Source organism: Onychostoma macrolepis, chromosome 07 (assembly GCF_012432095.1).
Source record: "Onychostoma macrolepis isolate SWU-2019 chromosome 07, ASM1243209v1, whole genome shotgun sequence".
NCBI lineage: Eukaryota > Metazoa > Chordata > Actinopteri > Cypriniformes > Cyprinidae > Onychostoma > Onychostoma macrolepis.
In genome coordinates this window covers 25,219,242-25,287,667 of record NC_081161.1, presented here as the reverse complement: position 1 = coordinate 25,287,667, position 68,426 = coordinate 25,219,242, and the positions used below count along the sequence as shown (strand labels likewise).

Here is a 68,426-nt window from a genome sequence, read left to right as displayed (position 1 = left end):
ATCAAACCTTCGATAAAGGTGAAGTGTGTATATATTTGGCACAATTTTTGACACCGAACAGATTGTCAAAAATTATGACTATTCAAACAGGTTTCCCAAGAAGATTTTTCAAACGCTCCCCCTGTCTGCCAATAGTTGAGTGAAAATACAGCGGGTAAAATAAATATTGAACATGTCACCATTTATCTCAGTAAATATATGGTTACACTTTATTTTGATAGTCCACTTTAGACATTCTACTAACTATAAGTAACTTTGTAACTACATATCAACTACATGTTAACTAATTCTCATTAATTTGCAACTACATGTCTACTAACTCTCAGACTAGGGGTAGTCGTGGCCGGTTCGGCCGGTTGCCGGTTCGATTCTCGTGCCAGCAGGAATTGAAGGTAGGGATTGTGAATGAACAGCACTCTCTCCTCCTTCGATACCATGACTAAGGTGCCCTTGAGCAAGGCACCGAACCCCTAATTGCTCCCCGGAAGCTGGAGCAATAGCTGCCCACTGCTCCGGGTGTGTGTTCACTGTGTGTGTGTGCATTTGTTCACTACTCACTGCTGTGTGTGTGCACTTGGATGGGTTAAATGCAGAGCACCAATTTCGAGTATGGGTCACCATACTTGAGTACAATGCGTCACTAACTTAACTTAGTAGACTGTTAGGGTAGGTTTAGGGTTAGTAGAATAAGTTGACATATACTTGCAAAGTTTCTCATAGTCAGTATGTTGTATGTTGTGGACCCATCAAAATAAAGTGTTAGAAGATATTAAGCAGACAGTCTACTAATACTCTAATGACTACTAGTTGACATGTAGTTGCAAAGTTACTTACTGTTAGTAGAATAACTAAAGTGGACTATCGAAATAAGTGTTACCAAATATATTTCTAAGGGAGCTGTTGACATGCAATTTTCACCAGATGTCGGTAACAACCCAAGTAATTCATACATACAAATAAAACAAAACAAATAAGTTCAGAAATTAAGTTATGTGTAATAAAATGGAATGGCACAGGGAAAAAGTGTTGAACTACTGAAATTTATGTAATACTTTGTACAAAAGCCTTTGTTGGTAGTGACAGCTTCAAGACGCCTCCTGTATGGAGAAACTAGTCGCATGCATTGCTCAGGTGTGATTTTGGCCCATTCTTCCACAGAGTCTTCAAATTTTGAAGGTTCTGTGGGCCTCTTCTATGAACTCTGATCTTTAGTTCTTATTTTTTATTGGATTCAAGTCAGGTGATTAGCATGGGTCATTCAAGCAGCTTTATTTTCTTTCTCTGAAACCAATCCAGAGTTCCCTTGCTTGTGTTTGGGATCATTGTCTTGCTGAAATGTCCACCCTTGTTTCATCTTCATCATCCTGGTACTGTAGGTGTTGGACTGAACCAGCTAATATTAATTTCCACTGACAAGGGGCAGGATTGCTTTCTAATTACTGATAGATTTCAGCTGGTGTCTTGGCTTTCCATGCCTTTTTGCACCTCCCTTTCTTCATGTATTCAATACATTTTTCCTGTGTCATTCCAGTTTATTACACATAACTTAATCTCTGAACTCATTTGTTTTGTTTTGTTTTATTTGTATGTATGGATTACTTGAGTTGTTACCAACATCTGGTGAAAATTTCATGTCAACAGCACCTTTAGATATACAGTATATTTACTGAGAACAATATTTGGGTAACCTTTATATATTTTAGACCTTTAGATATTTTTGATGAAATCCGAGAGCTTTTTTACCCTGCATAGACAGCAGCGCAGCTACCATGTTCAAGGCCCAAAAAGGTCAAATAAGATCATCATTAAAATAGTACACTTAACATCAGTGGACCATAATTTCAACACGCATTCACAAGAGTACCACGATGCATGCTTGTGCATTCCTCTGCTTGTAAACAAGGTGCAGCTCATCTGAGTTCTATGTCTGAACACCGGCTCATGCATCAGCAACACCACACACATGTGCTGTGGTACTGTCTTGAACACGTGTTGAAGACTGACATGGAAGAGAAGAATTGTTGAATAAAGTCATTATTTGTGTTTTCTTTGCACACAAAAAGAGCTCTTGTAGCTTTATAAAATTACGGTTGAACCACTGAAATCACATGGACTATTTTAACAATGTCATTACTACCATGTTGCATTGCTTTCTATGCAGGGTCAGAAAGCTCTTGGATTTAATCAAAAATATCTTAATTTGTGTTTCAAAGATGAACGAAGGTCTTACGGGTTTGAAACCACATAAGGGTGAGTAATTAATGACAGAATTTTCATTTTTGGGTGAACTATCCCTTTTAGGGAGTAAAACCTTTGCTCATGATAGTTAAAAAGTGACATAATCTATTCAAAACTTTAGTCAAACACAGAGGGATTTCACCATTGTCACTGTATTTAACCATATACTTAACCCAAAGGGTCATTTTACTCTCTGATCCCGTGATGTCATTTTAGTGGTTTCCCTAGAATTGGAATTCGAGCTGGTTTGTATGACACTTTTGAGATCGTAATAGTATATTTAACAGTATTGTATACAGCGAACATTACAGCGTGACTGAAAAGCTGCTGATCGGAGAGGCGTGTGTGGGGAGGTGGATAGGGGGTTGGAATTTGCAGACCATGTGGAGACACAAGGGCAGCAAATAAAGTGAAACCTCATGGTTGCTTTGCTTTATGGTGTTTTTCCAGCATGTCACCTTCCACATACTGTTTATGGTGTGTGTGTGTGTGTGTGTGTGTGTGTGTGTGTGTGTGTGTGTGTTTATTGCACAGGGGGAGGACGGAAGCTTCACATGACCATAAAAACCATACGGACAGGAGAGCTGACCAGGTGTGAGGGTTACCACGACAACTACAAAGAGAGAGAGAGAGCTCTCCAGTGTTTACAGGCTGTTTGACGTCAGAGAGATTCTTAATCTGTGGAAATAAGGAGGATGCAGTTTAGCTCAAAATATCACAGCTTCACCTGCATCACATGCACGCTTTAGAGGACTAGAGTGTGATAGGATATTGGTCATCGATCACACACTATGGGACTCTTTCACTGATATTTCTGTGTGAATCATTTATATAAAGTCAATTTCTCCTGAAGATGAATGAAAAACGTGTAAAACAGTATCGATGTGTGTTCGATATCAGTCAGGATATTAGTCGCTCATGGACCAAGATTCTGGCTGATCATCAGGGTCAGTAACATTAAATTGCCCCTATTATGCCATTTTTAAGGTTGCTAATATTGTCTTATGAGTCTCCTAAAACAGGTTTGCATGCATGCAAGGTCAAAAAACACTTTAGTTTTCTCAAAAAATAGATTTAATTTTACCTAATTTCTAAATAATTCGTAAACGACTCGTGCGATCGAAGCAGTTAGAAGAATCAGTCTCTCTAAACCCCTCCTTTCTGTGAGCCCTCACTGCTGTGATTGGTCAGATGGAGCAGTCCTTTGTGATTGGTCTATAGCGTACAGCGCGAATGACAGCCCATGGGCGGACATTATGCAAGTGTGTTACTTCGTGACGTACAGCCGTAACAGAATAAAGGTGCGTTCACGCCATATCGTAATAACCGTAATTACCAGATACCAACTTGTAAAAAGCGTTCACGTCCTCGCAGAACTCGTAATTACAACTTGTGAACTGGGAGCTTTCTGAAAGCTAAGGCTTGTACCACGTGACCGCTACACCTAACGAGGAACCAGAGAAAAATGCCGGCGTTCAAACAAAGCTATATTACTGCTCTAAAAAAAGAGGAAAATAGATGCATGTATATAGATACTATAATGTACTATAAAAAACATACCGTGTTCGTACTGTTATTTTGTTGTTGTTCTCAACATTCTTTCGCGGGCTCATTTTGTTGACTGTCGCTATAGCAACAGATAATCCCCAGTTGGAGGACTTGAACAGCCCCGAGTTGAACGTCACGTGTTGTCATCTCGGAATTACGGTAATTACGACATGGCGTGAACGCAGCATAAGATTCGAATTCCTGACGACTTGTTCAGGTGATTGAGAGCCGACTCTTTTTTTTTTGATAGACAATAACTTTAGGCTATTTATCGTGCACTGTCGGCTTCACAACTTTGCAGATAGTTTACATACAGGTATGACACACTGCATGAAAGGTAATAGCCTATTCGAAAACGCATAATAGGGGCACTTTAATGTATGTCTCATCACGTCATTTGATGACTCTTTAGTGTTTGCTTTCTAAATTAAATGACCTTTTAAAAGATTAATTAATTACCTGACTCTGTCACACATCCTGATTTCTAAAGTATAAATACAGTGAGGAAAATAAGTATTTGAACACCCTGCTATTTTGCAAGTTCTCCCACTTAGAAATCATGGAGGGGTCTGAAATTGTCATCGTAGGTGCATGTCCACTGTGAGAGACATAATCTAAAAAAAATCCAGAAATCACAATGTATGATTTTTAACTATTTATTTGTATGATACAGCTGCAAATAAGTATTTGAACACCTGTCTATCAGCTAGAATTCTGACCCTCAAAGACCTGTTAGTCTGCCTTTAAAATGTCCACCTCCACTCCATTTATTATCCTAAATTAGATGGACCTGTTTGAGGTCGTTAGCTGCATAAAGACACCTGTCCACCCCATACAATCAGTAAGAATCCAACTACTAACATGGCCAAGACCAAAGAGCTGTCCAAAGACACTAGAGACAAAATTGTACACCTCCACAAGGCTGGAAAGGGCTACGGGAAATTGCCAAGCAGCTTGGTGAAAAAGGTCCACTGTTGGAGCAATCATTAGAAAATGGAAGAAGCTAAACATGACTGTCAATCTCCCTCGGACTGGGGCTCCATGCAAGATCTCACCTCGTGGGGTCTCAATGATCCTAAGAAAGGTGAGAAATCAGCCCAGAACTACACGGGAGGAGCTGGTCAATGACCTGAAAAGAGCTGGGACCACCGTTTCCAAGGTTACTGTTGGTAATACACTAAGGCGTCATGGTTTGAAATCATGCATGGCACGGAAGGTTCCCCTGCTTAAACCAGCACATGTCCAGGCCCGACTTAAGTTTGCCAATGACCATTTGGATGATCCAGAGGAGTCATGGGAGAAAGTCATGTGGTCAGATGAGACCAAAATAGAACTTTTGGTCATAATTCCACTAAACGTGTTTGGAGGAAGAAGAATGATGAGTACCATCCCAAGAACACCATCCCTACTGTGAAGCATGGGGTGGTAGCATCATCTTTGGGGTGTTTTTCTGCACATGGGACAGGGCGACTGCACTGTATTAAGGAGAGGATGACCGGGGCCATGTATTGCGAGATTTTGGGGAACAACCTCCTTCCCTCAGTTAGAGCATTGAAGATGGGTCGAGGCTGGGTCTTCCAACATGACAATGACCCGAAGCACACAGCCAGGATAACCAAGGAGTGGCTCTGTAAGAAGCATATCAAGGTTCTGGCGTGGCCTAGCCAGTCTCAGACCTAAACCCAATAGAGAATCTTTGGAGGAGCTCAAACTCCGTGTTTCTCAGCGACAGGCCAGAAACCTGACTGATCTAGAGAAGATCTGTGTGGAGGAGTGGGCCAAAATCCCTCCTGCAGTGTGTGCAAACCTGGTGAAAAACTACAGGAAACGTTTGACCTCTGTAATTGCAAACAAAGGCTACTGTACCAAATATTAACATTGATTTTCTCAGGTGTTCAAATACTTATTTGCAGCTGTATCATACAAATAAATAGTTAAAAATCATACATTGTGATTTCTGGATTTTTTATTTTAGATTATGTCTCTCACAGTGGACATGCACCTACGATGACAATTTCAGACCCCTCCATGATTTCTAAGTGGGAGAACTTGCAAAATAGCAGGGTGTTCAAATACTTATTTTCCTCACTGTATATGTGTTTTGATAATACAACCCATAATATAATGGTTAAGCCCTTGGACTGCAATGAAAATGACAGGTACTATCCGGGAAACCTGTAAACTAGAGACTTGCCGAGAGAACCCTATCACCATCATATCCTTGAGCTAACATCAACTTGGTCCATAAACATCAACCATAACAGCCTTGAGTGATTCATAATGGGTATAGATATTTTCTCTTTCACTGGACTGAAAAACAACTGGACTCTGCTTGGAGTTACATAACACAAAATCATTTTGTAATCATATGTAATGTGTAGAAGGTAGGATGTGAATTGAAAAATGACACCTTTCACTGCAAATAGAAATTCCATTATTGAAGAGCAGGTTTCTGTAAAACTAGGGCACCTTGAATGAAAGAGAAAGACAGAGAAAAAGCAGGAAAGAGAGCTGTAACAGCACCTGAGGTAAAGTTACTGGTGAGAAAACTTTGCCAATGAGGAAAGAATTTCTAAGTATTAGGTTGCATCCTTAAACTCTTGTGTGAACCCCACACACTTGATCTGAAATGATTTTTCATCACTTGAACTGACTCTTAGCACTCCACAGACAAGAGCAAATAATCTAAAAGAGGAGAGCGAGGAGCCAAATTAGTGAAACGATTCATTGGAATCAATCTGCGTAATCAGACACTGAATCATCTTCCACTCATGTGTGTGTCTTATCCCCCTACACTCTTAAAAATAAAGGTGCTTCACGATGCCATATAAGAACCTTTAATATCTGAAGAACCTTTCTGTTTCACAAAAGGTTCTTTGTGGCGAAAGAAGGTTCTTCAGATTATAAAAAGGTAAGAAAGAGATGGTTCTTTAAAGACCTTTGACTGAATGGTTGTTTGTGGAACCAAAAATGGTTCTTCTATATGGCATCGCTTGAAGAACCTTTTGAAGCACCTTTATTTTAAGAGTGTATAGTGAAATGATTTACTGCAATTAAATATAACTGGAAAGTTATCCAATCAGACAGATTATTTGTCATTCAAAATGATGAAAAATAGGTTGTGTGAAGAATGCACTCTTTAAAGGTTAAATCGATGCCCGGTCCACTGCCTTTTAAAGGTTCAAATTTCATAAACAACCCCTCTGTGCTTTATAATCCAGAAGATATCACTAACAGAAGATATCACACTCTCTATGTGGGGTCTTACAGCACTCCTCCAAAACATCATTATCACATATTTATATTTATCTGTTCTCATACGATTTGGTTTTGATGTCTGCACCTAAATGTCACCTTTGCTTATGTAAGACATAAAGATGAGACCATAGGCCAGTTCACATTTGAGACTGTTATTGCCACTGTATCTTTAAAGCAGAGTAAAGAATTTAACAAATACATCAAGACCTATATGACCTTATCTAATGTGTTTACATGTTTCCTCTTGCATTGCAAATTCAAGTTCACATTTTTGCCCTTTGTAATCAACTTGGAGTGTGTTTGAGATCCATTTTAATCTCCTCCGTTAAAGCATCTTGCATGAATTCAACATGAGTATCTGTTTCATCAGGAAGGATTTCTAGGTATTTTGTGGTCATGAAAACATTGTTCTATTACTTTTAAAAGTGGAATTCAGGTTTGCGTAATAGGCAGCCAAGGCTGTTACTGTAATGGATTCAGTCTTTCATGTGCGTCAATGGATGAAGCGCTCAGAAATCAATGCGCTGTCGCTTTAAATGAAGTGAAAGGTGGGTGTTACCATTGGCAGCAAAGAGCGAGAGTAGGGCGGAGACAACATTAAATATGTATCAGTCTAGTTACCCCTTAGAGACTCAACGCAGATGAATGAGACAGATTTGGAAGAAACACGCACGGCCACTTCGCTTTAATCACGTCCAATTTATCCGACACTTCCAGAGAAGTGTAAATGGGCAGGCTATAGACGCTCAGTGGATGAAGGCGACTTGACAGTGCAGACGAGCGCACGTCGCTTAAGCCACACATATTACTGGTTGCGATTTTTGAATTGGATTTCAAGAGTTTTGCAACCTATCTCACCTTTGAGATATTGTTATTGTTTTCCAAGCCTTTTTTAAAAAAAAAATCACAGCCGATATGGACACCATATTGGACAACTTCGCTTCGGACAAACTTTTTCCTAATTCCAACCTGTTGGACCTAGAGGATCTGAATGAGAGCGATTTCTTATCCAATGTGGTATGTCAAACCTCCGCATCTTCCATCATTATGAACAGTGGCAGATAGGGAAAATGTGCAGAATCTGTCTTAAGTTGCGATTGTCTTAAGAATTTTGTAATACTTTTTCCTGTGCCCATATTATGACATTATAATATTCTCTTATAAAGTTAGAAATATTTATGATCGTTTTGTTATTATGACTAGATAGGATAAACATATGCTTATGCTTTTATTACATATGCTTATGTGTGTGTGTGTGTGTGTGTATGTATATATATATATAAATGTATTATAAATATATGTAGCCTATATGCATGTATGTAGGCTATGTATAGCCTATGTATGTAGCCTATATATGAAGGTGTTGGTTCAGTTTATTTGTGTGTTTATTTGTCACACATGTCTGGGATGTTGTGCTGCAAATTAAACATAAACAAGGGCAGGAGTTCTCAAACTGTGAAGTTTGCCCAGCTGCACACAGATAGGGGCACTTTCCAACTTGAACCGACGTTTGGGGAACGGGGGGAGGTCTTCGTTAATGATATTTAACCAAACCACGCCCATACAACAATTCCAAACCACGCCCACGGATCGCTTCATCCTGTTTCTCGTGTCCGGCCACAGCCGGCGTAGCAAGATGCTCAAGTTATTGTACTTCGTGGTATATTTGCTTTCTGTTTGGAGGCCAGAAACACAACTTACGAGTTTGCCTGGCACAGAAAGTAAGAAAACTAATTTAGTGGGGAACCCATTCCGTATAGGCTACTGTCACGTTGTGTTTGTTGTTTATTCTGAAAGTATCTGAATGATCAAATCATGCCAACGAAAAACAAAAACACTACCTCATCTTAGGTGATATTGGCAGTTAATGTTACTGTGGGACAAAAGGTGTATATGAGATTAATTGGGGCTAACAAATTGCACAACAAAAATGTGACATGCAAAAAAAAAAAAAAAAAAGAAAAAAAAGTTCCCTATCATGTTGTTCCAAACCAAAATGTAATTTTTCCATGGAATTCCATGGTGAATTGCTTTGAGAATATCTTAATAGATTGAAAAGTAAATGACTAGCCTACTGGAGCGGTTGAGCTCTAAAATCAAAATGTATGGGAAAAAAGTATAGGGTACTATTATTAAAAGTGGTCTCAAAAGCGAATTCAGACTTCATTCAGTCCATGGAAAAGAGCGACCAGTGCATTATTCCTAAAGTGTTCCACGGAAGAAAGTAAGTCATACAGGTTTGGAGCAATGTGAGTGGGTAAATGAAGACTTTATTTTCATTTTTGCATAACATATTCCTTTAATTAGGTCAGTAGGAAAGTAATGTTTTGTTGTTAATGCATTTCACTTGAAGCTAGCAGTGTTCCATGTGTATATGATCCATTAGGAGCCCAGGACACTTCTGCAGTTTCCACAGTGATTCAGACACTCCTGTGGCTAATGCTTCTACTGACACACATTCATGATTAAGTTCTTTTACGCAGAGAGACAGAAAGAGACGGAAAGAGTCATCACAAATGTCACTATTATGAGGCTCAGATGAGATGGAACAGTTTTGACCTTTATTTTAACAGAGAAGCAGCAGCGTCATTTTAGGATCTTGTGTGGATGGACAGACAGGAGACATATTCTGTAGCCTCTTATGAGCTAAGCCTAAATGCCATTTTCTACAATATAAAGTGGTTGATAGACTATAAATAATCAACTTTATAACTGTATATATATATATATATATATCCAACATGATCTCACAGAATTCCGTGTAATGTTCACGGACTTAATTAACCTCCGAATCTGTGGTGGCATCACGGAATCACCGAAAATTCCGTGATGGGCTCACAGAAGTGATACCAATGTAAGTCAGTGACCGGCATCAGCCGTGCTCCACGCACGGAAACCCTTAGCATCAATATGCCGACGCGATACTGGGAAATTTATCGTCATCATTATTGTTCAGAACCAGGTAGGTTTAGGGTAGGGGTGGGGTCAGGTACTCCAGTGAAAGTATAACTGCATCGGAGTCACTCTTTTTACGTGGTCCGATGCAGCGCTGGTGTTGAACCAGTGAATCCGTGCATGGACCACGGCTGATGCCTTCTGTGAACCCAGCACGGAATTTTCGGCGATTCGGTGATGCCTCCACAGATTCAGGGTTAATTAAGTCCGTGAACATTACACAGAATTCTGTGAGATCAGGTTGATCTATCATATCTCATTAATGAAGATGCAGTAGTGAGATAGATAAACAAAAGAAGATAAATATAGATAAAACTGTAGCAGTGTCCTGCGGTTTGACATGCATTCATCTAAAACTATTTTTAAGGGAAAATTCACCCCAAAAATTCTCTCATAATTTACTCTCCCTCACGTCATTCCAAACCTGTATGGCTGACATTCTTGTGCGGAACACAAAAGAGGACAAAATGGACCATTTTTTTTTTAGGTGAAATGCCCCTTTAAATGATATTTCCACGTTCTTATTTGATTATATATTTATGATTATATATGCATTTTGTGTTCTCATATTAATTAAGAGTAAAAATACATTTGTCACACCGCAGGACCTTTTAAAATTAACTTGTTAATTAAAGTTGGTGAAAAACTTTCAGGAAACGGTGGCCAGTTACAGGATCCAAAATATACACCTTTCCTTATACATATATGTAAATTGAATTTACAATCTTGATGCTGAAATAAAAAAAAAGCTAATAGAAATGATAATAGATATTAACTCAACTAGATGTGTATCTCTAATGAAATCCTTTCTTTTCTTATAAGGATTAGAGTGTTAGGGTTTCTTATGAAGATTTTACTTTAGTGCTTCTCTGTCTTTTTTTTTTTTTTTGCTGGTCTGTTGGTTGCTGAGGGTATTTAACGGGTAGTATTCAATCCAGATGTCCCTCATTGAGTAACAGCTGTGCTCCAGTTTGCTCTGTAAGGACCTGACTAAGGGGAGAGTGATGATAGAGAAAAGAGAGAGAGGCTTGTGAGTGAAGGAGGCTCATTCACGGCTCCTGATAGCGCTGTCTGTGTATGTGTGCATGAGCGTATGTATGCCACTGTGCTCCTGTGTGGGTGTGTGAATGGACGTCTGTAAAAGACCTCTCCAGACCCTCCATGGTCCCCCACTCTACCCCTTGGCATATGTGTGTGTGTGTTTGTATGTGTGTGAGAGAGACACTGGCCCTTGAAGGCTCAGTGAATGACTGCCTTGTGCCCTCAGAGAGGAAGCTGCTCCTGGGTTACACACACAGGTTTCTGACCTCCTGTGTGTTTTGTTCATTCATTCTGCCATTATATTTATAAATGCTAGCAGGTCAATCCAGCACTGTTGCATTGAGATATATTTATAACCTGGAATTCCTCCACAGTGTGAATTTGCATTTGTGTGTGGGGGGCCATATCCTCATAAGGATAGTAACACCTGAAATCATGTACAAAAGGAAAACAGACTGCATTGACAGTTTACCCCAAAATTTAAATTTGTCATTACTTACCTAGCTTTAATAGGATCTGAAGACAACTGAGTATCATAAAAGTGGTTCATATAGGCTTATACTTATTTAAGTCATTATTCATTGTTCCCTCCAGTGATGATTCATTCAGACCACTTATGTGAACTTGATCAACCAATTAACTGAAAAGGTCTGACTCAAAAGAATTTTCAAAGTTTTCAGTGACTTAAAGGTTTATTGTCTCACACAAAGTTATTGTATGACTTTTGAAGATGTGTCATATAGTTTGCTATGGGGCCACATTTAAGCTACTTTTGTTGTGCTTTTGCATCCATTTTGACACTTGGAAGCTTAATTTTCCTTTTGTGTTCCATGAAATAAAGGAAATCATATGAGTTTAGAATGACACAAAGATTAGAGGAGTAAATTATGACAGAATTTCAATTTTTGTGCAAACTGTTCCTCAACTATGCATGCTAAATAATGCTTTAATGAAAATGTAAAAAACCAAATAGATTTGTGGGGCCTTTAGGAATAGTGGAGAGAAAATTTAATCTCAGAATAAGAACTATAGAAGGCAATGGAAAGTCCCTACAGTGATAGAAGAACGTATGTGTGTGTGCACGTCTGGCTGTTTAAATCACGGCTTTAGCGTAATTGCATGGCTTGCGTTAAAGGGTGGAAATCAGTGTGTCTCACTCTACTGTGTGTTAAAGCTAAGATCACAGAGAGGATCTGTGAACCACAACAGCGCAGAAAAACCTCAAGCTTATTTAAATTACTTTATATTATATATCTGCTGTATTTCTTTGGTGCATCCTTTATACAAAGGGAGCTGTTGTTGTGATTCTGTCTCTTTCTTTGGATTTATATCGTTGTTATTATACTGCTGTTTTTTGCCCAATTTCGTAAACTGAGAATGGCTTTGGTGACAGAGAGAATGATTCACTGTGTTAATCTCATAAACAGGATACTGTAATCTGTCTCTTTCGCTCTAAAATAGAGAAGACATTTATTAATATGGAAATAGGATTCTAACAAAAAACGATTAACGTGCATCTGCTGATTATATGAATGGCATTTGATCTCAGCTCACATCAAGCAATATCTGTGATAAGCTACAGAAATACGAAATCAATTAAATTCCTCTCTTTCATTTATGCATCATACCAACATTCTGACTGTTCGTGTTGCTTAATAACTGACGCAGAGGACGTCATACAATATTGTCAGTGAATGTACTCTTAAAAATAAAGGTGCTTCCAAAGGTTCTTCACAGCGATGCCATAGAAGAACCATTTTTTGGTTCCACCAAGAACCATCTCTTTCTTACCTTTTTATAATCTGAAGAACCTTCTTTCGCCACAAACAACCATTTGTAAAACAGAAAGGTTCTTCAGATGTTAAAGGTTCTTTATGGGAACCATTTAGACAAAAAAGGTTCTTCTATGGCATCGTGAAGCACTTTTATTTTTAACAGTGTATGCGAAGAATTCAGAGACAGAAATTTGTAAAATACAAAGTCATTTACCAGTCTGACATCTTTTACCTGTTCAGTCACTTCCCACACGTGAGGAAGAAAGAGAAACCTGAATAGCAAGGGTGGTCTGATGCTTCCCTCCATCTTCAGATGATGAGTCAGATTCAAGACCATTCTTTAGAACCACATAGCGTGTCTGAACACTAGAAGAAGACTGGAGATGATATCTACAGGTTTGGCAGGTCCCACCCGTCCTAAAAGTCGTTTCTGCTTTGCTGGTACATCTAGAACACTCTGAGCCTTAAGGGTTAAGCGGCATAGACACCATATGTAATATCTGAAGCAAAACAAGATGCATTTCATGTGTATCCTAGAAGGCAGGGAGTTCTAGCTGACAGCCATGTTCTTTTTATTGTGACTGAAATAATAAATTATGGTCTTTGATTAGTAGAGACTTCTACCAAGAGTCTGGGGTGAATGTTGAGGGTTTGGAGTAGGGGGAGGTGAGGAGCATCTGGAGGGGAGGAGTGGAGGAAAGGCAGCACATTCCTCCAGAATTTTCTCTCAGATGTAGTGGATGCTTCTGATGGAAGCTGTCCACATAAAAAGAGAAATAGAGAAAAAGAAAGAGAAGGAAAGTAAGAAGAGAGGTTGCATAATCTTCAGAATGACTGGGCCAACGATAAAGATAGTAGTGATACAGTTCTAACTGTTACTCTCATCTTAACTCTCAACATCTGTGAGCTACAATTAAGATGACTGTAAAGAATGAAGAAATTATGACACTCTCTGGGTGTGATACAGAAATAGAAGTTTAACTCTATGATCATGGAGTTTGATTCATCATAGCAGCCACATGATTTAACCCATTCTGCCGCCAAAATAAAGGTTAAAGCTTTTAATCAGCCAGTTTCTCCCAGTCTGTGTGAATCTAGGCGACTAATCCATCACCTGATCTAAATTCAACCACTCTGTAATTTTCACATATGCTTAGTTTTCACACACATTCTTGTGAATGTATGACAATCATTCCAATGCGTTACGTAATTTTGTCATGTATTGCTCAGTAAAGGTTAAGTATGGCTGCTGTTGTCATACCTTTGGCTTGGGTTTTAAATCTGCTCACATGATGGACATAAATAGAGAGAATAGAGAGTTTATTGAGGTGTGTTCTTACGTGAGCACACATTCACTTACGCACAAAATAACTAAATCAGCAGTTAGTGTGTAGAGACTTGAGGGTGTGTTAGTTTTGGTCCTGTCGAACCAGATCCTTTCATTTTTTTCAAATTGCTAGATGCTTTGAATAGTTTTGAAGCATTTGTAAAATACATTATAGACAAGCAATTGTTCACCGATAATAGTGGGCGCTGATTCTTTTCACCCTGGGGCCTACCCTGTTATTGCGAAAGACATCAAAATATATTTCATGTATTTGTTTTATTTAAATATAAACAAATAAAACAAGCCCTAATTAGATTCTCAGTCTCCACTGATTATTATTTGATCTCTTGTGCAAGTATTAATTATGCAGTATCAAGTATTCTTCTAAGCTAACAAGTTTCTCATAAATATTTCATTGTAACTCATAGAATAAAATGTATTAAGTAAAATGAAATACAATATGTAATGGGGGTTCCAGCTCTGTCCTTGCATTCAATAAGGGGTCCTTGGCCTAAAAAGGACTGAAAATCCACAATTTAGACATGTTTTAGTGCTTAGTAATATAAGTCAGTTGTCATTTACCTTGACATTATGAACTGGTTTGAAGTGCTAAAATACCGCAGATTATTTTTTCTGCATTCCTCTCCTCAGCCGCTGTTTTAGCAGGAGTTCCCTGACATGCCAGAACTCCTCCTGCTCTCCAGGCACTCTCTTTATCTTTCACTCGCTCTGTCTTTCTCCCGAGGGGCTGCAGTGAACAGAACTGTGGATGTTGTAGAGATGTCAGCCAACTGCTCTGTTCAGTGACTCCCTGACCCCCTAGATTTAACCCCAAAAGAGAGTCCTATCTCAGTTGAATTATAAAGACAAACTGCAAACTGACGTCATGATGGAAGGAACATTGCTATATATCCAGTTAAGTGTGTCTGTGTCTTTCCCTTCATTGAGAAAATGACCAGCAGTGGTAGGAAGAAAGTCAGGTTAATGTCTGATTTATATCTGGTGCACTCATCTAGCTTTGGTCAAATCCTGTCAGAGTGTTATTTGCGACTCAGATGTTGGTCTGAATTACTGCCAACTTCTTGATCAAACAAGAAAGTCTGAGCTGGAACACATTACGTTACAAAGGTGCAGAGCCTTTGGGGTAAGACGGGCAAGAGTTTCCAGAACTTTTTAAACTGTGTCTGCACTTTTGGGTTGTGTTTTGACTCCGAACCTTTGCGCTAGAGCATGTATAACTTATTCTTCACATGTGGAAGACATATTCTTAGCCTCATTCTAAAGCAGTGAGCCCTGCAGAGACATATGTGTACCCACTCTTAGCTCTGTCTCACCCCTCAGGCTCTGAATAAACATGTCAGGTGGGTGTCAGTGTTTGCAGGAACTTGTCGTCAGCTTACCTCGAGGTCCCCAACTCAGCTTTCCAGCATTGTTTTCCCAGACTCCCTCTCAACTGAGGATCAAAGACCCAGCTGATTGTTAATTACATAATGACTTTTAATTCCAGGGAATAGTTTTGAATATGCAGTATAACAGAGATGCTAATGAGAGTTAATGTATTTTATTATTACTGCAATGGATAATATATTTAATTCCCATCAAAACTATAATGAAGCATGTTTGTTCCTCAGAGTAAAAAATAAAATGTAATTGTGATTTTATTTTTCCTAATTGCAGCTTTGTCAAAACTGCAGCTTCATTTCTCATAATTGCAACTTTATATTTCACAATTGTGACTTTCTCATAATTGTGACATATTTCTTGTCTCACAGTGTGACTTTCACATTATTTTGACTTTATATTTCACAATGTGATTGTCTCACATATTTTACTATTTCTTGTAGAATGTATATCTCATCATTGTGACTATAATTCACAGTATGACTTACAGATTAGATTTTCGTATAGTAATGACTTCTAACAATTATGACTATTTCTAATTCCGATTTTATTTCACAATCTGAACCTTTCATTTCTCGTAACTGCCACTTTGTATCTCACAGTTGCAGTTATATTTTTCCTCATAATTGCAACTTTATTTAGTTAACACAGTTGTGACTTGGTTCTCTTTATTGTGACTGTCTCACAAATATGACTATTTCTTGTAGTTGTGACATTTCACACTTTTGAATATTTGTCTTTTATTGTAATTTAATATTTCACAATGTGACTGTCTCACAAATTTTGCTTTATTTTTAATCATTGCTTCATATCTGCAATTTTACTTATCCTACTTGTAAATTTATATCTCACAACTGCAAATTTATTTCTCATAATTGCATCTTTATATTTCACAATGTGACCGTCTCACTAATTTTACTTTACATGCCGCAGTTGTGACTTATATACTCTCAATAGTCATTTTAATAAAATATTAAAAGAGAACATGAAAAAAATCAAAGCCTCATCTTTTCCTCGCTGTGGTCAGACAGGAACAGACTAGACTAACACAGCTATTTGGTCTGTATACAGGATATTCTTCTGCCCAGGGCTGTGTTGCCACAGGCTCTTTTGAGAGAGCCAATTTAGCCTGGCAAAATTACAGAGTACAGGGAGTCCTCTGAAGGGGGGATGGGGAACACATCTGGAGACCCCTCCCCTCCCGAAATGCAACAGTAGCAGAAAATAGAGGGTGGTTATGGGGATTCCTCGCTCCTTAGGATATCCCTCCAGTTCAGTTGTGTCCTCGGTTCCTTTGCCCTCTTCCTCTAAAAGTCTTTCAGTTTCTTTTTCGCTCTGTCACCAAAATCTACTTCAGATTTGTCTATATTTCTCCCATACTCAACCTCTCTACCACCCACTGTTTCACCTCCAGAAGAGCTCGTCTGGTTTGTGGCCCTCAGTGGCTCCCGTCTGGAGGTGGGGCTGAAGCCCAACTGCCTTCTGTGGTCATGGTTCTCTTGCTCTGTGGCTGACAGAAAACGTAAGAAAAATCTGGAACTGGAATTAAGAAACCAGAGGAAAGCGAGAGGGGGAAGGGACCTAAGAGTTGTATTTGGAAAGTTAGAATGGGAGGAAGAAGAAATGACAAAGAAAGAAAGGAAAAAAGAGGGAGAAGGGAGTGAGGGAGCAGGAGGAGAGCAGGGACTAGAATAAAACCTCTCATGCAGACTTTAGATCTACCACCTCCTTCTCCATCTTATCAGTACTGCATTCAAAAAGGTCTCTGAGTTCTAAACACAAAAACCAGCTTCTTTGAAATCCTTTTGGTGAGAAACCCGTGTGACCTGATCTCCAGAGAGGTGGGTCAGACGCTGGTGTTTGTGTCTGGTGGCAAGCTTACAAAAGTCACAGACTGCAGCTGTGAACTTGACGCCATGCCTGTAATCTAAATCAGCCCTCACCTGTGAACACCTGCAGAGGCCTGGCTCCTTCACCTGCAAACGCTGCTCCGTCTCCCCCCCTCTCTCACGCGTCTGGCTCATCATGCATGCTGAGCGGATCATAATGAGTGTTAGTTCATGACTATCCTCCCTGACCCATCTCTGATCTTTCATAGCTGCCAGCTGGAATCTGAAACTGAGAATGTGAACAGGCTTTAAAGTGCAGATGTGCTGGTTTGGAGACAATATGACTGCTAAAATGCATCCTCATCCTACATTCACACGTGAATATCCCTAATATTTAGGTGAAAAATGTCAGATCCAGCGCAGATGAGTTAGAATAGTTCATGCATGCTTCTTGGAAGAGAAAGCTCTAAATATTTAGATATGTAAATAAATAAAACTGATCAGAGCATGCTGTGGCTGAAGCTGATGTTCATGCCTCACATGAGGGAACCATATTTTTAATTGCATCATACGTTGACTAGTGTAAACTCTAAACATCTGCAAACTCCATCTTCAGTTCAAGAACTTCTCTCCTTCTCTCTCTTTTTTGCCACTCTAAGAATGAATCTTTTCGTTGTGACTCATTGTTCTCAGAAATAACTCCTTTGCTCAGCGAGAGGCACATATATTCCCAAACATTGTGGGTTTGGCTGTATTCCCAATTCCACTGCTGCTGGATGATTTTTTATCAGCGTATTTATTTTTCCAAAGACTAATGCTTTATGTTCTTGTGCACGGAGCTGCTCCGTGCGCACCCTGCACTCCAGCTCCAAAATGACAAGCTCCCCTCTCCTCATTTGCATACTGAGCTCTGATTGGCTGGAGTGCAGCTGGAGGTCTGGAATAAGGCAATGGAATGCGATGAGTCGAGCAGCCGTGCAGTTTACCAGCCAGCTTAGACCCGGACATGACCCAAACGTTACTTCAAGAAAATGGATCAGATGGAAAAATAGGGCATTGCTCAGCCTGCACACACATGCTTTGCGCTGCTGCAGCTGTGGTCCATTTTTTAACATTTTAGGAAGAGCGCCCAAGTGACAAACCAGACAGTATTGGCAAAGCTGAAAAGTATATTAAGAATTTATATATACAATGTGTTTGTGTGTGTATATATATATATATATATATATATATATATATATATATATATATATATATATATATATATATATATATATATATATATATATATATATATATATATATTCTGATTACATGCACTTGTCTTTTCTCTTTGATATGTGAGAGCTTAGAAAGAAATAAGATTCCTGTTGGTATGTGCTTCTTGTTTTAATGCCTCTTGAAGCTGTAGAACTGTTGGAGGACTTCCTCTAATTATAAAATGCAGAAATACGACTCTCTCTTCCTTGTTGCACTCAATACAAGATAGATAAAATTATTCCGTGTGACACACGTGTGCAGGGTCTGATAGGTCTGTTGTTGGATAGGCCTGTCTGATCCAATAAGGCTGCTTGAATACCCACCTGATCGCTGATCTATTTTGTAATGTTAGGTAGCAGATTTTGACCACCAGTGCCACGTTGAACAGCAAATGTAACACAAAGTACCATGCTCCTTCAGTCTGCAATTTAATGTGAGAAAAATCATCTTATTAAAGGGATAGTTCACCTAAAAATGAAAATTTTGTCATCATTTACTCTGTTCCAAACCTGTTTCTTTCTTCTGCTGAACACAAGATATTTTGAAGAATGTTGGTAACCAAAATGTTGACAGTAGCCATTGACTTCTATAGTATTATTTTCCAACAGCTGAAAGAAATTCATACAGACAGGTTTGGAACAAATTGAGGGTGAATTTTCATGACAGAATTTTCATTTTTGGGCGAACTATCCTTTTAATGTCATTATTCTACTTTTTTATAAAGGTTTACCTATAAGCCTAAGATATGACTTGTTTTCATTTCTCCTAAAATTTGACCCTAATGACAGAGACACACTCTTCCAGTTCTTCCAAGCTCTTCTGGAATCCTTCCTCTGAGGAGCTTTCCAGATGTGGAATTTCAGGACTCTTGCATCAGCACCCCAGCATTGCATCATTACCATTGGCTCCTGTAAGGTCAACCCAAAACCAGACAGACACCACATAAGAAACTCTTAACTGACACTTGTCAAAACAGGAAAGAACTCTACCGAGAGATAAAACCGATTAGAGAAGCATTCTGACTGTCTGCTCTGATAACAAATGAACACAGGACCACACAGACAGGGAAGTTGCATATGTGAATGCAGGTTTCCATCGAAGCTCATTCTTAATAGCGATCACTTACGTTTGCATTTTGCGTTAGGCTGATGGGTCACTTGACAAAAATGTCAAAGCACTAATATGCAAATTAAAACACACATGCAGCCTGCAAGCATATGTGGCTCAGAGTTATGAAATAGCACCTTCAGTCCGGATGAATCAAGTCTGTAAATATATCCGCCCCACACTTCCAGGAGCAGGAGCATTTAACAAACTTCAAAGTTTTAGGGTGGAAATGTTTATACTGCCATGCTCAACCGTGGTGATTAGCCTGGCACTGACGGCAGGAGAGCTGCGTCATTTCACAAACTCGATCATCAGGGTGTTCCCAGGATGTCATTCATCAAACAATACGGATAACTGCCATTACAGTGTTTGTTTCCTGCTGCTCTGCTTATGCATCCATATGGTGAGCAACAAGTTTGACCAGGTACTGCCAACTTTAGTACTCCGTTCTCCTCTAATTCTCAACTCAGGTTTGTTGTTTTGGAAGCTGTTTGGTCGAGTAGGGACAGCCAGAGTAAACATTCATAACAGCACTGCTTTCCCAGTCCCCTCTTCAGAGAGGTCTTGCAGTGGTTAGGGGTTTGTGTGGGAACTCATACAGGTGCTGGGTGTCTGGATGTGTGCACGTGTCCTTATGTGTGATATGTGCATAGTGGCTGGTTTATATGCTCACTGCGCTACAGGTGTGTCATTCACACACCTGTCCCTGTTCACCAGGATGTAAACACGATCAGGTCCTCTCACACCTTTGTCACACCCTGGCTCAGCAAACACACATTCGCATACCCCCACAGCAGAGACGCACACACACGTCCTTCCATTTGCAAAATGACGACATGCATTCTAAACGCACTCATGCATAGAAGAATGCGTGTCTCTTTTTTTATCTACTTTTCAGACACATTAGGCTAAATAACAGAAGGGTTTTATCAGTGTTTCTCTGAATTTCAACTGTGACTATTTAAATGATCATTTAAAAAGAGGCTGAATATCAAATTAGCATCTCAAGATGTTATTTGAGTTGATCTTTGCTTATAATAACATGATTAGGGAGTGGGATGAATTCAGCCAAATAATTATTTGTTCACGCATTATGGTTAGATACGCTTCAAAAGTTTATGGTTGGTAAGGTGTTTTTGAATGTCTCTTATGCTCACCAAGGCTCCATTTGTTTGATCAAAAATACAGTAAAACAGTAATTTTGTGAATATATTATTACAATTTAAAATAACTGTTTTCTATTTTAATATACTGGCAAATGTAGTTTATTCCCGTGATGGCTGAATATTCAGCAGCCATTACTCCAGTCTTCAGTGCCACATGATCTTTCGGAAATCATAATAATATTGATAATATCTTCGCTGTCGATTTTGATCAACTGATTGTATCCTTGCTGAATAATTTCAAAAGAATTTAAATTTAAAAAAAATGTAATATTGTCTTTGTGCTCTCTTCCCAGCATTTCTCCGAGCAGATGGAGGATTTCTCCAATGACCTTTTCAACAGTTTCTTTGATGATCATCTGTTGGCGGAGAGGAACCCATTGTTGGATATGGATCTGGACCCTCCAAACCCTGACATCCAGGCAGAACACAGCTACTCTCTCAGCGGTGATTCTGCCCCACAGAGCCCCTCCATGCCCATCAAATCAGATGATGATGCAGGTTAGCAAGCAGCTCTAGTCATTCCTCTTCTTGCATGTCATCCATCCACACAGAAAATCAGCTTTCTGTGTTAGATTATCAGACGATTTTACACCCCTGATAAACGCCATAGTTCAAAGCATCATCTATCAGCAGCTCTGTTTTTCTATAAAGTCCCTTTCTTTTCTCTGTGTCTCTCCTCCTTATCTCCCGGAGCACCCGTGCAGCACAGGGTTCCTTGACAAAGCTCTAGCCAAGAGCTCAGTCTACTATTGGAAGCTGGGAATTCCAGGAAGACAGCCAACACTCACATTCGCTCACTCATTCTGTCAGTTTGTCCGTCTGACTCTCTCACTCTCTCTCTCTTTCTCACACGCCACGATCAGTCCAGGGAACTGTAGACATCCATAAAATAAAAAGGGATCTGGTTTCCAGCTTCAGATGGAGAATTTGGTGGGGGTGGGTCAGAGAGTTGCATCATCCTGAACTTAGGTTGACTATGCAAGGAGTGTGTGCGCAGACTGCTGCTTCTTTCCAGTCAGGCTTTAAATCAACAAATCTTTAAAGAAGCATGAAGGTACTGCAGGATTTCTCGATCCCTTTAGCCAGACTGTAATGCCCTGAGCATCCAAAATGAAGGTCTTTCAGAACACATTCATGCCATTGTTTCCTTCTCTCTCTGTGCTTTCTAGCTCAAAGAACTGAATTAACAGAAAAATGAGAACATTTAGGGTTACAGCTGCAGTTGTGCTTTGTTAAAGGTGTGATTAGTTAAAAAATGAATAGTAAAATGCAGGAAATAAGTTGAATTAACAATTAACTTACTGACAGTAAATTGAATTATAATTTTCAGGCCTCATGAGATATTGAGCTGTCAAACATTTTAAATATATTTCAGCCATCTGTACCATTAACATACTACTATGCACATTTTAGAGGTAAATAGGTTACAAAGATGTCCTTTTAAAGTGACAAGCTGTTGTACCCCTAAAAGTACAGTTTTTTTCTCTGACAGTCTATGGAGTTTAGATGACCACAGTGAGTTCAGGTGTTTCAGTTATGTGTGATATCCCTTCTGATCCATAAACCTGCCCCTATAAAGACTGTGAGCGGCTTTAGGGGGCAGTTAAAGTAAGCTCTGGCTGGTTCACTACTTTGTCTCCTGTTGCTCTGCAGTAACTTTAAACCTGCTAATGAGCATCGCTTTTCCGTCTCCGCCGGCCTGGAGTCACCCCGCTATTATACTTGCTGTCCTGAGAGACATCAAAGCCTTACAGTGCCCTGTGGGCAGAACCCAGTAGCTTCTGTAGAGTATAAGGAGGGGCTTTTGCATGTAAAATTAAAACAACTTTTGTCCGTTATTATTAAGTAACATCAGCTCTAAGCCACATTTAAGCTACCACATGGAGAAACAGAGAGAAGTAAGTTTAAATGTGCAATTATAATCAAGCTGCAGCAGGTTTTTCCCTTTTCTTCATCTATCTGTCTGAGTACATGACACAGTATACTGTGTGTCACCTCAGTCTTTCAGAACAAGCACACAACACAGAGGCCAGTTGTAGTCTGATTACCATGAATTCGTGCTGAAGCTGACCTACTGTGACATTATCTAGATCCTTCAGTCTGACTTTGCTAAATTTGGCTGGTACAATTTCAATCAAATTTTACAGGACATTTTAAAAAGATGAATTACTGCTTTAGGCAGACTGAGAGCAAACTAAAGTGCATGATGAACTTAAAGTGAAAGTCTATATCAATCCTACTGACGTTTTTGGATCCAAAAAAATGTTGGTCACAAGCAAACAGCCTGTCCATGTTGGTTTATACTGGTTAGTGCTGGTTTGGTTCAGCAGGGATGTCCATAAACTCATTTTTAGTTAATAGATAGAGAGATAGGCAGTGAGAATGAGAGGTTCCTTACAGATCCAAGAGACACAGATGACCCCTCTGATCTACCAGATCCTTTAGAAAGTGTACTTTTGGTCTAATCATGTTTGAAAAAGCTGTAAAGACGACTAATCCTTTATTCACAATAGAGGCTGTGCATGAGAGTGTGTTTGCTTTAGTGCACCCTGGTGAAGGACAGACTCTTATGGTCTAATCTGTTGTACTAAACTGAAGGGTTAGGCACTTTTACAGAGGTTCCCCACAGACTGAGAGCTATGAAGTATAAAATCCAGCGCTCTCCACCGAACAGCAGAACCCCTAAAGAGCTTTGCTCTCCTGTTGTAATCAAACTCCTGCTGATGTCCTTCCCTAACAGAGGACTAACATGAAAAACCTGCCATCCTTCTTTTACAAGGCCGCATAATGTTTTATCGATCCTGCAGTGGAGCCTGCACACAAATGCTACCGAGGGCGATGTGATAACGAGGGCTCCCACTATACGCTGTGCTTTCCTCCCCTTTGAAGCGTCCAGACATGTTGAGCTGTTCTCTAGCCACCCTACATGCCCCCAATTTCTCACCTGCCCCTCCCACACCATAGGCTTTTGTGTTAACAGTATAAAGAGAAGCTGGTTTGCTTTACCCTTCTGGTCATTAACTGAGTCTGTCTTCCTCACCTGCATCTGTATGAAACCCCCTCCATGGGGTCTGGAGTGTGAAATTTGTCACATTCCTGGAAATATCAAACATTGATTGCAATGTCCTCCATGGTGTTAACATCCTGCATGATATTTGCCAATAAGAAAAAAAAAAAGCACACAAATGCATTACATTACTGAATAATTTCTGATACACAGTGATTTAATAATTATATATATATATATATATATATATATATATATAATTTTTTTTTTTTTTTTTCTTTAAATGGATTAAAATGTATATTTTAATTAGTATACTGATTGAATAAATAAAAAAGCAAATGAAAAACCTAAATAAAGAAAATTCAGAGACACTGTGGATAATCTGAAGCACTGAATAGACAAGTTTATCCGTGGCCTACTGTCCACAGGACTTGTGGTTAGATTTTTCCAATGTTAATTTCTTTTTTAATTTGTTAATCTAAGTAAACATGCATGTCAACTGTCGAGTTCAACTGTGATTCTAGAAACCTGTATTCTGTTTCATTCATTAGCTCTCTCTGTTTTTAACGTCTGATTGATTGTGTCTTTTGAGAGACTTATTTCATATCATTCCATGTGTCACTCCCCAAAGCATTTTTAACAAAACCTTTAAAATGTAACAGTCAGCCTTTTTTCTCTGTTTTCTGTTTGTTTGAGCCTGTTATTTCTTTCCTCAGACTCAGAAGGGATGTGGTCGTTCAGTCAGGATCTCACAGCCATTCTAGTGAAGCAGGAGCCCAGCCTGATGTCAGAAAACTGCCCTGATACATCGCCCCCTCTGGCCAACACCAGCACCTGCTCACACCCCCTCACTCTTGCCCCTCCGCCACAGAGAAACCACACAGGGGAGAAGGTAAAAATGGCCATCATACAACTAATCTTGAAAACCGCCGTTTAGAGTGAAATACTTGTTTTCTCAGTCAGGTAGATGTTATTTTAGTGTGGAGATCAACAGATGTAATCGAGCTAATGATGGTGAACCTTACACACACTGCACACCAAAGGGACCATTGTATTAGTATGACAATGAAAAACATGCGCACACACGTGCTTCATGTGCTCTTTTGCTCAGCTGGCAGCTTGCTCCACTTCTCTGCCCAGTGAACATGTTCGCAGTATGAGTGCGAGTGTGAGGAGTTGAACTTACTGAAGCATGGGAATCGGCTCCAGCAGCATCAGTGTTGAGCTGAGAGTAGATTAGTTCTTTGTGGCTGCTGAGGCCTCTCAAATCTGGCACCGGACTCTCTTTGAGCATCAGAGCCATGGAACTGTTCCTTTCTCCCTGACTTGACACTAACTCAGGCCAGACTTTCCGCCAGCTCCCATAAACTCTGCCCTCTCCGGGGAGCCGGATTGTGCTGTGTGAAGATACCTGTCAACAAAATAAGCAAACACACAGAACAAGGGCTTGAACATTTTTGGTAGAAGTTAACAAGTTTGACGTGCTGTCAAGAATAACTTGGCTAGATGAAATAATATTCAGGATGGATGAGGTTATATAAGCACATGTCCTTTATTTAAGAAGGGCAGCAAGACACGCACATGGTGTAAAGCTGTTCTGATATCCCACTGGGTTCTGCTGTATTGTCAGAGTGCAGCTGTACTGGAGAGCGTCCTCGTGGAGACACTGTGACTATGTGCCACAGGAAGAGCAGCTCTCACCAGATAAACACAAACCATAAATAACATGGCGTTAAGGCATGGAGCACTATAATAACTATAATTCACGATCTGCATATATTACATAATCTTCAGGCAGTGCTTTGGAACCTTTTGAGGCCACCTTGGAATGTTGAATTAGTCCAAGTTATTGGTCCAACTAAAACAGAATATGACCTGATTTTGCTGTAGTTTAATTTGAATGAAGTTTGACTAGAAGAGGAGAAAGGCTATTTGAAATATGTTTTATAGACACTTTTGAAAGATTCTATTTTTGTGTATTTACAGTTTATTTGTATCTGTGTATTATTGCTCCCACTTTATATTAAGTGGCCTTAACTAGTATGTACTTAATGTAGTAAGTGCAGTGCACTTATTGTGTTGATATTGCATTACAAAACACTTCTGCTACTATTTAGGTGGGATATGGTTAATGTTGAGGACAGGTTTGGTGGTATAGGTTGGTTTGAGGTGTAAGGGATGGGTCAACAGTGTAATTATAAATGTAATTACAGATGTATTTTCCGGTATTTTTAAAATATAAGTACAGTGTAAAAACATGTATGTACACAATAAATACATTGTATCAAATAATTAATTTAAATCCAAGTACATAGTAATTAAGGCCACTTAATATAAAGTGGGGCCGTATTATTTTATGAATCAGTTCCAGTCCTCGGATTTGAGGCTGACAGACTGTAGTTGTAGAGATTTTTCAGTGACTCTTTCTGCATGTTAAATCATTACACCAGCTTGTAGAAACAAGTGCACAGTGCACATGAATTGGACTATTAAAAAAAATCTTTATTGTAAGAATGTGTGTATATGAATGCAATCTGGTCATACTACATCCCAAAGTTGTCAGTGTCATGTGATTTACAGTTTAGTCGTGATGCTTCACTGCCATTTACAGCTTATCTCCTGTGACATCTTGTGATTTGCACTATCGAATCACTATAGAAGCAGTAGACCAACTGGGTACTTTATGCCTGCTTTTTTTTCAATTCTATAAATTCATACATACTAATCTTTTCACATACTGCTCTTAGCCTACTATTTATTAGGCATATCTGGACACTTCATGAGCAATTCATTGAATAATTGACAGAATCAAATTTTAAAACACTGATTCATTACGGAACTTATCATGCAATTGTTTTTATGAGTGAGTCATTGAACCATTGACTCAGCTGATTCAATAAAGGTTAAGTTTGCTGATTTTTAACCATCTTTGTGTATGTAAATGAGCAGTGTGTATTCTTTCTCAGTGTTACCTGCACTCAGATTTATTTGTCAGCAAAAGTTGCATTTTTCATAAACTGGCAAACATTTGCTGACAAATAAACAGGGATATCTGGTTGCGGGTAACACTGAGAAAGAGTACATGGTCTATGTTTTTCTATGTCAACTTGCAACTAGCAATATCACAGTCGCACTGTTGTAAATAGCAATAGCATATCAACAGCACTTATTTGATTCTGTGTAGGTGCTGTTCAGTCTCTAAATACATAAGAATGCTTTCATAATATAGAAACCCTGGATATGGCAATAAAGTGTCATGGCTTTGCACATTATTATATAGCCTGACAACTTTCCAGCTTATAGCACACCTCTGCAGTACAGTATTTTAGTCTCTTTGTACACAGCTCAAGTTGGTGGGGAATACCGTCTGCTGACCCAGAAAATAATAAGAGAGAGGCATGAGGAAAAGTGAAGGGTACAACAGCCCCTCTGATCTGAGGCTCATGTCACCTCACTTTGTGCATGACGGTTGGTCGCTGGCCAGACTGTGTGTGGTTAGCAAGCGGGTAGCCTTTGCTCTGTCAGTGTAAACAGTTTGAGTCTGCCTTCAGCTGTGTTTACTGTCTCAGACATCCAGCATGGAGCACATTTAGTCCAGTGCCCTAACAGTTGAGTACCATCAGAAATCATCAAATTCTACAGACCACTGCAGCCTGATATCATCAAAGGCTCTCAGATAAAGCTGAATGATGTCTCTGTGCCACATATTGCTGTAATGTGCATTGGGAAAACACAGACAAGATGCTTCTTTCACAAATGAAGAGTTCAGATGCAAAAACCTCTAAATGCCATCTGAAATTTTCTTCTAAAATGAGCAATTTTATCAGGGTCCTATATTTATGTTCAGTTATTTCACTTTAATTGCATAGAAAAGGACCTATATATTGCCATTAGAGTAAAATTACTGAATCTAAATATAGGAGCCTGATAAAAATGCTCATTTTAGATGAAAATTTCAGATGGCAATTAGAGGCTTTTGCATCTGAACTCTTCAAATACTTCAGTGAATAAGCATCTGTTGCATGTTGTCATGAATGAGAATTTAATTTTACTTCCTGCTTGTGCCGTATTTTTAAGAGAAACAGGATATTATCAAATAAAAAAATGTAGGGTGAGACCTGACTTTATCAGCAGAACAAGGAAGTCGTTTTAGTAGTGAGACAATTTTGATTAATTATTAAAATATAGGACAGCACAAACATGATTAATTGTGTAAGACCAGGAAAGTGTGTTAAATTTTGATGTCATCATGTTGATTGTTTTGCTCTTTGTTTTTGTTGTGTTAGAGTTCCAAAGGCCTGAGCTCAAACTCCGTTCCTGCCATCAAAGCAGAGCCCAGAGAGGTGAACCAGTTCCTCAGTGTGCCCTCAGGTGGGTGTGAAATCTCTCCTCGGTCCTGCTCTTAAACAGCATGGTCTTTGTGACGAAACAGTTTGACCAAGTGATTTTTGCTGGTTTAGCTAGTTAACATGCCTAGTAGTGACAGTAGCATACCAGGAACCTATGCTGGGGCCCAGCACTGAAGGCACAGCAATTCTAGTCTTTTAACCATGACTGTCCCATAAATACAAGGTTCTAAAGTAGCCCGCTACTTTAGATACACAACAACAAGCTAATGTACTCAACATATAGCACTTAGTTGCCACATATGGCCAGTGCAGTTCTTCCACACTAGTTTAAAGATGGCAAAACTAAGCAAATTAGCCCTCTTTTATTCTGCTCCCTCGCTCTACGGTCAGTTCAGGGTTATAAATACTCTAATGGTGTGTTCCTTTTCCAGAGGAAATGAGGCTTAGTGTGAGTGTTTCTTTATTTAACTTTTGCATGTGTTTGACAATCTCTCAGATCTCAACTTTAGCCTTTTCTGAATGGCCCATTGATGAAAACCAAGTCTGATGTAACCTCTGAGAATTGCATTTTAGCCCGTTGTGTAGAGTGAATTGTTTGCATATTGTGCTATTGTGGTTTTTTAAATTTATTAACTTATGCTCATCTAGGATGCATTTTATTTGATCAAAAATACAGTAAAATGATAATATTTTTGATATATTAAAGATTAGAGATGTTTTCTGTTTTAATGTATTTTAAAATGTATTTTTTTTTGCTGGAAAAAAAAAATCAGCAGCCATTACTCCAGGCTTCAGTGTCACATGATCCTTTAGAAATCATTCTAATATGCTGATTTGGTGCTCAACAAACATTTCTTGTTATTATGTAAAACAAAGTTGCTGTTTGCTGCTGCTGCTTCATATGTTTGTGGAAACAGCAACACATGTTTTCAGGATGCTTTAGTGAATAGGCAGTGCAAAAGAACAGTTTTTTGCTGAATATAAGTATTCATTTCTTTAAAACAAAAATGACTGACCAACTTTTGAACAGTAAAGTAACTGGATGGTCATGATATTGATAAGTTAGATCTCTGTGTATGTAACGCAAACATATACAGTCCCTGCATTTAATAGACATTAGTGTTTGATGTTGGTTCTAGACAATTTTTAGGTTTTAATTTAAGTCACCACCATTATGTTGCTGAGAAAAGGCAAATAACCCTACGTTTCTCCAGTGTGACTGTCCCCTCAGTACACCACACATCATTTTGGATGAAAATCTGCTAATGGCAAGCAACCTATAGCACCTGCAAGTGTTGTGTGTGCGCTGTCTGTTTGACAATATGACGTCCTTTCATTCTGTTCATCCAGAAACAACAGCATTAAAGCAGTGCTGTGTATATAATGGAACATGGCCAGACAAAACACATGATGAGTCCAACACTCACCACACTTAGAAGCATTGTTCATGCATGTGCTGTGTGCAAAATGCCTAAAAGCTTCCAAAGGATTAGGCTTTATTGGCTTTTCCTGATGACAGGTGAATAGACCGAATTTCAGTTTGACACTTTGGCCTTGCATGGCTCAAAACCCCATTTTAATTCTATTCTGATGGGTCGCCGTGTTTGTGTAATATATGAACGGAATCAAACCTGATCATTAAGATGTGAATGTCACAAATGAACGAGTCACAGGTGTTTCAAGCGTGTCTCGTATCTTTGTTTTCCCAACAGATGAGCATCTGCGGTTGCCGCCCACTCCTCCCAGCAGCCATGGCAGCGACAGCGACGGATCCCAGAGCCCACATTCACTGCCACCATTAAGCCCTGGCCACCTGCAGAGCCCCCATTCACTGCCTCCGTCCAGCCCTGCCCGGCTACAGGCCCGAACCTCCACAGCCATCTCCTCGTCCCCTCTCCTCACCGCCCCGCATGTGAGTCAAATGCGTTTTCACCATGTGACACACCACATTCATTACAGTCCAAATGGAAATTCTTATATCCATACATATTGAACACATATATACAAAGTGAAAAACGCTGACTTGTGTTGTAATGCAGAAGCTGCAGGGAACATCAGGCCCTTTGATGCTGACAGAGGAAGAGAAAAGGACTTTGATCGCTGAGGGATATCCTGTCCCCAACAAACTACCGCTCACCAAAACTGAGGAGAAAGCCCTCAAACGGGTGCGCAGGAAAATCAAAAACAAGGTATCACTTATGATCACATACTATTAATATTGAATAAGTTCAGTTAGAATCCTCCTCTCATATGATATTGGTGCAATATAGACATAATACTTTAATGCTAAAGTAGATGGATTTTTTTTTTTTTTTTAGATCTCTGCACAGGAAAGCCGCAGGAAGAAGAAGGAATACGTGGAGTGTTTGGAGAAAAAGTAATTGCCTCCCGTACTCCTTTGTTCTCTACCTCTTCTACTCTCTCTCTCTCCCTTTCTGACGGCTCTTCTTTTCTCTCCTGCTCTTATTTTCTGTTCCCCTCCTCTTGCATTGTTTGTCTAGCATCCACTGTCCTCTATGTTTTCTTGGTGCCTTCATCCTTTCTCTTCGTTGACCTCCTCTCCTTTAATCCTCTCTTCTCTCTCACTCCCTGCAAAATGCTCTATATCCTGCTTGCTATTTTATGGCTTTTGTTGTGTGAATGCGGCCAATGGCTACAGTCCATGCACTCATTGGGGTGTGTGTGCGTTTGCATGAGTCATTTTCCCTTTTATGCTGCTGTTAGGCTCTCAGGGTTTGAATAATGTGCTGGAGAGACTGGACTCACACTGGACACACAATTACACTGTTTTTTCCACCATGCTTAAGTCAGTCAAGCTGACAGGGTTATGTATGGTTATACGTATGGAAGCGATTTATTTATGTGTTTCAATCTGTCATTGTGACCGTGTGCAATAACACACTTTCTCTCTCCTCCTCAGAGTTGAGAACTATACTTCAGAGAACAATGAACTGTGGAAAAAAGTTGAGACTCTCGAGAATGCCAACAGGTGAGATACCATATGTGTGTGTTTGTGTTTAATCACAGTAAATACTTTATAGTTGGATTTTAATAAATTTAATTGTAACCGTATTTGCGGTAAACGTACGCAGCAGCCTCTTCGCAGTCAGCAGGTGTTGCTAAGTCGGACCAGATGCACGCAGGTCTTAACCTCCCCTTCCGATCATATATAGCAGCACCTTTTCATTCTCTCCTGGGTGGCCTAGTTAGAACATAAGCGCTGTCGACAGGGTGCTGTCTGTTCCTACTGTTTAGAGAGACAGAAAGAGAGAGCACCATGGGAGATTGTGTGTTATCAAAGTCAGCTCTTTTTCTGTGGATTAACTGTAAAACCGTATTGAAGAGAACAGCTCTTAAAGGGGTAGTTCACCTAAAATTAAAATTCAGTTGTTTAATTTTTATCATTTAATTAACATTATGTCGTTCCAAACCTGTATGAGTTTCTCTCTTTTGTCAAAAATGAAATAAGTTATTTTGAAGAAGGGTACAGAGGGTTTTTTTTGTTTTGTTTTGTTTTTTGGAGTAAGCCATATAGGTTTGGAAATGTTTAGAATTTAAATTTTTGGGGTTCTCTATCAAAAACATGCAAGAGAGTATACTTTCATTCAAAAGTAAAAAAAAAAAAAAGACATTTATAATATTACAAAATATTTATATTACAAATAACAGTTGTTGTTTTAAACTTCCTATTTATCAAGAATAAAATTAAAAAAAAAAAAACATGTATCCTGGTTTCCACAAAAATATTAAGCAGTACAACTGTTTTCAACATTGAAACGATAATAAGAAATGTTTCTTGAGCAGCTTCAGCATATTAGAATGATTTCTGAAGGATTATGTGACATTATCACTGTGTTACTGTATTTATGATCAAATGAATGCAGCTTTGGTGAGCATATTAAGAAGCGTTTTTCAAAAACATAAAAAGAAATCTACTGACCCTGAGCTTTTGTGCTGTTTATATTTCACCATTGTTTCGGGTTTTGAAGCTTTATTGTAGCATGCTACTGTCATCAGTGCTTTTAGTATGTAGGTAAGAGTGACATAAGTATGTGTATAAGTACATAGTAATGCTTTTTATAGAGGACTGGCACAGGCCCCTTATTAACAACACACTTAAAGTAGCACGCAGCACGGTGCCGGCCTGCCCCTCATTACAGGATAAAGAGACTGTGTGTGTTGGCGCTCTGCCGATTCTTATTAGGATAGAGCCTTCTGAGTTATCTAAGAGAATTCAAAGAGACAGCAGGGGGGAGTTTGTGTTTGTGTGTTAGTGGGTGGGTTGTATATTAATCTGAAGAAAACCACTGTTTATACAATCAAATTGAGATGATTATTGCTAGGTTAGTAGGGCAGTCTGAGCCCCTCTCAATGCTGAAAACATACTGTCTAGAGCTAGACTAGTCTACAGCACTCATTATGAGTGATTCTGTATGTGTATGTTTAGGTGAAAACTAATATACAGGATTGTTTTGGGGTGATCTAGTCGAGTGGAAAAGCACTTAACTCCAGGGGTCCAGAGGGACTGTCTCTGTTATAAGTGTACTGTATGTTGCTTTGGATAAAAGAGTCTGCTAAATGATAAAATAGCAAAGTAGTATTTTTGTTTTGTTTTGTTTTGTTTTCCAACATGTTGCAATGGCTCTCTCTGGTGGTGGTGGTGGTGTTCCTCATTACTGCATGCGATGTTGTTTCTTAGTTACTCCACTAGAGGGAGCTCAATGTCGTTTTGTATTATAACTGAATCATTTCTTCTGAGAAAGTCTGCTGCTGAGATTACATGCACAAACACAGGTTCACAGGTTACTGCTTATGTACTGTATACTGTGGGGAATATAAATGTTTATCAGTTCAGTTATCATCTCTGAAATAGAATTATTATACATTTCTTGTGTCATTTTGTGTACAGTTGTGATCATATAATCAGGCAAGAATTCCAGTTCATTTGTGACACTGAAAATGAAAGGCCAGGTTGAACGCGTTTTCTCACGCAGTTTGCTCTACTGTACTTGTGTAATGCATATTTTTGTACTAGGTCATCCAAGTATTCCATACATACTACATATTAACTGCAAAAAATAGTATGTGTAGAATGCCACTATATCATGCTCACAGATCCTGTGGCTGTAAGTGTTGCAGTTGTGTTTGACTTTGTGTTGTTTTGGGTCACATTAATAAGTGTGTGAGAGAGCAAAAGAGGAAGTGCATGTTTGATTGGCTGCTGAAGAACGACATAATTGAAGGGGAAATAAATTAACACCCACTGCATGCATACAGCAGCATTGAGGAGGAGGTGGAGAGCGAGAGACTGTGTGAGTGGTGTGAAGGGGAGTTCAGTTTATGTAACACTGTGGCGAGTAAGAACTGTATTATCCTCAAATGCTCTCTGAGCTTTAAGAATAAGAAGATCCTCCTGTTACAAAACGGCTCAGAGAAGAACACACATAGCCTGCAGACAAATATGCTGTCTACAGCCTGATCTAAAGAATTTACTAATCAGTCTTCTTTTTTGATGTGTTTTCTGTATCATCTTTAGGTCTCTACTACAACAGCTACAAAGACTTCAGGCTCTAGTGAGTGGAAAAGTGCCTCGGTCCTGCAAAATCGCCTCCACACAGACCGGAACCTGTCTCATGGTATATATACACATATACTGTACAAACACATGCATTTATTTCAACCTGCTCTTATTCACACAAACTTTCTTAGTATTTCTTTCTAACAAACCAGACTCTTAAAGGAATAGTTCATCCAAAAATGAAAATTTGCTCAACATGTACTTCAGTCCGTCCAAGATTTAGACGAGTTTGTTTCCTCATCAGAACAGACTTGGAGAAATTTAGTGATACATCACTTGCTCAGCAATTGATCCCCTGTAGTGAATGGGTGCCATCAGAACGAAAGTCCAAAGAGCTGATAAAAGCATTACAATAATCCACAACCTGACTCCAGTCCATCAATTAACATCTTGTGAAGAGAAGAGCTGCATTTTGTAAGAAACAAATCATTATTAAAACATTTTTTAACTTCAAACCCTGTTGAAAAAAAAACAGCATATGCTGGTTTAGGTATGTTTTGAAGCATGGCTGCTGGTTTGAGCTGGTTTAAGCTGGTTCTTAGCCGGTTATGAGCTGGTTTAAGATGGTCATGTGCTGATCCTAAACTGGTCCTGAGCAGGAGCTAGGACCAGCTAAGGACCAGCTGAAACCAGGTCAACCAGCTCAAACCCGCAGCCATGTTTCAAAACAGAGTCCTCTATCCATAATATTGCTTTCTCCAGTGAAAACGTTGTCTCATCTGAATCAGGGGAGAAATATGCACAGATCAAGTGTCATTTACAAGTCCAAAACTCTTCTAAACAAACATGTTAGTGGATTTTAATGTAAGAGAACAACAGGGTAATGACTTTTTCATTGGAAGAAGCATTATCATGGATTTTGTCCAGAAGCAACATTTTAAAGTTACATCTTAATAATGGATTTGTTTCTTAGAAACGTAGCTTTTCGCTTCACAAGATGGAGTTGAGTTGTGTGGATTATTGTGACGTTTTTATCAGCTGATTTGACTCTGATTCTGACGGCACCCATTCACTGCAGAGGATCCATTGGGGAGCAAGTGGTGTAATTCTAAATCTTTCCAAATCTGTACCGATGAGGAAACAAACTCATCTACATCTTGAATGGCCTGAGGATGAGTAAATTTTCATTTTTGGTTGAACTATTCTAATGAAATATCTTGTCTATTTAGTTTAGTGCTTTGATCCTATGCATGTAAAGGCAGGTCAGTGCTGCTCTGAGAGCTGTAGTGCAAGTAGATTACAGTGGGGCGGTGTGCTCACCGTGTGTGTGGTTCCTCCTCCTGGCCAGGTGGTGGCGCTGTGTTTTGTGTTGGTGCTGGGCTCGCTGGCTCCCTGCCTGCCCGAGCTCTCCCTCTACTCTTCCTCCTTATCCTCATCATCCTCACACACGGTGAAGTCAGCACCGCTGCCCTCAGGTGACCTCTACACCACCAGCCAGGGTATGTTTCATCCCTGCCCCTAATGTGTAAACCGAGATCAACTTTCATTGTGTACATTGCATGATATGATTACATTTCTCTACACTTGCACAAAGAAGCATTTATTTTTAGGTCAGCCGGCTTTCAGACACATTGAATTATCCAAGCAGCTAATAGCTGTGTGTCTTTGACAGCACTTATTTCGTTCCCCCCACGAGAGACTGAAAGATGCCGTCTCTCTTCTAAAGGTTATTAACAGAGCTCCTGGGCCGACAGTGCCCATTCTCACCCTCAAATTACTGTCAGACATCCCAGAGAGTTTTAGATTGAAATCATTACTTCCCTCTGAGCAGATTTTACAATCCTCTTTCAACTTTACAACACACACCGAGCCTCATCTCTTTCGGTTCTATCAAAGCTGCGCTTGAAAGGGGCTTCAAATGCCTCGTCCATTTTCACAAGGGCCCTACAGACTCGGCCCGTGCACGATGGCGACGGGGTTGCTGTAGTAACGGAAAATGCGTGTTGTTTCGCATAAGAGAGTAGCTCACTCTAAAGCTTGCTCTTTCTTTCTCCCACTCTCTCTGAGTCCAAAAAACGCTTCTCTTCACTCTACAAATCGCATGGAAGTCAAACTAAGCATATATATCATGCAAGACATATGACATAAGTAACGCTGTTCTCTATGTGTGTGTGTGTGTGTATGTAGTCCGCTCCCGCAGCCTGCTCTTCTATGACGAGGGTGCCCCAGTGGAGGACGGCCACAGGGGCTTGCTGAGTGTGGAGAGGATGGAGGGGGTGCCGCGACATGTACAGGACCTGAAAGACAGCCATGAGCAGGATCATTCTGCTCTTGTGAGCAGGTACTTGAGCCAGGCCCAGCCAGAGCCTGCAAGCTACAGCAACACATCCGCGGCCCCACTCCGTCCCCCTGAACCACACTACCACTCGAGGTGAGACACACTTTGACCGTACTTTTAATCCATTCAGGGTTAGTTTGTGGCATCTAAATTATTAAAGATGCACTGATATTAAAAATCTGGTGATATAGATAAGCTGATTTTTTTTAGTTATTTTTGAGTTATGGCAGATAACTGATAGCTGGTGTTCAAATTTTACACTATTTTGTCTATATACATTACATTACATTTACATTTACATTTAGTCATTTAGCAGAAGCTTTCATCCAAAGCGACTTACATCTATCAAACTCGACAAAAGAGCAATGCAAGTGCTATATAACAAGTCTCAGTTAGTTTAATGCAGTACACATAGCAAGGGTACATTAAAAATAGACACTAAAAATAAAATCAATGGTTTTAAATGCTAGAAAAGAATTTAGGCATCATAACATTACAATGTACTGTACAGTATGAAAAATGGATATTAATTTTGAGATTTGCCAAATATTATATTAAAGTGTTATTTCATTTTTACTGTTTTTAAAGATTAACCTAACATGTTTGATGATGGAGAAAGTTTTTTAATTTAAATGTATTGTACAGGTATCGTTCTATTATGAAGATGTAATATTGACTGGTACATATTTAACGTACTGTTTGAAAGTTTGGCGTCACTAAGATTTTTTGTGAAAGCAAGGACATGTTAAATTGTTCAAAACTGACAGTAAAGACTTGTACATAGTTTAAAAATGTACAAGTATATTAAAAATAATGCTGTTCTTTGGAACTTTCAGCACACTGTTTTCAACATTGATAATAAGAATTATTTCACATGGATCATATGACACTGAAGACTGAAGTAAAGGCTGCTCAAAATTCAGCTTTGCCATTACAGGAATAAAATGCATTTTTAAAATATGTTGAAAATATATATTTTTTATTTAATTTAATTTAGAAATTGTAATAATTGTGAAATATTGTAATTTCACAATATTACAGTATCACTCTATTTTTGATCAAATAAATGCAGCCTTAATGAGCATAAGAGACTTAAAAACGTTAAAAGCCTTTTTAACGCCAGTGTTACGAATAAATATTAATAGTCTCTTTTTCTCTCAGAAAGCGGGATCCTGAGGGAGGAGCTGAATATTTCTAACCTTTCTGGGTGGAGCTGCCTCATCACACAGGCCTCCACTGACGTCCGATGATCCTGCACTACTCGGCCCTCGACCCTGACCGTTACAGACCCTGAGTCTCCTGACCCCACCCTAACAAACCAACAAGCCTCATGACCACGATCCAACCCACTTGACATGCATTCCAATGACATTCAGCCCCAGAACTGTGAGAAGAGAAATGGGTCCATCCATACACTGAAACTCCCCTTTACCAGCAAGCACTGAGTTTAAGGACTAAGAGAGAGAAAAGAGGATGTGGGCGGTTGTAGATGCTGCTCTGTTTTAGATGGATGTGAGCCTGCAGCTCTAAATTCACTAAACACTTCACACACAGGGTGTGGGAGGGAAAGTTCATGAGTGTTTGTTTTGATTTTCTTAAAATGCCATGAGACTGTCCATTTACTACATATCCCTACGTAAACCCCAAAGAACTTCTTTTTTTCTTCTTATGACTTCTTTTTAAATCTCTGAATGTTTTCCAGCAGGTGTAATCACAGGTGCCTGACGTACTTTGCGGTTTTGCAAAGCTTGCTTTGACAGGATTTTCTTCCTCTGCCATCTTGGCTTGTTTCTCCCTAATAAGTTTAAGCTGGATTGCACTTGTTTTGCACTAGGGAAACTAATTGATTTAAGTGCCTTCACATTCTTTTCATGTAGTCATCTTTAAAAAGCTCCTAACCGCTTAGTTCCCTCTTAAACCTCTTTTACTCTGCTTACATTTATTAATGCATTTTATTTTTGTTTTCTACTTTTAAAAGGCAGAGGTTTTTGTACTGAATTACAAATTTTATCCATAATATATTCTAGTATTTGCAGCATCCAAAAAAAGAGCATATTTATTTTATGCACAAAAAAATTATGAAAGTTGTGTTTTTTTTTTTTTTTTTAATGAAAGATGATGTAAAGTTTACATGATCTTGTTGTCATAACTGTTAAACAGTTTTTTCTGTTATCTTTATTTCTGTGTAAAGAAAGTTTTGTATATATAGAGAAAAATGAACAGGGACGATCAAATCCTGTGTGTGTTTAACCATGTTCAATCTCTGAAGAATTCTGCACAATCCACACTAATTCATTAAAAACATTGGCTATAATGGATACAAAGTGAAAACAAACAGTTATTCCCATTAATAAAAGTGAAAAATTAATGTTATTTAAACACATTTTTTCTGATTATGGAATGCTTCTTTTTAATGTTAGTCTAGACTGTCTACAGTATATTCTGTTCATGAGCGAACTGTTTGACCACTGTAAAATTCACCGCAAATATCGATAGTGCAGTTGTGTAAATATGCTTTACAAAAGCATCTTTTTTTCTTTTTGTTCTTAAAGGAGAGAAATTTTTGTTATGAGATAGATGTCCAATTTGTTAACCATAAAATCTTTGGGGGGTTTTTTTTCAGTTCTTTTGTTAAATCATTTTTCATGATGTCCTCTGATGCTACAGCCACAATATTATTTTTTATTGTACAGCTAAAGATAACCACTGATAGATGTATTTTAATGCATTTTTCCCGCTCTAATTAAATTATAGTAATGAAAGTGGTTGTCACAAAGGAATTCTGTCACTGTCAGTTTTTATAAATTACTCTGTGGTATATGTGCCATAACACAATGAAAAACTGTAGATAACATCCTATTTTCAGTGTAAAACTGAATTCACCATAGTTTTAAAGAGACAGAGCAGTCCTCGTCACGGCCTCTGTTATAGTCGTCTCATCCATCGATATGTATTTCTGTAGTGTAATAATAATAATGAACTGGAAAAACATTGTGTTGATTTGTATATTTCTAAGACGATAAATGGAAACTTTATGACTTCATTGCACATAATGTTCACAGAATATGTGTCTCAAACCTGGAACTCCAGAATATCTGAGCGTTCTGGAATTGAATCTAATGCCCAGTCTGACGATGGAGTTTATGCTTTAAATGTAATTGTTGCTGGTATTACCTGTATCTCTGCCCTTGTTGCCCTTTGTACATATGACTGATGATAAATGTTGGTTGTAAATATGGAGGACGTATTTTTATATTTCCAATGCATTTTGGTAATCACCATGCGGCTTGGGTTGATTTGTATCCGTGTATGGATCTGACTCTGTATGTATCTATGCTCTGAACCTCTTGCTTTTTCTGTCTTATCTAAAGTAGAGTTAGAATGAAGCAAAATACAAAATTTGCAGATGCAACCCAATGTCTCCAGTCTTATTTTCAGTTTTACACCATCTTTATGCATAATTTGAATTATTATTATTATTATTAGATTCAGATTCATTCTTTTTGCCCTCAGAAGAGGAAATTTGTTTTCACAGGCTGTACCATAAGCTGTAGTACACATAATTCACACATATTTCCCTCCAATACAAATATACACACATTTACACCAACAAAAACATCAGTGCACATGATACACACATCCTTCACCAAATATAAATTTACAATATAAGGTTGGGTGTGAAGAGATAGTGTCTGGGTCTGCCTGCAAAATCAACATGCGTCGTCTGAAGTGTTCATTGTATTTTCAAATTATGACCACCAGGTGTCAGGCCTTTATCTGTCCCATACATTAGTGCAGTACATTGATTCTTGTTTCACTGGGCTGTGACAATATGACCAGACATATTGTATTTTTCATATAGTTGCAGTGTATAATTTTGATATTTTAAAAAAGGAATCTCTACCAAAATATCTGTAGAATATCTGTAAAAGTTGGAATGGCACTAAAAACAAACATTATCACATACTATGCTGCTGCTCAGCTAAACTGTATGTGCGGTTAAACAAAACTGAACAAATATGAGTTCAAACTGGTACATCAGGTTTAAAATTCATTCGGTAATGAACAGTAGAAAGGTGCCTTTTGATGATTGTGTACTAAGAATAGGTCTGCTGCTTGTAAAATGTTGAAGTCAAATAAAAACTAAAAAATATTTAACAATATACATGAAACTGTTGAAGATGTGAAAGTAAACACTTTACCAGATAAACTGTAATTCAAGTTTAGGCCTGAGGTACTGTCAGAATGACTGTGCATTACAGAGTGTTGCTGTATATAAATTGGATTCATTCAGTGGGCCCTTGTATATTTCAAAATGTTGAAATCATTGCTGCATTTCACAGTGGTCTAACAATTTAAAAGATTACAACATTAAATGTTAAAATATACAGCACAAGACATCTATGAATATTTTTACATTTTAATGCAGTTCCTGCAGACCTGTTATATGGGGAGAATTTGTTCTGTGGTTTCTGGACATTTTGCTGTGTGGTTTCCATATTGATTCATCCACTTGATGACTTCAGGCCTCATGCAGTAATCTAACCCCACAAAACTCTCCAGCAGTTCTCAATCCTGCACACAGTATTCATTCTGACATAATATTATTAACAAAACAAAACTATAAGTCAGTTATTTTGTGTGGTTAATCATTATGTGTGGTTAAATTGGGCTCCATTTTGATAACGAGATTTTCTGATAGATGAAGGTTATGTCTTTTCTATGATCTTATAGCATCAGCCATTTTGTGCTATAAAGGTACTTACTGTAAGAACACTTAAACACTTTTCACAGAGGTTGTGCTTTAGACCCAAAGAGAAATAAAACACAAAGAGAGAGCGACCAAGCGAGAGCGAGATGGAGGATAAAGAAATGGAGCGAGGAGGAGGAGAAAAAGAACATAGGCTGTGTTCTGCCCACACAAATATCCATAACTCCCCATACCAGTATACAGCCTGTGTGTGTGTGTGTGTGTGTGTGTGTGTGCACCTGTTATTGATACTGGTACTCTATATTTACTTCATGAAAGCTGTAATAATTTTAAATGGATTACTTCATATAATCTGACAATAAATACACTGTACTCTGTACACTTGACATTTTGAGAGAAATCATGCGTGTATGTGTATGTGTGTGGAGGTAATTTTAAAACCAGGTTATTTTAAAACCGGTATTGTTTTGGCAACAGTCTGGTTTTAATGTGAACTTTAAGTTGTTAATTGAGGAAACTGCAGGTGTAAACTCATTTTCAAGAAGACCCCACAGGCCTGCACTGTGAGTATCATTACATGTTTGTATTTTTGTTCAATTAACAAGTAATTAATGATGTCGATCCTCTAAGGAGAATGGGATCTTGTGTTATGAGCTTGTTACGGACCCTCTGTTTTGTTTCAAAAGTGTTCCTATTAAATGAATTAATAATTTGAAATATTCTCACTGCATTGCTTTTCCCATGTTGCAACAAACTGAACTTTCCCAATAATCTCATTCAATTTTCTCCATGTTTGCACAAATTGCTTACTCACTGACTGCGTACTTTCAGATGGAACACAAAATTGCAGAAGTTCCAGCAATGACTATAAGATCATTAGTGGTTTGAACTTGATGCGAGCCACAGCTGGTGGCCAGTGAAGTGTGACAATAAGAGTTGTGCTCTAACATTTACATATCCAGAAGTGTTGATGCATTAGAATTCCTGTAGCCGGTGGAGAGTTCAGAGCTGAGAATATGTGTAAATATATTTCAAAATTTCATTCGGTGTGACAACATTATGATTACTCATTCGATTGTCTCATTTCATGGATTCAGATCCACACAAACTGTGTTATGTCATTGGTGGAATATTATCGTCCTGGTATTGTAACCAGTAATCTGTGAAGTGTGTTGCATGGTGGTGGCTGTAAAACTGACCTTACATGCCTCGATAACACTGTAATATAATTGGCAGCGAAAACAAAACTATGTCTGTTTTTGATTTATTGTACTGAATTGAGTTTTACATCACAAGCAGTTCACACGCATACACACTACTCAAATAGAAAACAATGCTCTATTCAAAAAGTCACTCTTCCTTCTTCCACAAACAGGCCTAAACATATTGTCAATTTGTCAACAAACGAATAATGTTGACAAGTTTGTTTCTGACACAATATTGTTGTAACGGTCAAATCTGATAGTAAAAGAAAAAGATAGTAATTTGCGCTTCCTGAGGTTTGTTTGGAGTGCTGTGGTTCTTCTGTGCCAGTCTGTGCCTGTTGTTTAGGATTAGTATATGTGTGACAAGGCGAGAGAGAGAGTTCTTTCTTGTGATTGGATGATTCCGTGGCTGCTGTCATGATGGGCGTGGTTTATTGGCATTCTCACACGTGATTGGCTAACGCTGAATCGGTAGTAGATGTGGGCGGGGTCTCGTGACACAGTCAGCTGTGTTTTTGGAGGTGGTCGTCGTCTGCTCCGCTGATTCAACTGTAACTGAAGGTGATGATCAAATTTATGACAAACTGCCCCGAAACAAAAATTCCGTTGCTATTTCACTCGTTCGACCAAACGGAAAGAACATATATCCTCTTAACTTGGGCTGTACCAGTCTCAGTGTGACACTTTGCACCGTTATTAAGTTAGTTTAATAAATGGCAGAAGCATCAGTCGCGAGCGTTGACGGTTCGTCTCGCACCGCGCACAGCTCCATGGACTCTCCGGTCACGGTCGTGATGCCCCCGAGCTTGGAGGACGTGGTGGAAGAGGAGGACGTGTTCCTCTCTGAAAGCGGAGCAACTTTAAAACAGCATGAGTGTCCGGGGAACGGGACTGATCGACTGGCGGCGGGGAGAGAGGCAGGGCTGTCTCCTGAAAACCAGGCGGAGAGCAGCGAGTTCCTACACCTCACCATCCGGAAACAGGTGTCATACAGGTAAATCTCACTCACAGTAAACAACTAGAGTAAACGAGGTAACGTCAAAACATCCGAGCATTTTGCTAGATTTCAAACTGAAACCAACTCCCACCTGTCAACTGGCCTTTGACCAGCAGCAATTATGGTTTAATTGTTCTGTTAGTATAGTTACAGTCAGAGCTATTTCAGTGGTTAATGTTGTCGTTCTCTGAAGAACTGTCTCCTACTACAGGATGATCTGGATTACTTCCAGCATAAGCTGAAACACCACATTTTAGTACCAGCCTAATAGTATTAAGCTTTTACACGCACACGCACGCACACACACACACACACACACACACACACACGCTAGGTTTATGTGAGTTGTGGGGACTTTCCATAGACATCTATTACTTTTATACTGACCAAACGATATTTTCTATACCCTATCCCCGCAGGCCGGTCCCCACAATGTAAAAAAATTGCAGATTTTACTGTCCTTGTGGGGACATTAGGTCCCCACAATGTAGCATAAACAAGAACACACACACGCACATTTACTTGAACATTTCCATTTGTTGTGGTTCATTTTGACAGGTAGTGTGGTAGTCTATTAGAAAATAGTGATCAATTATAGTTCATCAGGCCGAACAACATGGCTCTCCTGTCATCAGGGCCAGTTTGTCATGACTGTGAATTGAATTATTATGGTGTCAGATGCCAGAATCTTTTTGCACATTATCAACGTCATCATCATTAGCACAGCTATCTTAGGCCTGGTGGAAGGGTCTTACAGTGTAACCTTGGTGACATCAGCCATGTGTTTTTGTGCAAAATGTCATGTCTGACAATGTATGTGATGGTTTACATTCTTAGGATGCTTGAATGCATTTCTGTGTGCACTACATTCTAACTCTCAGTTATTTTAGTGGGGTTGTAGTGTGTTGTGTTTTGCTTTACTGATCTATTTGCTGTGCCATGTTGGCCAATAAAAGTGTGTGTTTATGTGATTGTTTTTTAGCAGATAATTTGCTCTTTTCATGCTTGCCGTGTCATGTTAGTTGACCATATTATGTTACATGGGCAAACCAGTTGGACTTCTTGTTCCCCTGAATAGTGACTAAAAATATTTATTGTACAGAATGTAGGACTAACTTATATTTGACAGGATGGAACTTTTTAATGGAGTCAAATAATGGTATATAAGAAAGTGTAATAAATTTGTCAGTTTTCCTTGTGCAACACATGCTTTTGTGTTGGATATTGATTGCAACATCTACAGATAAGGATTATGACCTGTTACTTCTGTATTCTGTCATTATTAGTTGTCCCACAAATGTGTTTTTCCCTTTTTCGTTTCTATAGGATGAGGTAAAGTTGTTGTGTTACTGAAAGTCTTGACCTTCATTGGTCTAAAAAAGAGGAAGTACAGGTTCCTCAGTTTTTCTCGGCCATTGTAAATGGATCTTTGGGAAATAATACAGCAGATTTGCTCTCCTCTCTTGGTTTAATCTCAAATGAAACCAGCAGCAGCTGTGCTGATTATGTAATAATGTTTAGGGTTTTTATACTACGCTGTGTAAAGTGATGGAACTGCATATGTGTTTGTGGGTCTGATGGTGGATGGGTTCTTTGCTCTGAGTGTGTTACATAAGAGGATGTGGGACACTGTGAAATCACAGGTGGTTTTGCATTGGTGAAAGTACCAGTCAAGTCAACCAGTCTGACCCTGATGCGTGGAGGTCAGATGCTGATATAACCCTAGTGATAGGGCCCTACGAAATCTCTTTATTTAATTCCTTTCTCATTTTTTAACATATTAATTTTTCTGGATTCAGTTGTTTTCCATTTAAATTTTTCCTGGACTCGGTTTTAAAGGATAAATTAAATCAAAAGGCATGTCTTATGAATTAAAATAATGAAACTTATATTACAACAATTTATTAAAAGTATAGCAAAAGTTAATTTTTTTTAGGGCCACATGAAATGCGTTTATTTTTCACTACTTCTGTGTTTTCTGTTTTAATTTTCCTGTCTACTCTGAATTTAAAAAAAAAATGAATTCATAAAACTATTACGCCTACAACTTAATTTATATATACATACCTATATGTGACACTGGACCACAAAACCTGTCATAAGGGTCAATTTTTGAAATTGAGATTTATACATCATCTGAAAGCTGAATAAATAAGCTTTCCATTGATGTATGCACTGTAAAACACATGTTGTGAAACACAAAATGTTGGAAGGGCAAAAATATTTAAGTTGAACTAATTTTATTGCTTGTGCTTAGTTGAGAAGACATATTATATTAAGTCTAAATGGTTATTTTCAAATCCATTCAACATTCAGAATGCTAAATGTTGACTAAACTAATAAAAACAAATCCAGCCAACACTGAGATCATTCTGCTCGTGCACGCGCCTGCGTGACTTCGCGGGAGAAACAGCGCCGCCATCTTGACAAGTTCATGCGTCAGGTAAGTTGCACTAAATAATGTAATGTGGAATGGATTTGTGCCAAAAAAAGGTTGCAACTTCTGTTTTATCACAAATTTAATTAACTGATATTGATACATTGTAAATGATTTAAAAGGCATCATTTCATTTTTTGAACTTAAAATGTACTTTTCTTTCTCCATCAGGGTGTGGCCAAAGGTTTCATTGTTGCTTTGTCATTATCGCAAGATTTCAGATGCAACCCAGTCAGTTCTTCCAAGGCACCAAACACCAGACCGCTCCACTGCAACTACATAGTGCAGGGATGGGCAACTTCGGTCCTGGAGGGCCGGTGTACTGCAGAGTTTAGCTCCAACCCTAATCAAACACACCTGCCTGTAACTTTCTAGTGATCTTGAAGACATTGATTTAGCTTCTTCAGGTATGTTTGATTAGGGTTGGAGCTAAACTCTGCAGGACACCGGCCCTCCAGGACCGAAGTTGCCCATCCCTGACATAGAGTGTGTGTACTTTCAAGACTAGGAGTTTATTGTTTTCATTCCAGTCTGTATGCAGATCAGATGGTGGATCAGCACCTAGAGATGACCTCTACAGCTGTGAATGTCAGCAGAGACCATGTCAGCTAGATGAGCTTCAGAGACTGATCCCCTCCGAAGACCTCGTTGGCCATCGGGACAAGACCACGAGAACCAGACCAAGAACAAGTCCTGTGCTCAATCTGACCTCTGTTGCAGCCTACAATTAAACCACGCCATGCTGGTTTCGTCTGGCCAGAGGAGAACTGCCCCCCGACTGTGCCTGGTTACTCCCAAGGTTTTCTACTCAATTTCTGTCACCGATGGAGTTTTGGGTCCTTGCCACTGTCGCCTTTGAATTAAAATTATAATAAACAAACAAATATATATTATAAAAATAGACAGAAAAACAATAAATGCATTAAACTATACGTTATAATTATAGCAAATGAATAAATCATATAAATGAAAAACTTCAAATAATGAATAAAACACAAATATAACAAATACATTAAATTATAAATTAAAATGCCCCATCAGGACAAGACCACGGGAATCAGATAAGCCCTTTACACAATCTGACATGGCTGGGGTTGGAATTGAACTGCGGGTTTCATCTGGCCAGAGGAGAACTGGCCCCCCGACTGAGCCTGGTTTCTCCCAAGGTTTTTTTTTTTCTCCATTCTGTCACAGAGGGAGTTTTGGTTCCTTGCTGCTGTCGCCTCTGGCTTGCTCAGTTGGGGACACTTAATTTCTAGCGATTATCGTCAATTTGGTTGCACAGATACTATTTAAACTAAACTGAGCTAGACAATGACATCGCTGAATTCAATAATGAAATGCCTTTAACTGAAAATTGAGTGTTTAATCTTGTACATTACTGACACTCTATCCTCCAATTTGATACTGTTAAGTGCTTTGACACAATCTGTATTGTTTAAAGCGCTATATAAATAAAGGTGACCTGACTTGACTTTGGCTTGCTTATTTGGGGACGCTTGGCTGATTGCACAGACATTATTGGAAGAGAGCTGAACTGGATGATGTCAACACTGAATCACCAAATGAACTGACTTTAACTGGAAAAATGACTTGTTATTTTCCTCTTGTGTTATTGACTAACTATTTTCCTGTTTGACTCTGTAAAGCTGCTTTGACACAATCAGTATTGTATAAAGCGCAATATAAATAAAGGTAACTTTAATTTTTGGTGATTTTATATACTGTAACACTTGGTTCTTTTTTAAATTTTTTTACTTCTGCTTCATTTTAAAGATCTAATTGTGAACAGTAATAATATTTGTAAATGTTTGTTTGCTAACATTTTGTTTAGCTTGTTTAGTTTTTTCTTAGTTCATTAAACAAAGTTTAAACTGAATTTTGCAGATTACAGATGTAATGTTTGTTAACTGGAGCTTTAAAGGGATAGTTCACCCACAAATAAAAATTTGCTGTTAATTTACAGACCGTCAGGCCATCCAAGATGTAGGTGACTTTTTTTCTTCATTCCTATATGTTTAGTTTGTATGAAAATTTTTATAAATGGAGATTGTTATTAAATAAAGACTATTATGTGTTGTAAAGTGTGTGTGTTTTTAGTGATTGATAAACACCAGTTAATCATTTTTAATAATTTTGTTAAACTATAAAAATATATGTTTATGTAGTTCTCCAGCAATTTCTTATGATGCCCAAATAATAAATCTTAGTTGAGGTAACATAAGCATAAAGTAAACGGTTAAATTTTAATTGACATGACTTGCTGTAGTCTTGCTGTATGTTTGACCAATTAAAACATTTTAGTTGAATGGACTATAAAACTAGTTCACTAAAGGTTGAGCCAACTAAAAAATAACAATTCAGATAACATTTTGAAGTCAGAAACTGACTGAATGTAAAATTTCTGTGGAACTAGTTACTAAATAATAATTATTGAACTTTTTTACAGTGTGGTTTGTTAGGACAGTATTTGGCCGAGATACAACTATTTGAAAATCTGGAATCAGAGGATGCAAAATAATAAAATAAAATAAAATTGAGGAAATCTCCTTTAAAGACAGGAAACTTACAAAATATCTTCATGGAACATGATCTTTACTTAATGTCCCAATGATTTTTGGCATAAAAGAAAAATAAATAATTTTGACCCATACAATGTATTTTTGGCTATTGCTACAAATACTCCAGCGACTTAAGACTGGTTTTGTGGTCCAGGGTCTCACACACACACATATATACAGTATATATATATATAGAGAGAGAGAGAGACCATTCCTTCATCCAGAATCACTCCAGACCCTTTAGATTCACAGCTCCATGTTGGTGCTTCTTCTCTTCAGTTCACTCCACTCATTTTCTACAGGGTTCAGGTCAGAGGACTGAAATGGCCAGCAGAAGCACGGTTTTGTGCTCAGTGACCCATTTTTGTGTTGTTTTTGAGGTTTGTGTTTGGATTATTGTACGGTTGGAAGATCCAAACATGGCCCATTATAAGATTTCTAACAGAGTCAGTCACTTATTGATTTTTTATCTGTTGGTATTTGATAGAATCAGTGATGGCGTGTGTCTAAACAAGATGCCCAGGACCTCCAGCAGAAATATAGGCCCACAACATCAAAAATACAGCAGTATATTTCGTTGTACACATGGGGTTCTTTTTATCCCGGTGTTCAACCAAACCCATCTTGAGTGTTTGCTGCTAAAAAGCTCATTTTTTAGTTTCATCTGACCATAGAAGCCAGTCCCGTTTGAAGTTCCAGTCGTGTCTGATAACTGAATATGCTGGAGTTTGTTTTTGGATGAGCTTGAGTTCTTGAAACCCTCCTAAACAACATGTGGTGATATAGGGGCTGTTTGACTTTTTTTTTAAAGGTTTTCTGACCCCGAGACTCAACTATGTTCTGCAATTCTCCAGCTGTGGTCCTTGGAGAGTCTTTAGCCACCCAAACTCTCCTTCTCACCGTGCATTAGGACGATATAGACACACATCCTCTTCCAGGCAGTTCGTAACATTTTATGTATATATATTTATGTGTGGTGTGGTCAGTGGTGCTCAAGATCTGTAAATCTTTCGCCATCATCCTCAGTCATCTCTCCTTACTCTGTTTATGTGGTAAGTGAAATCTTATGTCCTGTAATGTAACAGGCTACCCCTAGCAAGCAGCTGCCATGTCCCTTTAGTGGCTTGCGTTATTTTATTAGAACACGTTATTTGCTTTCTGTACCTTTCTGAATACAGACACCAACCCATTCCTGCACTTGTTGCACTCGCTTGTTTCTTTAAAGTACCTGCAGAACTTCTGATGATTCGGCTGTGTAGGTTCGGCTGGCGGCTGGCCTAGAACATGGGCGGATAGACGTTATGCAAATGTTGGGGGCGTTGTGATCACGACTGTTACGTCACAGTCAGTGTTATGTTCTGATTCGCCTATTTTTCAGTGGTCTTTTTTTATTCACGAGATTTACATAAGAAGGAGGAAACTATGGTGTTTGAGGCTCACGGTATGTCATTTCCATGTACAGAACTGTTATTATTTAACTATGCCAAGGTAAAGACAGTTTTCCATTCTATGGCACCTTTAAGTTAATATATGTATATGTACATATATACAGGTGCATCTCAATAAATTAGAATGTCATCACAATCATCACAATTAAAAGAACCAAAGACTTAAACTACTTCAGTCTGTGTGCATTGAATTTATTTAAAGGGGTCATATAATGGTACATGCACTTTTACAAGTTGATTGTACTGAAATGTGTGTTAGCAGTGCCTGTACACAACCATCATAAAATGATAAAAATCCATCCAGTGTTTTTTTTTAATCTCCTTATTTGTTTTACCCTGTCTCAAATCAAGCCGTTCGACCGTGTGGACGCCACACGGTCGGACGCCTCCCACGATGGTTGATTGACAGCAGTGTTTCAACACAGACCCGCCCTTGCTCGTGAGCGAGCTGTCAATCATAGTCCGCGTCATTGTTGATATACGCTGGAGCTGTCTATGAGCAGAATGGCGTCTAAGCGATTGTGGTGTTCTGTTCTCGGGTGCAAGAATGAACACAGCAGTCATTTTGATGTTCCTAAGTCCGAACCGCTGAAGACACAGTGGCTGAGTTTTGCTTTTGAAGGAATATTCCCCACGAGCAACGTCAATGTTTTCATGTTTGCGCGAATCATTTTCACCAGACTGCTTTATAAATGAAGGTCAGTATAAAGCTGGTTTTGCTAAGAAGCTGCTCCTGAAAAAAGAATCGGTACCAACTATTCGTGTTCCTGCTGAACCTCCAGAAGAAGTGAGTGTAACGTTTAATTAACCTTTATATTAATCTTTATATTAATCTTTGCAAATCGCTAGCACGCTTCACGATGTATGTTAACATTCAGGGTACATGCATGTTTTCTATTCTGACGTTCTCAATATAATGAATAATCCCACGTTTATAATGAACAAAAGCGTTACGATTGCACAGTATCCTCAGAGACTCCGCTGCCATTCTTCAAAATATACCCTCAACTGTTGTCAAGGCAACACTCCACGTGTGTTGTGTCAAAAACGCCCCACAGAACAGAGGGGCGGGGCGAGCAAAGCTCACTAGCATTTAAAAACACACGCACTAAAACGGTGTGCTGAAAACAGAGCTGTTTTTGAGCAGGTAAAATGAGTGTTTTCTTACAATACTAATGAGAATTTTTAATTAAAGTATATTACAAACTTTCAATTTAGACCCTAAAGAATCATATTAGCTTGTACAAAATGGCATTATATGACCCCTTTAATAAACGAGTTTCACAATTTGAGTTGAATTACTGAAATAAATGAACTTTTCCACGACATTCTAATTTATTGAGATGCACCTGTGTGTATATATATATATATATATATATATATATATACAGTGAGGAAAATAAGTATTTGAACACCCTGCTATTTTGCAAGTTCTCCCACTTAGAAATCATGGAGGGTCTGAAATTGTCATCGTAGGTGCATGTCCACTGTGAGAGACATAATCTAAAAAAAAATCCAGAAATCACAATGTATGATTTTTAACTATTTATTTGTATGATACAGCTGCAAATAAGTATTTGAACACCTGAGAAAATCAATGTTAATATTTGGTACAGTAGCCTTTGTTTGCAATTACAGAGGTCAAAGCGTTTCCTGTAGTTTTTCACCAGGTTTGCACACACTGCAGGAGGGATTTTGGCCCACTCCTCCACACAGATCTTCTCTAGATCAGTCAGGTTTCTGGCCTGTCGCTGAGAAACACGGAGTTTGAGCTCCTCCAAAGATTCTCTATTGGGTTTAGGTCTGGAGACTGGCTAGGCCACGCCAGAACCTTGATATGCTTCTTACAGAGCCACTCCTTGGTTATCCTGGCTGTGTGCTTGGTCATTGTCATGTTGGAAGACCCAGCCTCGACCCATCTTCAATGCTCTAACTGAGGGAAGGAGGTTGTTCCCAAAATCTCGCAATACATGGCCCCGGTCATCCTCTCCTTAATACAGTGCAGTCGCCCTGTCCCATGTGCAGAAAAACACCCCAAAGCATGATGCTACCACCCCATGCTTCACAGTAGGGATGGTGTTCTTGGGATGGTACTCATCATTCTTCTTCCTCCAAACACGTTTAGTGGAATTATGACCAAAAGTTCTATTTTGGTCTCATCTGACCACATGACTTTCTCCCATGACTCCTCTGGATCATCCAAATGGTCATTGGCAAACTTAAGTCGGGCTGGACATGTGCTGGTTTAAGCAGGGGAACCTTCCGTGCCATGCATGATTTCAAACCATGACGTCTTAGTGTATTACCAACAGTAACCTTGGAAACGGTGGTCCCAGCTCTTTTCAGGTCATTGACCAGCTCCTCCCGTGTAGTTCTGGGCTGATTTCTCACCTTTCTTAGGATCATTGAGACCCCACGAGGTGAGATCTTGCATGGAGCCCCAGTCCGAGGGAGATTGACAGTCATGTTTAGCTTCTTCCATTTTCTAATGATTGCTCCAACAGTGGACCTTTTTCACCAAGCTGCTTGGCAATTTCCCGTAGCCCTTTCCAGCCTTGTGGAGGTGTACAATTTTGTCTCTAGTGTCGTTTGGACAGCTCTTTGGTCTTGGCCATGTTAGTAGTTGGATTCTTACTGATTGTATGGGGTGGACAGGTGTCTTTATGCAGCTAACGACCTCAAACAGGTGCATCTAATTTAGGATAATAAATGGAGTGGAGGTGGACATTTTAAAGGCAGACTAACAGGTCTTTGAGGGTCAGAATTCTAGCTGATAGACAGGTGTTCAAATACTTATTTGCAGCTGTATCATACAAATAAATAGTTAAAAATCATACATTGTGATTTCTGGATTTTTTTTAGATTATGTCTCTCACAGTGGACATGCACCTACGATGACAATTTCAGACCCCTCCATGATTTCTAAGTGGGAGAACTTGCAAAATAGCAGGGTGTTCAAATACTTATTTTCCTCACTGTATATATATATAAATAAGTTAAATTCAGATTTATTTAAAATGGTGGTAATCAAATGAAAGCATAAAACATTAACAATTTAATTAATATTTGATTAAGGTAATCAAATGAAAATTAAACAATTGCTTTTATTTGTGGCAACTTTAAATTAAAACATGGAAGAAAAATTGTGATTATTACTTAGTTCACTAAATTTAAATAAAATTGTCGTGTTGTTGTTGTTGTTATTATTATTTTGAAAAGTACATTCCACTGTACAATAATAACATAGGCCTATTTATGTCACAATTTCTTTAAGTTAAACTGAAATTTCATTTTGACATGTTGCTGTGAAGACCTTTGAGTTTCTGTGCGACTGATGATATATTTGATCAAATGCAATGGTGAAATGCTCGTAAAGTGACTCTCAGAGCAGTACTGGAAATGAAGTTCATGTGTTCATGTCCTCATATAATGGGACAGCAGATGCTGAAGGCAGCACCAGCATCACTCTTTCTTGAGTATGTGAAGTAGATTAAACTGTGCTATTCATTAACACAGAGACACACAGAACATGCAGACTTCATATTCGTTTTGCAGATGAATATTGGCAAATATTTGCTAGTCTACAGTGTGATCTGAAAAGTAGATCACAACCCTGCTTTTGATCCAAAATTCCAAATTACACAACATTCCGCTGGATTCTATGATTCCTCCGAGTCATAAGGCTCCGCCCTAAAAGGCATGAACAACATCCTACACCAGCAATGGCAGGACAGACAGAGGGAATCAATGCCTGGCTTAGAGTGAGAAAGAAAGAGCATCTCCACCGAAAGAGTCAATAACAGGCGGAAACACAATAGCAACCAATCTGTCCCTGTAGCCTTCCACCTCAGTGCTGTTGTTGTGACCTCAGTAATGTGTTTGGGGCAGTCAGCCGTGGATCATCATCATTCTAGCTCTGATTAGAGTGGGAGTCAATTAGCAGCTAAAAAAGAGTGAAATATGTGGACAGCTACCTGTGGGAATATTAACAAAACAAAAACAATGCAATACATGGCCATCTAGTCAACCTGAGTTTCTTGCTCTTGCTGTGTTTTGATGTAAATATCTACTAGGATGTTATATTGTAGGATTAAAACCAGTTTCCTCTCATAATGTTGATCTGATCTCAATGTCTCTGCAGTCACGACATGCTTCTTTCAGCTTTATGTCCTGGTATTTGCATTTAAAAGCTGTCCCTAAGAGCTGTGATTTATTTTTAATTTGTTTTTTTATTTTTAATATTTTATCAGTAAAAGATTTATTGTTTTCATATTCTATAAATTCCTCAGAAACCTGTTTCTAACCCATCAATGTCATTTTCTTTTTTGCTGGTCATAGGATGGGAAAAAATACTTTATCACTACCCCAGGACATCTTAAAGTGACCGTTATTCATTTAATATGTGATTTAACATAGTATTTTTAAAAATATATTTAATGATTATTTTTTTCTATTGAAACTCTATGGATTAGTCAAAAATCAGTTAGGAGCAAAGAATTTGCCTCAGACTCCAGCCACATATATGAGTATGCATGCAGTAGGTGAAATGAGAAATATGTCCGAATTCTCAGTATTCATAAAACAGTAGGCAAAAGAGTACCCTGATGACCTTGTACTTTCACTGAGATTCTAAAATTCACATCCAGTGAACTCTGTCCATTCTATCCATGGGTCACACGAGAGGAGTCATGAATTGCAGGGAAACTTGACAACATGACAGATACAGTATATTCGAATTTCATTTATGCTACTCGCATGTATAGTAATATACTGTACTTCATTTTACTTCATACATTATCACTCACTAAGTTAGTTCTTCATCAACTATAGTTGCTAATATTAGGCCTACTGTATCAGTAGAGAGAGGCCACATGAAAGGACATATGAAGGTCCTGAAAAAGACAAGGTACAAACTGTTCCCAAAAGTTATGCACGGAAAGGTGCAAATCTTGTGTGTTCTGTCCCAGTCTCCAAAGAGCATTTTCATGTGAACTGTGAGGAATTTTGGGAGGGAAAGTTAAGACTAGAACATGCTTTACAGTTCATGTTTACTCAAAATATGCACATCTGTTCTTTAAAAATAATAAATTCCATCTTTTGGAAAATGGACAAATTAACATGTTTGATGTATCCACGATTTGTCTAGAAAACACCACAGAATTTTGGAGAATTTCAATGATCATTAAACTTTTCCTCTTCCCTTACATGTTATTTTTGCAATGAAGCAAGAACATACTTATTAGAGATGCACCGGTCGACTGGCCATAAGTCAGAACCGGCTGGTTTTTGTTCCAAATGTGCAATCAGCGACCAGCTTCTTTTTTTTTTCTTCAAAATTTATTTAGACCGATGTTTGTTCTGTACCTGCAAACACACTGCTTTGCAGTCATTTTCCGCAATGTTATTTGTGTGAAAAAGTCTGTAAATGGGACATTAACAGAGGCCAGAAACCTATAAACAAACACTCATCAGCCATCTGAGTCAGTAACATATTGAGATTTCCTTTTGCACATATTGTGACACATATCTTATATGAAGAGGAAAATGATGAACATGCTACAGACCATCATTAAGTGCACTGCTGCTAAAACAGTGATTCAGCATAATTTACGGCTCCTCTATATTCTGATATTTCACTGCTCTGTCTGACAATTAGAAAATAGTGTTTCTTTAGAGAACCACTTTGTTCTACAAATGTCAGTTTATATATTAAAATATTAAATAGCTAGTAATACATTACATTTAGGGGCAAATGTCTGAGGTTCAGTATCTGCATCATACAGACTGAGTGTGGTTCTATAACACTACATGTATTTTTTTAAATGATTGAAGGATTCAATCTTTGGAAACCAACTATTATCTTTAACATTGGCGAAGCTCAACTTTACAAATTAGCAGCAGCAAGATGTGGGGTCTACCAGATAGAAACCCATTAGTTGATTGTGGTAGAATGTCTGTTAGAAACCAAAAGCACAATGACTTTTGCAGGGTTTTTTTTTTTTGTGGCTTTAAGGAAGGAATACTAATCAGAAATGGGCAATATGTTTACTCAAACAATTTCTGTGAAGTAGATGTTCTAGAACATGCAGTATTTAGTCTTGTGTAAGGTTATATGTTTTTTTTTTTTTTTTTATGAGTTCTGGTCGGGTCAAACAGAGGAAGTTTTATGTGTTGTTTTAATATTGTTTTGTGTCTATCACAGCTCTGACCTCTAACAGCCCTTTCTACATGATGTACATTTACATTTACATTTAGTCATTTTGCAGACGCTTTTATCCAAAGCGACTTACAATTGGGATGTAAGTCTCAGGTATCCCCAGAATGTGTCTGCGAAGATTCAGCTCAAAATAAATCGCAGAACATTTATTATGCCATGCTGTAGATAATTCCCTTTTCCCTTTTTGGCTGGATGCAATACATTGTTTTCATGTGTCTTTTTAAATGCAAATGAGCTGCTGCTCCCCGCCCCCTTTTTGGAAGGGGGCTGTGCCTTTACAGCTCATGCCTAGGTTACTATGGCAGCAACAAACATAAAATCTGTTTATTTTGGATTATCATCTCAATCGTGCTCATGCTCACATGGCTTTGCAGTTCCTAGGCATCATGAAAAGTTTATTCTTTGGATGTTTAACAAGGCTTGTTCGTTTAACCGATGCCCGCTCATTTAAAAAAAAATTTTTTTGCATGTTCCTTTGGTGGGGATTATTTAAAGGGGAGGTCTAATGCTATTTCAAATTTAATAATTCTGATTTATTTACACTGTTGAAGAGTTGGATTCTCATGCTACACCAAAGTTTCAAAAAACAAGTTGGATGTGTGACAGAGTATTTCTGTGTCAAATACACTTCTTTAGGGTTCGTATACGTTTAGAAAAGTTTTTATCGAGTATGGCCCTGTATGACGTCATAAAGGGCTGCACAATAAACCGAAATGAAATCACAATCGCGATTAGACAGAAGCTTTGATTGTCATGATTCATGCGTATTTCAGTGAAGCACGGTTCTGTGATCAGCAGTAAATCTCCATCCGAAGGCCAGAGGGCGCTCTCGTGCGGAAACTCCAAATACGCCCGCGGAAGAAACCCAGGAAATGCCTATAGCTGTTGCTGAATAAACAGAAGATTTAACTGTTTTCATTGATTCAACGTGACTAATAAACACACGACTATGACCATATATGGTTTATCTGAGTTCTTATTATAATTTTCATTATAATAAAGTATATTTATAATGCAATGCCTTCATCACTGCTTAGAATACAATGAAATATGTTGGGTGCCTTATTCTGTGTAAGAAGCCACATCATCTCAGAAGGATTTATTTCAAACACTCGACTGTCGTTATGAAGTGAGTTTGGTGTAAAAATTTATTAAATGTGGTATTTTCACATGCTTTCAGATAGAGCAGCATTTACTACACAGAGCCGTAGTTCACTGAGAAACTACGCAAACAGCTGTCGTTGTGGCGAACGATTTCTTCGATTTCATAATCACACAATAATATCATCAGCGATTATTTTATTTTTTATTTTTTCTCTGCGTAACCTGTCAGTGAACTGCGGCTCTGTGTAGTAAATGCTGCTCCATCTGAAAGCAGGTGATGGAGATTTACTGCTAAAATCGCATTTGATTTAATCGCAGCCCTAATAAATGGTGGAATTCCTTGTATGGGCACTTCTCCTGGAAGAGCACATGCACACACATCAAGCAAGAGCATGCCCATCATCAATGTGCTTCATTCGGGTTAGGGAAGTTGTCAGCAGCACTGCACATGACTTGCTTGAGAAGGATTTGTCATTTTGTTTCTAGACCATGAAGTCAATAGTCACCAAAAAAGTGTGTTTTTGGTTGTGAGGGAAAGATAACCTTGTTCAGCTTCCTGAAGAACCCAGTGTTAAAGGAACAGTGGATGGAGTTTGTTTCTCTGGGACAGCAACAGAGTTGTGCAAGTGTGTTTGTTTGTTCCTGGCATTTCAGTGACAAATGTTTTCTAAACAAATTAAATAAAATTTAAGTCAATAAAGTTTTTGTTCCTGTTTTATATTGATGTCACTGCTTGCAGAAGATTGCTATTGCTAAAACCACTATAACATAGCCTTTTGTGGATTTTGTCTTTTATTTGAAATGTTTTAACATTAGTTTTACTTGAATGCGTAGATTACATGATGAGCAGATCACTACAATAGATTAATGTAGTAATCTTGGAGCAGTGTTTGGCACCAGGGATCAAAATTAAGAACAAAAGAACTGTAGGAGGGCTGACTTAACAAATCTAGGAAACATCATGCATACAAAGTGTTATTGTTATTTTTATTTGTATTTTTTATAGATATCTTGTTAATCAAAGCTCAGTGGCATGGGACACAATCCAGTACATCTGTCAGATGGCTCAGACCTTGTTTTCGAGATGTACGCAGAAACTGAGCAGATCTGTCTTTATACAGATGACACACCACCAGCTGGTCTTTTATGAAACCACACATGGCCCATTGAAACAGCCTAATGACATTAAAACTACCAGACCTACATGAATTATGAATAATGGGCTTTGTAGTCTACCAGGCCTGATTAAGATGAAGGAGACGGTGATATGGTTCAAGAAGAGTTACTCATGTCTATATCAGATTTGTCTTTGATGAAGTAGGGGGAGGGCTGCTGCTGGCCCTGCATGAACTCGGTTTGCTGTGTGTTGCATTGATTTTTCCAAAGCAGTTGTCTGCATTACCAGGGCTGCGTTTTGTGTCAAGGGATTGAATTCACCACATTATTCAATATGTAATAGTATTATCAGAAACCTCATGTCCATTCATATGGCACGTCTGATTTTTGAACTTCCAGTCTGTATCTTCGCTGATAAAGTGTCAAATCAGGATGAAAAGAGGTCATAATGCCTTTACCCTGTGGTTCCTGGTTTGGGGATCTGTGCACTAGACTAACACACAAGTGTTACACCATTATTGAGCTACTAATGTATTAAAGGTGAAGTGTGTAATATTCTTAAATCTGGAGACAACTATAAGTAGGCTATAGTCACTGCAATGCTTAGATTTAAAGGAACACTCCACTTTTTTTTGGAAATAGGCTCATTCTCCAACTCCCCCAGAGTTAATCCATTCAGCCGATCTCCAGGTCTGGCGATAGCACTTTTAGCATAGCTTAGCATAGATCATTGAATCCTATTAGACCAGTAGCATCGCGTTCAAAAATGACCAAAGAGTTTCGATAGTTTTCCTATTTAAAACTTGACTCTTCTGTAGGTATATCGTGTACTAAGACCGGCGGAAAATGAAAAGTTGCGATTTTCTAGTCCGATTTTGCTAGGAACTATACTCTCATTCCGGCGTAATAATCAAGGAACTTTGCTGCCGTAACATGGCGCAGCAGGCGCAGTGATATGCGGCGCCTGAAAGTAGTCCCCAGCCAGGTACCTGGTTATAATATAGCTGGGGACTACTTTCAGGCGCTGCGTATCACTGCGCCTGCTGCCGCAGCAAAGTTCCTTGATTATTACGCTGGACTGGGAGTATAGTTCCTAATCATAGTGAAACTGTTATACAGTTGAGTTTATTTACATAGTCCAGCGTTTCCCACAGACACTCTATTTGTGGCGGCCAAGCGGCAACCTCCCGGTCTCTGTCTTGAAACCAACACGGAAGTGACTTAAACTGCAATTCATCGACTGGCCGCTAGAGACTGGCTCCAAAAGGGAGTCAGTCCCATAGACTTCCCATGTTAAAATGCCCAACTTTATAGCAGGAAAAAATATGTTTACAGCCTGGTACAAAAAGTGGTTTTGGTCTATATAGCTAATTTTGCCGTTCACGACAACTGTGAGGGGGGTGAATTTTTTTATAACTCATCCGTTTAAATTATATTAAGCCTTAAAGTTCTGCATAATGAAGGGCGTGGCCACTTGAGTGACAGGTGGATTGCCGCTGCTGTCACCACTGTTGCGCTAGGTGGGTATGGTTTCAGCAACCAGCTCCACCCACGTCCTGCCTTTTTGCCCATTTTCGATTACCTGTGCCCTCTCCGCGCACTTTGAGCTTCAAAAATGCTCTTCAGAAACACACGGGTGACGTCACAGATACTGTGTCCATTTTTTTTTTTACTGTCTATGGTGGCGGCATATATGCAAATTCTTTATCTGCCAGCAGGAGGCGCTGTTGAAGTAGAGAGCAAGGTTTCCCCGGTAACGCTGTACACAAAGCAGAGCTCCGCTCACAAACGCTGCTTTATCAGACATTACATTGCAAGATGATTTGAAAATGACATCCAAAATTTTCTGATATAAAAACACCCGCACCGGGTTTCAATTTTGAAACGTGCAGTGCTCATGTTAATTCAACGAAGTCAAAGCCTTTTGGAAAATCTATTTGTGGCGGTCAGTTTTGGTATTGTGACACTAGTCTCATAATTGAAGCGTAAATTCTGCAGATTACATCATTGTCCAGTATTGTACTGTCAGCAATTTATAAATATGTTTTCATAATTGTGACATACGTATTTACATACATAATTATTCAGGTGCATGTGAAAACTTGACGCTACAGCAGCACTTGTCTTGTCTGATGCACTCAACCAAGCATTCCAACCACGACCTCGCCCCTCCCCATCCCCCAACCATTCGAGTTTTCGTAGGCGGGATTTATTTTAATAATATTCTAATGAGCCGCTTTGTGATATCACAACACCCGGAAAACAACGCTGTAGTCAAAACGAGCCGTTCGTTGTAGTTCTTGAAAAGGGATTTTTTTTTAAACAAAATATCTCCCTTTGGAGTGGACTTTGAGATTTGTAACTTTGTGGATCTTTTTTATGGGCAAACATACACACTACAAACTGACTAAAATTCAAAAAGTGAAAAAGCATAATAGGACCCCTTTAACTCTATTAGTTTGCTCTGTACACAACACTATGTGGATTTAATGTAGTTTAATTTTTTGGAGTAAATTCGGTTATCAAAGGCTATTGTCCAAATAGAGGAGTGACGACCGCGTTAAGCTGCAGAGTGTACATGACCTTTAAGTCCATGAATCTCCGAACTAAAGATGTTCTCAGAACTTCAGCCGCTGTGGGGATTTTTGGTTTCCCAGAAACCAGAACACGCAAGACCGGGGCTCATTAAAGCCAGATAATGGCCCAGGTTTCTCTGTACTGTTGGGCAGTAAGAGGATCAAAATGGGAAGAAAATCTGTTCTTCTGCAGAATAGGCTGCTGCTGCAGTAATGAGATACCTGAAAGGTCAGGTCATAAAGGGGAATGATGCGGTAATATAAGGATAATGACTAGCAGGAAAGCCTGTTGCTGTAAAAACATTATGGTTCTGGTTAGAGACAAGTACATGTTTTCCATTGTGGAGTACAGAATTCTGATCCTATTTGACAGACTTTTCATTTTAGGTAGTGTGACTGAACCATGTTTCTGTCTCAGTATGTCCTGTTCCTCTTCCTTACTGTGAGTGTTTTTTTCGTCTCCATCCTGTCAGTGTGCTTCTATGGCCATGAACAGTGCAAATACTGACACTGAAATGTCACTTCTCAACTGTGACGGAAAGTGAAAGTGCTGTTCTTTAGGTCATGTTGATCATGTAGTTGGAGAAGGAGGAAAATCAGGCACACTTGGCCAAAACAATACCCACCGAAGTTTCATTGTGAGCTCTGCTTCATCTGTTGTGGATCTGTGTGTTAGAAATTACTTTATACCTCACTTCAAAGTCATTCATAGAGCATACATAACTCCTTAAAAAAGATTCAAAATGAAACTACAACCAAATTTTAACTGCCATCTATGTAATACTGCATCATCAGGTACTTTTCTTCATATGTTTTGGGAGTGTCCTATCGTCATTAATCTATAGACACATGTAAACCTGGTTTTATCCTCCGTACTACAAATTGATTGCTTTGCTAACCCAAGTTTGTGTCTTCTGTATAAGCTTAATACAAAAGAGAATGTTGTTTGCTGGTTTTACAGCTGCAAAGACAATAATACAGAACTGGTTTACACCGCACAAGTGTGGAAAAACATATTGGATCCATAGCCTCCTGAAAATAGTGACTTGTGAATGTACAACAGCACAAATTAATGGGGCCAAGACTTCTACTATTGATGCTTGGCAGGGTTTTTTCTTTAACATACTCAATTATATAAAGGAATGACTTCTATTAAAAATGGAAAATCTATTAAAAATAGAGTTTGTTGTATGTAGACCAGTAAATGGAGACAACGTGACTAATAAACTCAAACGCAGAGTTTTGACTGATTAAGCGCAGCCACTTTAGATTGTAGCCAGATGTCTGTTGCTTATGAAACCAGACACAATGAGAATGTAGCTCAATATAGGCAAAGGCATCCAGGCCAGACTGGAGTTTTCCCTTTGTGTATGTATGCAGAGCTAGTGCTGAGTAATACATTAAAGGTGCAGTAGGAGACCTTGGAAAATGCGAACTTTAGCCTGATAGCACTGAAAGCGAATGTCCTGCCCTCCCTGCAGTTGCCGTCCAAAGCCACGCCCCCTGAAGGCATATATGCTCACAGACCAGAACACCAGAGACAAAATTACTACAATAGGTTACATCAGCGGTTCACAATCCCAGTCCTTGCCATGATTCCAGTTCGAAGCGAGCGTATATGTTCCATACAAAGGGCATTAAAGTGTGCGAGACCTGAATTTAAATAGTATTTACAGAGGTATACTATGTCACACTTCTCTAGTAAGTTTCGTCTGTGTGAGAAGTGCAAATCCGTGAATGAATGTTCCGAAGTGAAGTAAACTTCATCGGATTTCCCACAGCAAAGAACACTGTGTAGGGAGCAGGTCAATCGGAACACAGTTCATGCACGTAGCTCTCTTCTAACGAGCTAGTTATCTGAATCAGGTGTGTGTTAACTAAGAGAGGCATGCAAAATACACAGAGCGGGGGGCGCGAGGACCGGAACTGGGAACCGCGCTGGGCTACATCATGTGTCCTTCGCCGGTGAGAAAGCTTTATAGTACAGTTAGTAAAAGTACTACAATACCAGGAAGGAAGATCAGATTGTTGATGTTTGTCTGCCATTCTCGGTCTGTCTGCACAGAATGCGTGATCGCGCTGATGACGTATCGTGTCTGCGTGAACCGGGTGCACAGAGGTATGTAAGTACATATGCTGACAGGCAGGTAGGAAAGACAATTAAAACACTCGGACCGAGCGTTTTGATTGGACGAACATTTCTTGGTCCTACGCCTTCCACAGAATGTATAAATACAGATAAATACTAGAGGTCGACCGATTCATCGGTTTTGCCGATTAATCGGCACCGATAGTTGATTGCCGCAACTATCGGTCATCAGCAAAAATCCATGCCGATAGTTTCCCGGTTTGCAACCGTTGCTGGAGTGGCTGAGAATGGTCTGCTGTCATTATACAGTACGAGAGCGGGCTCTAGAGGTGGAAATCACTGACAGCACGTGTTGTTTATTTTGACATGCGACACTGCGCGCTGCACAGAGCGGGAAACTCCAGACTTGCATTTAAATACAGTTTTCTATTAAATTACATTATATTTGTCCCAAATCGTTGTGAATGTACATAATGACTTCACCCTAGGCTATAAATTATGCATTGTGCATTTATCAGCAAAACGTTTGTCTTTCTGTGGCTCTAATAAAGTCTGTATGCTTCATATAGAGAGCTGTAATAGATCGCGATTTCACTTTCCGCTTTCTCTGTGTTTTTTAAACACTGAACTTCAAACTCTTTTATGCCACATTGTTCATTCTTGGAGCAAACTTATGTCCGTTTGGTGATTAAATAAATTGTTTTAGACCGTCACTTGATTTGAACGCAAAGCGTCTGGTGTGTGTGTGTGTGTGTGATACCTCTGAGTTCTCCAAGACGCAGCGCTGCGCTTTTGCCCAGTGTGTGACTAACTTTTTTTTTTTTTTTTTTTTTTTTTTTGATTAGACAATTATCAAGTGTTAAAAAATAGAAGCAAATAAAGTGTGTGAGTACAAATACAATATCCATATGTATGTAATTTTAATGCTATGGCCTTGTGTAGATATTTAAAGATGGCCATCTTTAAGCATGACTGTTGAAATTAAATGGTAACACTTAACAATAAGAGTCCATTCGTAGCATTAATGCAAACTGTAGAAGTACTGTTCCTTGTTAGTGTATTCATTTCAACATTCAACTATTAACTACTAATAGGCTACATTTTGAAATTTTAAAGTTTCTTCTTTTAACATTAGCAAACTATGAAATAACTTTAATGATCAATGTAGTAAATAATATTAATATTTTTATTCATTTACAAAGTATGGTTTAGTACTGTTACTGCTTTTTTTTTTGTAAATTAGAAAAGCACTAGCTTTCTTTCAGTATCCATTTAGAAAACTATCGGTTGATTAATCGGTATCGGCCAGTGTGGTCCAACCTAGCTATCGGTATCTGTAAAATCCACTATCGGTCGACCTCTAATAAATACATTTAGACCACTTAATGACTGCTATCGGGATGTGAGGAGACTTTCAACCAGTATAACAAAAAATGTTTCTGAAGACAATCACCTATTGCACCTTTAATTATAAGCGATATAATTGCAATATCTTTGCTGACAATATGGGAATAACATGATACTCACAGCTTTCCCTTGTATTATTAATCTCATTTTTGTGCTTCTCTTCAGACAGAAGCACAGTAATTGCTTGACTGATATATCGACCAGCACTGAGAACGCCAGCACTTGGGGGCACTTTCTCCATCTTTATTAGTTTACTGATAAATTATTAATAATTGACAGATCTGTTATTGACAGAACTGTTAAGCAAAGAAAGTAAATGTTATATAAAAAAAGTACTTTGCTTTTATATTATTAGTAACCACCGTTTACTGTCAGCATTTAGAAAATATGTATTTCTATCATTTAAACAAGTCTTTGAATATCTAATACATTTTTAATTTCACAAATTTTATGAAAAAAATTAATCCAGTTATAAAATCTTCTGAAGTGTGCATTTGTAGTCTGCATAAAAATGAGTGTGCGTGACTGTCCATCTGTCTGTGCGCATTGGGTGAGTGTTCAGCTGTCACACAATCGACAGACTTTAAACCCTTGATTTCAAACGATGCTCCGTTATATCAAGTTTGCCGCTGTGTTGTATTCATATCATATTCACCATGTGCTGTATGTGAAATTAGCACTACATTATCTTTATTTGAAAAAGAAAAAAAAAGACTCCAGCGTGCACAGATTATTAGCAGATCATTGAGTGTGCTGTTGTTTTCAGTGGATACTTTCTTTCATATTCATATTTTTAACCATTTCTTTTTTTTTGCGAAAATACTATGGTAGGATTCCAGAATCAGGAAATTTCAAGTAAATCAAGTAAATCTATTTTGCATATTTTTTTATAAAGTTAGTTTTTAAAAAATATTTATTCATTTTCAATTATTTATTTCTAATTTAGTAAATATTATATAAATAATTTAATTTCAGTAAGTGTTATGCATGTGTTTTTCCTTCTTTTAAATTAAATAATGCAATATCAAGTAACTAGTGACTTTATATTTGCTGCTCTCTAAGTTATCGGCATTGGCCATCAAAAAATCTATGTTGTTCAACCACTACTCAAGTCTTAAAAAGGCTGGATAAAGTTGGTAGCTTGTGTGTGTTTTGATGTTATCTCTTGATGAGCTTTGTTTCGAAAGCATCACTACAAAAGCTTCATTTTTATACTGTTCCATCTCTTAGATCTCTCTTGCGCACTGCTCTTTCTCTCAGCTATGCAGAATCTGGCCATTGTAACCCTAGAGTGAGAGACGGGCAAAAATAATATTCACACCATGTGCATATTCTGCTGAAAAGAACTGGAAACAGAGATGATTCAAAAAGATGATTTAAATAAGGGGTCGCCATGACAGTGGTGTGGTTCTTGGGATGTGGGAAAACAGGTTTTAATTTTTTTTAAAAAAGAGAGAAAAGAATATTTTTTTTATTTCATATCTGGTTAGTTCCTGTGACAGAAATTGATAACACTGTCTGATGGAAAGGACTTCTTTTGTGATCCAGTAAGAAAACAAGCAAGCAGAGATTTTCACAGATAATCTCAGTGGAGATTATTTTAGCCATCAGATTAGTTATCATGGCACTCAGTGAGCATTTGATCGTCTCTGACAGTCATCTGTGTGGGTTTGTGGGCTGCTCCAGAGGATAATGCTGCAGCCACGGACAGTAAGGAAGTGGGCGTTTGTTAATTGAGTCTCTCTCATTCTCTTTATTCCTCCCCCGTCTTTCTATTCCTCCTTCTTTCTCTGTATAATTCCCTGTCTGTCTTCATCTTTCTCAACGTCCAACCATTTCTAATTACTATCACTCTTTTTCCCTCAGAGGAAATCTGTGTGCAAAGCAGCAGATACTCAAATTATTTTTCTGTTGATAGAGGTATAAATAAAAAATGCAACAAAATTGTGATAATTCAGTTTATGCTATTTCTGTGTGTCACATTTTTCTAGTCTAAACCCTCATATTGTCAGAAATATGCCATGCCAGTCACTAGACAACTACATTCAAGCTCTTTTTCAGTGATGACACATCAATAAAATCCTGTTTCTTATAATAACAACCCTTGATGTTTGACTGAAAAATTGTTACAACTAACTTATAATGGGATATATGTCAAAAGCATATTTGCTATTATTTATTATTATAATTTTTATAGATTTCAATAGTCAAAAACACATTCTGATAAGGTAATGCTACCAGAATAAAACCATTTATTATTTCAAATTAAACTGTTATCTCATAACTTGCATATGCAGGAATGTGTTAGTAATATAAATATATGCGTATATAGACTGCGTCTATACTGGATGTAAGTTACGAGATGCAACAAGACCAAGGACTATAAAACTTATTATAAATGGTGATTCAGTCTACACTGCATGCAATGCAATAATTGGCTTTTTTGGTATATAGTATCTCAGCATAAAGTCCAATTTTATGACAAGGTTAAAATGTATATCTAGATATAGATATCAGACTAGTCTAGTCTAATTGTCCAGTATACAGTGTTATAATTTTTTATATGTACTGTATGTGAGTGTGTATGCCTTTCTGTGTCTGTTTGCTGTGTGTAAGAGTGAGTTAGAGGGACCCAGCTGTACTGAAGGGTGTGTGTAATGGCTGTAGATTGGAGTGTATGTGGAGTGAGTCAGTGTGCCCTGCAGGTTCTGCTTCACCAGGAGCTCTCCTCCCACAGTCTGAGCCATCACAAAAACACCTCCTTTCATCTGCTTTGAGCAATGAGAGATTGCTTCCCTAAGTTTTGACATTACATTTTTTTAAAGGGAGCGAGAGAAACACACCAGGTACAGATCCCACAGCACCATTTTGTGGCTAAGCACTCGAGTTAGGATGTGCCGGTACATGAGTGCTGTTCATTAGTTTACTGAAGCCAGTGCCTGTAAGTGTTCTTAAGGCATCAGTAGATGCTCTTGAGAGAAAGCAGCTGCTTAGATGTTGTCAGAAAACCTAATCCTAAACCAGTCCTATATCATGTGCTTGAAAAAGAGCTAAAACAAATGCGATCACGCACACTTACAGAAAGGACATCACTCAGTGACTGACACAAGAGAGCCTGTGACTGAGTTCAAATGACTTATTCAAGCCTTTTCTGTACAACACAGATTACAAATGCCGCCGTTTGTGAGAGAGATATCCGAGTAGATGTAAACTGTGTCCATAGACACACACTGTATCGCTGCAGAAGACCAGCTGCTTGTAGTTTCCGCTATATTGTGCTCCTAAACTCTGTACACGTTCAATAGGTCATGTTTTATTAGACCAACTCGCCCTGCTCCAATTAGTCTTGAGGTCATTGTATCACGTCGTCATGACAAAGCTGCAAACAAGCTAATAAGAGCCAATCACAACCAGCCTTCACTGTTTCCTAGTTAATCGATGCCTGTAGCTGATAAGCAGTCACTACAGTGACAGACGCCATGGTAACTTTGGCCTTGATCTCTCTGAAGCTAGAGTTCATGGGCTGGAACACAATGTCCAACACACTGGGCTGTGAGAGATGTAGCAAACGCTGCCACTTCACAAACAATAAAATGGCAGCAGAATCTGTGTCCACAAAACCAAGTTGTGCACATCCTTGGTTTTTTGTTTAATAAATATTTTGACTGACTTTATTTGTGCTTCTATGAATTGTAGATTGTAGTACCGTGAGCTCTGTGTGATATATTTAACAATATTTCAATCCATCTGGGTTGCTGATAATTGACAGTTGTAAGTGTGCCGGTGGGCTGAGCTGCTCTTTGTGTGATGATTCAAGATGAGTGAGCAAAATGTCACTGAACCCCACAGGGCCATTCTATATGTTTTTTGTATAAATATGCAGGATCTTAAAAAAAAATTCATTGTCAGTGATGCAGAAAATGCTGATGGAGTCATGGAATATAAAAATGACATTTATTATTATTAAATTGCAAACAAAAAACCCACAATTTAAATATGTCTGCATGTTTCTGTGTGAATTAATGCCACAGTTTTGTCTACTACACACATACTCAAGCATGCATGATGCTCGTTGTGTTTTTAGTGTCTGCTGTCTCACTGTATGAACTATGAAGACATGAAGGCATAAACTTCATCTCCAGAGCTGCTCTGATAGTCACTTCACGAGCATTTCACCATTTCATTTGTTAGAACTATTGTTAGATACACACAGAAACTCAAAGGTCTTGATTACAACCTACAAAAAGAAAAGTTTGGTTTAACTGGAAAAATTGACACGTATAGCATAATGTACAATAATACTACTTTTTAATGCCTTTAGTGCTCATTCACTGTAAATGCATGGATAAGAGCAGCCAGCACAATACCACGAAACATCTTTTTTTTGTTTTTTTGTTTTAGTGGAAGAAAGAAAGTACTTTGTTTGGGACAACAGAATGGA

At 38.6% G+C, this 68,426-nt stretch overlaps 2 protein-coding genes across 4 annotated transcripts in view; both read left to right on the top strand.

Annotated features, from left to right (window-relative positions):
- The first annotated feature begins 7,696 nt into the window (after positions 1-7,696).
- On the top strand, positions 7,697-39,521 carry creb3l1 (cAMP responsive element binding protein 3-like 1). 2 transcript variants are annotated; one of them, XM_058782200.1, is made up of 12 exons: positions 7,697-8,061; positions 21,199-21,403; positions 24,629-24,804; positions 28,199-28,283; positions 29,974-30,173; positions 30,301-30,450; positions 30,580-30,638; positions 31,182-31,250; positions 33,798-33,897; positions 35,128-35,278; positions 35,967-36,210; positions 37,279-39,521. In XM_058782200.1, exons 1-12 carry the CDS (start codon positions 7,960-7,962, stop codon positions 37,313-37,315), a joined length of 1,578 nt encoding a protein of 525 aa, XP_058638183.1. In that variant the 5' UTR covers positions 7,697-7,959; the 3' UTR covers positions 37,316-39,521. The 2 variants fall into 2 exon arrangements, with proteins under 2 accessions (XP_058638183.1, XP_058638184.1); XM_058782201.1 differs by lacking the exon at positions 37,279-39,521 and having other exon boundaries at positions 35,967-36,214.
- A 2,678-nt stretch (positions 39,522-42,199) lies between these two features.
- dgkza (diacylglycerol kinase, zeta a) overlaps positions 42,200-68,426 on the top strand; it is a 109,805-nt gene continuing 83,578 nt past the window's right edge. The window contains exon 1 of one of the 2 annotated variants that reach the window (XM_058781348.1): positions 42,200-43,027. In XM_058781348.1, the coding sequence (XP_058637331.1) occupies positions 42,747-43,027 (281 nt within the window). In that variant the 5' untranslated portion in view covers positions 42,200-42,746. The remainder of the gene's footprint in view (positions 43,028-68,426) is intronic. The other variant, XM_058781350.1, reaches the window with a different exon arrangement.

Coding starts and splice junctions, on each gene's coding strand:
- creb3l1 (XM_058782200.1), top strand. CDS start 7,960: ATGGACACCATATTGGACAACTTCGCTTCGGACAAACTTTTTCCTAAT. Junction 28,284..29,973: donor GTTCCTCAGTGTGCCCTCAG/GTGGGTGTGAAA, acceptor TTTTCCCAACAG/ATGAGCATCTGCGGTTGCCG. Junction 30,639..31,181: donor GTGGAGTGTTTGGAGAAAAA/GTAATTGCCTCC, acceptor TCTCCTCCTCAG/AGTTGAGAACTATACTTCAG.